This window comes from Neophocaena asiaeorientalis, unplaced genomic scaffold (assembly GCF_003031525.2).
Source record: "Neophocaena asiaeorientalis asiaeorientalis breed wild unplaced genomic scaffold, Neophocaena_asiaeorientalis_V1.1 scaffold684, whole genome shotgun sequence".
In the NCBI taxonomy this organism is placed as follows: domain Eukaryota; kingdom Metazoa; phylum Chordata; class Mammalia; order Artiodactyla; family Phocoenidae; genus Neophocaena; species Neophocaena asiaeorientalis.
This window is the reverse complement of record NW_020174048.1, coordinates 7469748-7541836: the sequence shown is the minus strand read 5'-3', so window position 1 is coordinate 7541836 and position 72089 is coordinate 7469748. Positions and strand designations below refer to the sequence as shown.

The window sequence follows — 72089 nt, the reverse complement described above, 5'->3', positions numbered from 1 at the left end:
TCCATCCTCTGGGGACTGTTGCAGGGAGAGCATGAGACGAAGCACCACTTCCTAAGCGTTTCCACTGGACTGGCCGCACTCTAAAAGGCGAGTGAATACCTGAAGGTCTGTGGGAGAGGCCCAAAGGTGGCCACTACAAAACCTAAACTCTAAAGACTTTTCTTCTGATTTTTTAACAATTGATATGAATTTTTCATCCTACTTCCCAATATACTCAACTTTATGTTAATGTGAGAAAATAATGTTTCAAGAAACATAACATAGAGGAAAATCGTTGTTTTTAGGAAAGATGCCAGGTTTCTGCAGCATCTAGGTACACCAGCAACACCCCTGGGGGGGCATCCTTGGACCCTCAATTTGAGAAGCACAGAACGTTAGAGCACATGGCAAGTCGTCCAAGGCACCACAGTTGTACAAATTTGCTGTTCTCATCCCCAGAATCCCCAACACCCCAATGTGACAGCTCCCTCACCCCTGGCCACACCACCGCTCCGTAACTCTCGATCGATTCTTGAATGACAATCCTCTTGCCTGCAAACCAATAGTACTCCTGGGTGTAGCTGGCGTAATTCATAGGAACAAATTTCTGGAGGCTTTGAAGCGATGGTTCTATCTTGTTAGAATCTGTGGGACAGAAAATTAAATCGGTTTCATTATTTGTTGATCCAGTGCAAATCTGCACTCGGTACAGTTAGTCAGACGGGAAGAGACTGAGCATTCTTCCAGAAACAGGGGGGGGGAATGCCATCAGTGACAGTGGCTGCAAACTAGCCCAAACTGAATGATATGGGGTGACAGGGACATAACATTTCTATGGGACATTTTTATCATACGACGAAATGCCAAAGGATGCCCTGGGCCCTTCCCTCGATTTAGGAGCAGACAGTGCGGTGTCGATCCATCCCTCCCTCTGTTTTGGTGAGAGGAGGAAGCTAGGCCACCGCACAGAATGGCACGAATGAGCCATCTGCATAAGGAGGACCGAGGCAAGCGTGGACCTGACTATTTTTGGGTCTTGAAGTGATGTAACATTCCCGCATGTTGGCTGGAACATGTTCCTTAAGTCCTTCTACAACTGCTTCTCAAAAGGTGCAGGTCACCCAAAGACGAGCCAGCTCCGCAGTCCTGGGGGAGGTTGTCAGATGAGCTCCAGCTATTAAATTACTCTTCCTTAAATACTCCTTTACGCTCATGACCACTCAAGCAGCTCTCAGATGTCATATAAAATGAGAGGAAAAGAGCACCTGATCGGGGCTGACATCATGGAAGCCCAGAATGTCAAAGGTTTCGCAGGGGGTTTCAGCATAGAAAGAACAGCGAGTAATAAGATCAGAATGGGGACCCTGAGCACACGGAGGGGTCGTGCGCAGAAGACGGGGGGCTGCTGGTACCCTCGGGGAGAGGCGTTGGCAGCGAGGAGCCTGGGGGGGAGCTTGCATGAGACCAGCCTTTGCTGCCTGAGCTCTGCCTGCGGATGTGTAACCAGGGATGGACTAGTGGAAAGGAGCATTCAGTGAACATCTGAAGGTCTCTAACCAGAAATATGCACTCAAGGAGGCAGGTGAGGGTGAGTGCAGGGTGAGTGCAGGGTGAGGGGTAGGGGGCCTTTGAAGAAGCCTAATCAGGGGTCCACCCCTCAGAGATCCGGTTTCACTGATCTCCACCCGCACTGGACGGTTCTGTGCCACGGCTCTGCAAACGCTTTGCAACAGGGTCACAGCCAGAAGAGTCCAGAAATGTGGAGTGAACACCTAGAAACATTTACAACAACTTGACCATATCTGTTGAATCTGATTACGAAAAACCAAAGCTTGTATTGTGTATGTCTTTGTACTTCTTTTCATGTTGTTCCTCCAGAAATTCATTTGTGTTGCATTTTACAAAAAAGTATCCAAGTGGTCTTTGACCACAGTGTGGGCCAAATGACCAGTTTGTAAATTAGCACAGTGACGCCTGCAGCTCTCAGCCATGGGTTCTGATCTCCTGGAAGGAGAATTCTCTGTCCTGACCACAAAGGCGAGCTTCCAGAAACCCAGGGCTTCCTTGAGCTTGCAAGAACCTGCTGATGAATAGTGGCCAAGCCCTGAGATGCCATCCTTCCCTGTCATGTGCCCCAGGAGAGGCTGTGGGGAGAGGAGAGGACCTTTGGTCCCCACCCACCTCTTATAAGGGGAAACAACCAACATCTAAAACCATGAACCTGAAATTTATCACTCAACAAAGGGGACCCAGCTTCTCCCATAGGCTGACAGGCTGACTCTGAGTTCTGTTTCAGAGAAAATAAGAAGGTAGAGGAACAGACCATCTTGTGCCCAGAAACTTTAACAACCAGCCTGGGGGCGGTGAGGAAGCACTGAAGTGCAGGATTTGGCCATCACCATGGTGACAGCGCTCCCACAGTGGCCATCCCTGGGAAAGGGGTGAAGCAGCTCAGCACCACGAGCATTTCTACCACACGGATACGACACCCCTCAACAGCCTCAAGGGCACAGGTCATCGTAAAATGTAGGAAAAGAATTCCTGATGAGACGTGAGTATTTATTACCTAAGTTTTTCATATACCTTTACCTTTTACATAATCCATTTCATTGTACGTTTGTATGACTTAAATTTTAACAATGCCCATGTTTAACAATCAGCTCGCAAAATTCCTGAAATGCAGGAGCTGGTACAGGCCATCTGGAATGAGGAGTGGGTACCGGGCTATCCTCCTTACCTCTGAGCCTCTCATCACTGGAGCAGCCAGACCGTCAGGGACCCAGGCCACCTCCTGCCAGCTTCCATCCCCTCGATATCACCCAGACCGTTCCTTCCTCCCTTCCTCCCACAAATAACCACAAATAAAGGCTAACTTTTCTCTCAAGGCTGTAGGAAAAGTCTATGTGCTGATTTTAAGTGGCTCATCCTTTCACAAGATGACAGATCGTAAGCTGATGGTTGTACTTTCTGGATCGACATTGTAAAGAAACATGGGCATATAAATGTCCTCCATCAGACCATTTTTCCACGCTACAAAGATAAAAGAAATCTATGTTGATTGCACATGATTTTCAATTATTGTATCTATGCTCGTCTGACAGTTTTAGAGACATCAGATTTTCAAGATAGGCAGAGTTGCATTTTTATGTAAACAGTTTAGGAAAAATGAATTACCATCCTGGTTTAACAGAGTTGGAACATAATTTTCCACTGTTGACTGTTAACGTTTTGAACGTTACATCTTGGCTCTTATGACATCATTTGTTATGTCTGTTGTTTATTTACTACTGATTCCCTGCCCAGAAAAGCAACACTAAAGGGTTCTGTTGTCATAATGGGAAAGTACACTTGACTTTACACTGATCCACTGAAGGACGCAGCTGCCAGGAATACATTTTGGCGAAAAGCAGGAAGGAATCTAGATTTCATTTCTCTTTTAAAAGTTCTTGTTACAAAAATCTAACCCTCTTAGATTTGGATAAAACAAAGTTTTGGTCTTTGATAGGTAAATAATAAAAACATAGGGATTACCTTTAGTGTCATGCTTCTGCTTGCATAAAGGCATTTTTCTACTAAGCATCATGATAAGAAAAAGATGTAGGGTTAAAAGGAAATGGATATTCTTGTGCCTGGGGTTCACTGCAAAACGCCATCCCCAGGAAAAGATGGGAGAAGATGTGGAGCTGAGGAAGGAGGTTACCTCCCGGGGGTCCGCTGCTGCCGTCTGTCTGTAGACCCTCCTCATCCGGGGGTCTCGGTGCCTCGTCCACGGACTGGGGCTGCTGCCCTGAGCGCAGACACGCATCCATCCCAGAGCCGCCAGGGAGGAGAGAGCTGGCCTGGACTGAGCGCTCCTCCGGGTCTGAATCGCCCAGAGCCTCTGCAAGGTGCAGCTTATCGCCTTAGCATCTGCTGAGCTGGAAAGAACACCTGCATTTCAGCTTAGTTCCCCGGGGCGGGGGTGGGGTGGGGAGAGCAGCCGCCCTGGGCGCTGCCATCCTGGTTTTGCAGAGCAGAGTGGAAGGAAACCATGACACATCATCACCCCACCTTTCCATCGCCTGGAGAAATGCAAAAGCAGAGCCACTGTAGCCAGACAGGTGCTGCCTTGCTGCAGTCTAAGGTGTATTTCTAAGAGCTTTTGGAACTGAATCTCGATGAAGAAGGTCTGATCCAGACGTACATATCTTTAAGGGTACCTTGTGGATCCAGGGTTAATGACATCATGGATTTGCCCCAAATGCGGGGCTGCTCCCTTCTCATCTGAGGCTTTAGCGCAAGATAGTAGAAAGCGCTGGGGGCTGAGAGCCAGGAGGCTGGTTGGCTGCCCCCTCTTACTCTTGGCAACTCACTTAATCCCCTCCACACCATTTCCTCATCAGCAAAAAAGGGAAGGATGATATCTACCTAGCTCTTAGGGCTGTGGGCGAGAAACGGGAGAGCAAAAGTGATTAGTGCAGCTCAGGAAAACTCTACTGATTAAGAAAACAGGACCTGGCTGTTGGGATCATTGATCAGCTTCCAAACAAGAACACGTGACATCGCTGCGGGACTTGGCGTGTTTTTGCCAAGCACCATTCTTGTGCTTTTAGTGAATTGATTCATCTAATCCTCACAACAAACCCTATGAAGTGGATGCTATTATTATGCCTCTTCTCAGATGAGAGAAATTCAAGCACAGAGAGATTCAAAAGCAGCCCAGGAGCACGCAGCCGGCCAGTGGCAGGGCCAGGAGTCAAACCCAGGAGGTCCAGCTGCAGGATCTATGTTCTTGACCATGAGGTGGGACACGGCTTGAGCTGCCTTGCTTCAGCGGTGGGTTTTCTGGCTGAGTTTGCCCTGAAATTACTCATAATGCTTAGTTGTCACAGTGACGTTTTCTAGTCTTTTTTTTTTTTTTTTACAAAATGTAAATCATTTTCCTAATTTGTTTTTGTATACCAGAGTTGCCCCATCATATTGTTTTGGCCAGCTGGGGATAGCAACCAGCCACACCATTACTAACTATTCCACACCTGGAGGGGTCATGTGCCTCTCACATTAAGGTGCAACAGGATTTCAAATCAGTGAGGTTCCTGTGAAGGTAATTTAGCATTTTCACCGGCTCTAGAATCAAACAATCAAATATTTACCCCAATTCTTCAACTCAAGGAGTTGTTTTTCTCTTGCAGATACTTACTTGCTCCTTCTCTTCAACGTGCCCCCGACTCCAGAAGTTAACTGTTCCCTTAAAAGACAGCTGACTGGTTGTTGGTGAGTACCCAGAGCATCTTCAGGGAGAAAGTCTCAGCGCTGCGGTGAAGGGCCCTGCATTTGAATGCTGGCTCTGCCATGTACTAATTTTGTTGAAAATGTAGATAGTGGTGATTCTGACCTCACATGACGGTCGTAGGGATTAAGTGAGATAACCTGTGCAAAGCCTCTTGCACAAACAGTATTAACTTATTCTCATCTTCAAAGCCAGAGAGTAGTCAGGTAAGACAACACTCTTTATAGGACACCCACCCAGCACCACGGGACTCTGCGCATTAAATTTAGACATTTCTTCATTTGGCATGCAAGAAAAGGAGACCTGTTTTCACTCCAATAACAGGTAGTATTTTTCCTTGTGAAATGAAATGACTCCCCTCCCCCATCATTATAGTTGACGTGAGACATTAATTTTTTTCCCCAAAAAGCAACCTAGAAAATAACTACAGTAATCTACCTAGTGTTCGTTATTAGCTCAACACATCATATGATCTATATCATGTTAGTATTTAATGAAGAATTGGGAAGTTCTGAAAAGGACTCCTTGTTAGTAACCTCAAAATAATTTTGGTTAGTTTAAACATATCTTTACCTTATGCAGCAGAAGAGATTTGAGATTTCTGTGCAGACTTTAATCCCCAGTGTTTTATATAGGTCTGCACCTGAGAGGATTAGCATTTTATGAACAAAAGCCAGCCAGTGGAAGTCCAAGTTATTTAGGGTAGCATTACCCACCAGTACCCATGCACATTACTTTGCTAGAATTACTCTCTCTCTTTCTCTCTATCCCTTTCTCAGTTCTCAGTCTTACACACACACACACACACACACACACACGCACACGCACACACACACTTCTTTCAACATGAAATGGAATCACTCTCAAAAGATCCAGAAATCGTTCCAGCAGAATAGAGGCTGTCCTCTGTGGTATCCAGTGGCTGTGATGCGGTTTGAAATGTAGACTTACGTTTCATTTTAAAAAGGAGTGGGTGGGTGCACAGGTGGGGTTTTGTACAAACCTGCAAGCTGGGTGCTTATCAGCCCAACTCCTGTGGCTGAAGGGAGGGGCACGACTGACGTGGCCTCTGTCCTGGACCCTGATTCCAGCAGCCAGAAATAACATTAAGACTCTACTGAGAGGAGGACGAGAGAACATCTACCCACAAGAAGGGATGTGTGTCAAAGGCTTAAAGTTGCGTAAGGGGTAAAGTTAGTTGGGGCAACAGTGAACAGGAAATCAGAAAACTCTTCCCAGAAAAAAACCAGCCATTGTCATTAATTTCATTGAATAAGGAGCAGTTAAAAAGGAAGGAGGAAAATCATGTGCTCGTTTGGGAAGACTGGAAACCCTTAAAATAGAATATAGGGCATGTAAATTAAAGGCTTAGGCAAATGAGAATTGAATAATCCTTCACATTTATGAGGGACTACGCTTACCCAGTGAGCTGAGTGAGTGATTTAGCTTGAGTAGATATGAGCCTATTTTTATTTATTTTTTTACTCATCTTTGGAAGTCTCTTCTCTGCTGTCACTTTTGTTCTTTAGTCCATTTCTTTTAACTCGGGATCTTCATCTGGACACGCTGTGGTCCCATGACTATCCTCGTTCTTACTCCCGTAAATGAAGGGAGGTGACCTGCAGTCTTTTCCAAGCCTGTCATTCAAATACTTTCTTATTCCCCAGATGGTCCAGTCCTGTGACTGACCCTGCTCTCCTGTGACTTATTTCCACCAGGTGTCATCATCCCTATAAGAAACAGCAAAAAGATGGTCATCATTACAATTTAATAAGTAACTCAAAAACTGATCGCAATTTATACGAATATATATATATATATATATATATATTTACACACATACACGTTTATTCTACATGCCTTAAAATGAAGAAAAGAACCAAGGAGAAAAATGTTCTGAATCTCCTTTAATCCCACTACCTGAGGAAGGAAACTGAACCAACATTTTTGGGTGTCAACTTCTGGGCTTTTTTGTATAAACCTTATCAAAACTATTTGGCTGAAAATGAAACTGGATAGAAATATGTATCTCTCTGACCTAGTATGGACTAGTCTATTATTTTAAGAGTTTCTTTTCAATACTTTCTTCAAAAACCATCTTTTCGGTAGCTGCTTTAGGAAACGAATCAGAACTCTACTGCCCGGAGCTGGAATAAGTCCGAGGTTCCTAAACACTGCGCTGTGGTCAGGGTACCTCAGAGTTAACTGGAAGCTTTAAAGTACATAGACTCTGGGCTCTTGGAAGTTCTTTTGCAAGATCGAAGAAAGAGTCTAGGACTTTGAACTCCCCGTCTGACAACTGTTCCCGGCGTGTCTATAGCACGGGCATGCAGTAGGTGTCCATCTATAGGGCAGGGGACGTGTGGGTTGTTTTCCCATAGTTGAAGTGCCGGTCCACGAGGAGGGATTAGCCTCCTGCCTGGCTCTGCAGGGCACGCTGATGAAGTAATTTCCCAGGAGGCAGATTTGGGTGCAACAGGAAAGAATTTTGTAACAAGCCGAGCAATGGAACAGTTGGTCTCGGGGAGCCTAGCAGGATGGAAAGTGAGCCAGATTTAGAGTCAGAGGATGCAAGACTGGATAAAGGTTTTTATGCAGGGTCAAGGAGAAGGCTGCGTACATGCCGCCACTCTGCATTTCTCCATCAGTGTGGACTCCGAGGTATCACCGGGCTTTCTTCCAGCTCTCTCACTGGTGGTCCTCAACGAGGGGGAATCCTCCCTCCCTGCAGGGCTGTTTGGCTATTTGGAGACAATCTGGCAATTTTTGCTTGTCACCGCTGGGGGAGGGTGCTATTTGCATCTAGTACAGAGAGGCGGGGATGCTGCCGGACGTTCTACACAGGACAACCTCGCTCCACTGCCCCCAGCAAAGAACCAGCCCACAAGTCAGCAGGGCCCAGGCTGAGAACCCCAGTCTAGGCGATGGGTAGGAGTTGGATGCAGGGTAAACTCTAATTGCCATCCTGCAAATACCATCTACCAGCAGGCTGATTTCTGCCGCCTCCGCCTCAGGGTCCTCATCCATAAAATGGGTGGGTTGACATTCACAGAGTGGCTCATACACGCCAGGCTCTGAGGCACATCCTCACAGAGATCCAACACTGCAGCCCCTAGCTTTGTCTGGCTTCTCCCAGAACCAGACCCAGAGACAAGGATTTGAGAGAAAATATTTTATTTGGGGAAGTGAAGAAGGGAGAATAATCCAGGGCAAGGGAGGCCACCAGCAATGGGTATTTATGAAGCAAGACCTACCGCAGGGGGTGATAAAAGACTTAATCCCGTGGGGGAAGACTTGGAAATGAGGCAAAATACGGACCTCAGAACTCTTCTACTCCAGGTCCAGAGGGTTTCTGGGCTGTCTTTATACCAACACATTGGCACAGATGCAGAGACAGGAGATGGAGCGCCCTGATGTGTCCGAGGGATGTGAGATGGTATCATTCCTCTTCCCATGGTAAGAAGTGAAGTTTTATACATCTGAAAGAATCTGGCACAGCGTCTGGTGTCCTAGAAGGTCAACAGTAATATGTCTTGTATTAAATTGTATGCCATTCAAGTCGTGGGTCGGACAAGCAGGGTTCTTTGCAAGGGCTCTGGGTCATTTCTCTGAATCAAATGGAAAGGCTGAGCGTTGGGGCTTCAGAAATAACGGACCCAGGATGGCTCTGGTCCCACATATCTCAGCAGCAGCAGGTGTTCATGGCCTTCTCTTTGAACGGTGCTCTGGGGGCCTCACTGCCGTCACCTTCCACCTTGTGTAACTGTAGATTCAGGATCTGGGGGATGTGACTCTCATTGGTCTTAACTTGGTCATAAGCCCTGCCTCATAGTCAGGGCTGGTCGGGGCGAGAGAAGCATCTGACCACATCACAAGGAGTAGCGCAGGCAACTCTGGGAGGGATTCTGAGCCCATAACAAGCAAGAGTTGTGTGTGGCCCTCTTCCTCTCCCTGCCACCCTATGCACACACACTTTCTTATTTTCATAAATACAATTTCAAAATGGGGACCCATCCTCTCTATAATGGAACATAATCTTAGTCTCATTGGCTATTGCATCCGGAGAGAATGGAGCCATTCTTCAAGTTGAAACCTCTAGACAATGGCATTTCTTCACTAGTTCCATGCTTGTCCCTCAATGGGCAGGCATTCACAGGAGACCAGAGACAGTAACTTAATTGTTTCATCACCATTTACCACAGGCCGCTAGTCCCATCCCAGAATATGAACGAGAGGCTCACTGCTTCTCACGTGACCTTCCCCAAAAATTCTACAGTGGAAGGGTTGCTGATCAGACAGATATATGTCCACCATCCTTACTTATAAGGGAGACTACGGTGGTAATTCACTTCCAGGGAGGTGAGGGTCTCAGCGGAAAACTAGAAGTTCCTGAAAAACCCTGGTAACCACTAACATTCCCAAAGTGTGTGATTTTCAGTGTGTTATGCAGAAAATATTTAGTCACAGTGAAGTGCAATTCCAGAATTTCTGGTCCCTCAACTATTTGGTAACACAGTGGCTCAAAGTTCATGATCCGTTCTGTCAAATGATTTAGGGCTGCTGCAATGCCCCCTCATTTGCCAGATTTCTCGGGGAGCCCCTGAGGGTGCCAGAGGAAAGGGTTCATTGTTGCTGCTATGGGAGAGGTAAAGATTTAGACCAGCTAGCACTGTGGAGGCTCAGACATGGGAAGCCTGCACAGCAGGACCTTAAAATGGGACTCTTCTTGTCTTGGTTTGACTGAGACATGAAGATGATGGATTACTTGTCTTGTTAAAGAGAGACCACCACGAGACATTTTAAAGTAAGAGTTCAAAACACATTCAGGCAACACTTACATTTTGTCAAGCTTGTGGACATAGAAGAATTTGCTTCTATTTCATTTTAAATGCCCTCTATATAATGACAAACATTACCAGTCAGCATGGAAGAAACAGTGTGAATGAAATCATCCAGTACATTTGGAAACAGCAAGTGAAGTTATAGCCCTTTCATCTTAAAAAATAGCACATGCCTGGTCCTAAGCATTTGGGTCCACATTTGCTCCCCATAATTTATCCGCCTTATAAAGTGGCTCTGACAGGAAACCATGATGGACTTACATGCATTTCAAAGAAGGGATTTACTTGGTTGTTTGTTTCTATTTTTAATTTTTCTCAAGCCAGTTCTTAAAACAGATTTCCCCTCGGACAAATTTCATTGTTGTTTTAGAAGAATCTTCGACTGCAGCCGTGTGTAAATCCCAATTGGTAATTGCCAGGGTTCATGTCATCGAAAGAGCCAAGAAAGCTTTGGAGCTGAGCTATGAGCCTGTGATATTAATCACATGGAGGGACATAATGCTTGGGCAATAGGTTTAGATAAGAAATTCTGACCGAAATGTCTACGAAATAAGGGTCAGTTCGCTAGTAACGTTCCTCTTAACATTTAATAACCAATAGCTTTCTGATGCTCACCTTAATCCTAGGATAGATGGAACCAAATGAATCTATCAGTATGGAAAAAAAAAATCCCTTCACAATAATTCAACTTTGAGAAGGAGGATGGGCCCTCAGTTCCAGTTTTATTACCCAGGAAGCAGAAATGACTACAACAAGCCTTCCAGCTCCCCGCCAGACATGGATGCCTCCAATACCATCTGTTCTTTCCATATTGCCATCAGCTGCTTGGAAATGGCACTTTTTAGAGGGACTTTTTTTAGTGGTAACTAATCATGCTCCAATTTTAGCAACAGCAGTTGACCTGTGTTCAGAAAGATAATTTTTTCCCAACAGATTTCTACTAGGAAAGAATGTTTACCTGATGGGACTCTTCTGGGATGGGCCACAGTGGAGAATTCCTTTCATTCTTTCCCCTCATTCTAGGGCAGACTCAATTTGAGAAGCACGGGTTCTCATCTAGGGCTGTGCTGTCCTGGGTTTGGGGAGATAATGCTGAACGATTTCCGTACCAAGCCAGGTGAAAGGAGTGAGAGGGTCGCGGAGGAGCAGAGAGGGACGGGCAGTTCCATGGGAGCCTAGCCCTCCCGATTTCCAACTGTGGGATCCCAGAGAAGTCACATCCCGGGCTCCCTTTCCTTCCTCTGTTAGGGCTGATAACACCTCTTACATACTTACTGCATAGATCCTTATAGGGGTCAAATGAAACAAAGTATATGAAAGAGCTTTGAAAATTACAAGGCCTGTTCAGCATTATCATTAGTTGTTTCAAGAGGAATTTGAATCCTATGTCATGTGTACCTCAATTAAGTTACAAAAGAAAGCAAGTGTTCACTTCTGGCCACGGACTGATGAACATGGTGCAGGCGTTCCTTTCCATTCCCAACACATAAAATACCCAATAAAGTATTTCCAAAGATGCTTTAGAAATGCATATCCAAGCTTGAAAGAAAGGGAAACCCCTAGATGCCATAAATGAAGGGGGAAATCAAAGCCACAATAATAAGTGAACTAATTTATGCCACCACAGCGTGGGGTGTATTAGACTTGGGTGCAGGCCTGGCATCCAAAGGCTTTGGGGTTTTGATGCTTTTGGAGGACAGAAGATATGTCCTTGGGCAGACAGGATATGCGATCTGGGTAAATCCAGGTTTGGGGCAGGGCCTGATATTTATACAACCTGGGGAGAGTGTCCTCTTTAAGGAAAAAAATTTTAATTACAAATACAAAATTTGGTACAAAAGTAATATTTATTGAAAATGAGAAATCACCCAAATTAACAAATTTTAAAAGATGTAAAAGAGTATTTTTATAATAATATGTCAATCATGATTTACTATATATAATGAATATAATTATTATAACTATATAATACATTATATAATTATAACTATATAATATAATAATTATATATATGGAATCTAAAAAATACAACAAACTAGTGAATGAAACAAGAAAAGGAAGCAGAGTCATAGATATAGAGAACAAACTAGTGGTTACGAGCAGGGAGAGGGAAATACAGGGATAGGAGAAAAAAAAGGCTTATTATGGGATTATATAAAATCATGTATGTGAAACTTTTGAAAATTGTAAAGCACTATAGAATTTAAAGAATCATTCAATAAAAAAGTTTTTTTAAAGAGGAAAAATAGAGTACATAAAAATAATGTATTAATCATGATTTACTGTATATAATTTATAATTATAACTATATAATACATGATATAATTATAACTATATAATATAATCATTATTATATAATAATATATTAAATACTCTATCAATATATAAACTTCCTACCACACTTTAAGAATATTTCCTAAATTTTTGCCTGCCTACTTTTTGATTACTTTATATGGTAACAATATAATATCGTATTTCTTAGAGAAGATAAAACATTAATAAAGTTTTTTTCTTCTGGCATGATTAATTTAAATATATTATAATTAATGATATTTTGATAAAGTTTCTTTTAGCTTTGTAACCCATTATTGGTAATGTCATGTGAATTTTTAGGTTGTTATCAAATTTGCTTCTTTCATACATGACTTGTAAGATTAAAGGGCAATTATGAAGAGACTGGCTGTAAATATTCTTTGAATTGACAACACTTGTTGACCAGATTGTGATCTATGCCCTTGTTTTTTTTTTTGTTTTTGTTTTTTTTTTTTTGCCACATTGGGTCTTCGTTTCTCTGCGCGGGCTTCCTCTAGTTGTGGTGGTGAGCGGGGGCCACTCTTCATTGCGGCGCGCGGGCGTCTCACTGTCGCGGCCTCTCTTGTTGAGAAACACAGGCTCCAGACACGCAGGCTCAGCAGTTGTGGCTCAACGGGCCCAGTTGCTCCGCGGCATGTGGGATCTTCCCAGACCAGGGCTCGAACCCTTGTCCCCTGCATTGGCAGGCGGACTCTCAACCACTGCGCCACCAGGGAAGCCCTATGCCCTTGTTTTTGTAGTGAATTCTATGTTTTATTTTTATCTTCTTCAGTGTCAGTATTTCATATTAAACAGTAAGAAGTTTAATCTTTTTTCCCAATGTGTTCATATTACTCCTTCCTTTTTATTAACTGGTAGGATAATTATGCTTAAGTACATGAACTCCAGGCATCTGTGGACTTGAACTTCAAGACGCAGACAGAGGAAAAATTAACGCACTTAAGGGGACATACCTGACGAAGAGAGAAAAGACACGTATCACACATGCGTGCGCGCACACACACACACTCTCATATATGGATGGAGAGAGACAGTCAGTAAAAATATTGGAAATGAAGATATTTTTAAAGAAAAAACAAAATGGAAGCCCCAGTTTGAAAACTGCCCTCCACCAAATACTCATAGTCACATAACCAAAGTTTAAACTGTCCTGATTTCCCCACTATGCTGACTCTGACCTTCAACAAAACTCCCATTTCAGTGGGTTAGAGGTAACATGAACTGTCATAAACCACCTCATTAGGACTTTTGCCAATGATGACCTTTCTTCCTACAGTTGTTGGCTGGAACATCAGCAAGAAAACTCAAGTTGAACACAAGATCTCCCCGTGTCAGGGTAACCTTCCAGCATCCTGGCCGGTCAGCCTGGAACAAGCAGGCCTCTGCAGTGTGCTGCCCTAGAAGAGATGTAAGTTTCTGGGGACCCATCACAACAGAAAGCAACAGGCTTCCTTTCTTCTTTGCTCGTTACTAGCAGAGCTGTAGCTGGTGAGAGCTCAGCTTTGACCACTTTTCCTCTCCAAGTCTCCCCACTTGTAAAGAGTTGTTTTCTCACTTAATAATAGGTTCCTAAGCTGTGACAAAGTGAGAGTGGCATAGACATATATACACTACCAAACGTAGAATAGATAGCTAGTGGGAAGCAGCCACATAGGCGAGGGAGATCAGCTCGGTGCTTTGTGACCACCTAGAGGGGTGGGATAGGGAGGGTGGGAGGGAAGGAGACGCAAGAGGGAAGAGATAGGGGGACATAGGTATATGTATAACTGATTCACTTTGTTATAAAGCAGAAACTAACACACCATTGTAAAGCAATTATACTCCAATAAAGATGTTAAAAAAAATAACAATAGGTTCCTATCAAGCAAAGCTCTCTGAACTTTCTCTTGATGATGTAAAGCGACCCCCTGGCCTAAAGAAGCCCAGGGTCAGGCAGCAGAGAGCAGGAAAGCACGATCTGAAGAGCCGCACAAGGCGTGTCTCATACACACTCATATACTGGTTGAATTTTCTCCAGTGACTGCCCATTACTGAGCTAATCAGAAAAGAATTCTACCTTCATTGCTGGAAAAAACATCTATTTGTGTAAGTCTTCCCTTTAACAGATTAGAGGAGAAAAACCATATGATGTCCTTAAAAGATACAAAAAAAAAAAAAGATTTGTTATAAGTCAACATCATTCATGATTTTTTTAAACAAACATAAAAGAAAACTTCATTAACATGATAAATGATATCCTCTGAGAGCCCTCAGCATGAATTATATTAAATGGAGAAAAATGACAAAGACGGGGAAAAAAAAGGTGTCTGCTCTCCCTCTTGATAGTCAGTGCTGTGCTGCAGGTCTGGACAGTACAATAAAAGCAAGGAAATGAGTCAGAGGTATAATGATTAGAAAGGAAGAAATACATTTCATACCATAGGATTTCCTATATGGAATAGTCAATAGATTCCATCAACAAACTGTTAGAACTAATGAAAGAGTTCAAGTTTGTACAAGATCATGTACAAAAACTATATGATACACAACCACATTTTAGAAAGGATAATTTTTAAAATATGCCATTTGCAACATAACGAAAATTATAAGGAACCAAGGAGTAAATCTATTGAAGATGCTCTAAGAAATTGTCTTTTTTCAAGATCTTTCCCTCTAGTTAGTGGAAAGACAGCTCCAAATATATACTCTCATTACAGTGGGTTAGAGGTAACATGAGCTGTCATAAACCACTTCTTTAGGACATTTGCCAGTAATGACACTTTGTCTTTCTATAGTTGTTGACTAGAATTTCAGCAAGAAAACTCAGAAACTTTTGGAGCGTCACCTATTCTCCCTCTCTCTCTCTCTGGTTTCTCTTTCTTGTCTTCACTTATTCGGTTAAAGTGTACTGCACTTTTATTTAGTTATACCAAAATAAATGGAAAGAAAATCCTGAAGCAGGAGATGAATGTAAACTGGGAAAATCTTGCAAAATCACAAAATAATTCTTGGTGCTTCCAGAGACAGAAGAAAGCACTGAAACAGACCCACTCTCTCTGTAGGAGAGTGAAAGTTGACAGCCTCTGGAATTAAAGATGACATTTGCTGCCTCTTATTTCTTAGATTCCAAATGGTATTGTCAACTGTAATATGAACTTGATCTCTTTTTAACTGGTATCATGCATACAATCCATTGGCCAAAGAAAAAATAAAAGTGTGTTTGCTATCAAGAGACTAGTAATGCTACCTGACATGGGTACCCGTGCTTTTCAGTTTCCAAAACCTGTTCATAAACATTGTCTCATTTGAGGCTCACAGAAATTTTGTGGGATCCACAGAAACAGCATCAACGTGTAGGAGGAAAGTTTCAATTAATCGTCTCTATGAGGGCAGCAGCAAGATTAGAGGACAGTAATGTTTATCAGGGTTAAAAGTAAAATAATGAGTCAAATAAAAATAAACTTCATCCATGAAAGAAATAATTGATAAGGTGGACTTCATTCAAATTAAAAACTTCTGCTCTGCAAAGGACAAATATATGTCAAGAGAACAAGACAGGCCACAGGTTGAGAAAAAATATTTGTAAAAGATATATCCGACAAAGGACTGTTATCCAAAATATACAAAGAACTCTTAAAATTCAACAGCAAGAAAATGAACAACTGATTTAAAAATAGGCAACAGCCCTTAACAGACACCTCACCAAAGAAGATACACAGATGGCTAATAATCATATGAAGAGATGCTCCATATCATATATCATCAGGGAAATGCCAATTAGAACAACAGTGAGATACCACCATCCACCTGTTAGAATGACCAAATTCCAGGACACTGACAAGGCCAAATTCTGGTGAAGATACGGGGCAACGGGAACTCTCATTCACCTCTGGTGGGAATGCAAAATGGTCCAGCCACTTTGGAAGACAGTTTGGTGGTTTCTTACAAAGCTAAACATACTCTTACCATATGATCCAACAACCTTGCTCCTTGGTTTACCCAAAGCGGATAAAAAAGTACGCCCACACAAAAACCTCCATGTGGATGTTGATAGAAGCTTTACCCATAAACTCATAATTGCAAAACTTGGAAGCAAACAAGATGGCCTTCAGTAGGTGAATGGATAAACAAATTGTGATCCATCTGGATAATGGAATATTATTCAGCCCTAAAAAAAGAAATGAGCTAAAAAAAGACATGGAGGAATCTTAAATACATATTACTAAGTGGAAGAAGCCAATCTGAAAAGTCTATGTACTGTATGATTCCAACTATACAACATTCTGGAAAAGGCAAAACTATAGTAAAAAGAGCAGTAGTTGTCAGGGGTTAAGGGAGAGTTAGGGATAAAAAGGGGAATTAAGCACATAGGATTTTTAGGGCAGTAAAACTACTGTGTATGATACTATCATGCTGGGTCCACATCATCATACATTTGTCAAAAGTGATAGTATGTGGGCTTCCCTGGTGTCGCAGTGGTTAAGAATCTGCCTGCCAATACAGGGGACACGGGTTCGAGCCCTGGTCCGGGAAGATCCCACATGCCGCGGAGCAACTAAGCCCGTGTGCCACAACTACTGAGCCTGCGCTCTAGAGCTCGCGAGCCACAACTACTGAGCCCACGTGCCTAGAGCTCGTTCTCCACAACAAGAGAAGCCACGACCATGAGAAACCCGCGCACTGCAATGAAGAGTAGCCCCCGCTCACCGCAACGAGAGAAAGTACGCACGCAGCAATGAAGACCCAAAGCAGCCAAAAATAAAATAAATTTCAAAAAAAAGTGATAGGACATACAACACTAAGAATGAAACTTAATATAAACTGTGGACTTTGGGTGGTGATGATGTATTGGTGCAGGTCCATATGTTGTAAGAAAGGTACCACCCTGGTGGAAATGTTGATGGAGGTTGTGCATGTGAGGGAGTGGGGGGTATATGGGAACTCTCTGTATTTACTGCTCAGTTTTACTGTGAACTGAAAACTTCTCTAAAAAATAAAGTTATTAATTAAAAAAGTAAATGACAATAAAAAGCCTCAAGATTTAACATTTCAGTTAAGAGATTTTAATCGCGATACAGGATGGGTTCCATTTTAGTGTTCTGCAAGAAACAAATTTAACAAGTCGATCTTTTTCTAATCCCTTACAGAAAACCCTGAGTAGAAATCCGAATTCAGTCGACAAGTCCGTGTAAGTTGAAACCCCGAATGGCAGGGCAGCTTAAGTGTTTTACACATGTGTCAAAAGATCAGCTGATTTAGTTAGAGCCTTGGTCCTCTGCCCAGCACAGCAATGACAGTGGCATTATCAGTGGAACCGGTTTGGGATCGTCTTTTCATTCCAGACATATGAATCACTCTAGGTATTGGAATAACAGCACCGTGGCTTCTCCCAAAGGAAAGGATTGCAGGATGCCTCAACACATAGACAATAAGATCGGAAATACTCAGTTGTACATACATGGAAAAAAGCGATCTTGTCTTGCAGTGTCTCTTTGAGAAGCCCAGGATAGACAGGAGAGAACATGTAAATGTCCTTTCACTTAGAAGATGAATGTGACAAAATGCACATTTCATGAAAGGTATATGTGTTACCTGTCCCAGAATGTGTTGGTTCTAGTCTGAAATGCATGCTGAGTTATCCCAACCATTTAAAATCTTTAGCATTGCAGATGGTCAGAAAATTGACTGCGACCCAAATGTAGCCTCTCTCTCTCTCTTAACTCTTCTGGCACAATGAGAACTGTAGGATCACAGATCATTTATAAATGCTTCAACTCCATCAAACTTATCACTCACTTTATTTAGACTATATCTCATTTTAAAATGTTTAGATGTTTCTTATTTAGAGTATACATTTTTCCATTCTCTTGGTTTAATTTATAGGTGAAAATTGAGCTAGACTTTTAACTTTTTTCAAACAATTGCTTTTCTCTCTGAAATATTCTCTCTTGGATAATTCTTATTATTTCCTTCAGCACAACACAGGCATCACTGTACCAGGTGGATTTCCAAAACTACTTCTGAGTGTAAACGTCGCTTACATTCTCTTCTGTCCAGTTTAACTAGCCAAGATTTTGTCTCTTGCCTCCTGGATGTGAGGAACTGGAGGGTTGGGAGCCAGTATGGTTATCAGCATAGAAGAGATGCTCTTAAATGTTTAATGAATAAATTAAAGTATGAATAAATGATGGGAGCAAGTTATTTCTTCAACAGAATTCAGATCATACAAGTTTAAAATTTTCATGTAGATCAGTTTCTTTAGATGTAGAGGAATTTATCTACCAGCTCAAGGGTTCTCAAGCTTAAGTAATATATCAAGCACTTTTTCTCACCAAGATTAGATTTAAAATATCTAGAAAGTTACAAAGTGGATATAACAAACACCAAAAGTCCTGCCACTTACAATTTTAACTTAACATTTTATTGTATTTTATTCTGGGTTTTTTCAAAATATCGATACAAGCAAAGGTCCCTTTCAACAGGTATATGGTGCCAATCACCGGCTTCCTGGCTTTCTGCTCCATATTCACCCTTTTTTGCCTGCTCTGCGAAAATAGGTGTGGGTCCTTTAAAGATTTTTCCTTTGCCAGAAACAATGCTAAATTTTGTCAGTAGAGGGCGCAGGAGGACAGGGTTCAGGTGTGTCCCTCAGCCCAGCAGACATCCCAGGTTAGCCTCCTTTGGAGCTGGTGGCTTGCCCAGGACCCCGCTTCCCCAGAGCTCACTGCTCGTCCACTGCTCTGCATGCAGTACCTGGCAGCCAGCAGCATCAGTGGCAGCAGCGTGCCGCCCTTTCCCCCGGCACCCTTGGGCGGTTTTGTAGCTCCGTCCTTCCCCATGAACACCTTTCCCTGGTATCCTCTAGGGCAGATTTCCAAGGAATATGGCCAGCACAACACCACGACAACTTCTCAGCAAGCCGCAGCCTGCCCTCTCAACAAGATGTGGATTTCAGCCCAACTGGTGGGGTAAGTGGAGAAAAGGGGGTTCCGTCTCAGCCCTAAGTACAGTGGCTGCTCCCTATTTTTGCTCTTTCTACATTCTTTCGTTCTCTTTTTAATAGCCAGTGCCTCATTATTCCAATCTCCTGTTACGGTTATTAGTTCTTTACATTCAACTTTCCCTCTTAAATTACGGTGTGGTTTCTTTCTCTTGACTGGACCCACGCAAAAATAGATACCAGCAAATGTCCGTTTCAGAAAGTATATTAAATGTATAGTTCTCTAATAAGGTGTGAAGTTAATGAATATGGCTGGCGTAGCTGCTTTTACACCTGGACGTATGGCACGGATTGATGTGTTATGTGCTTGTACTTCTTGTCCCGTAAGTGCCAGAGGGAATGATTCTGGTCATGTAGAGAAGTACTACCACCCTTGGGGACCTGTCATCCTGACTCCTCCGAGCTATAAGTCACTGTGACTAACGATTATGCCCATTGGAGTCTCAGGCAAAGAGAGGCAGAGGCTACTCAGACGCACCCCGAGGCCTTGAACTTGTCACTCCCCTATGCGATTGCTCCCAGCGGCACTCCCGCTTTTGAAAAGCAGCTGCTGGGTTCCTAGGCTCTCATGAAGGCCAGGTGACCCTCCTGCTGGATATTCCCATCTGAGGTGGGTAAACTTGAACTCAATGACTAGAAGGTGCGCAGAACCCAACAAGCCCTGCTTGCGAAGGTTTCAGCCCACCTGAGCCAGCAGCGTCACAGCTGAAAAAGTGGCCGCTAGCTCTCTGAGGGAAATTTTATCCCCCACCTCTTCCATGAAGCCAAACTGCTGGCTCTAGGGGACCCTCAACTCGCAAAGGGGCACAGCTGGGGAATTAATAACAGACATGTATTCTTTCAATTAATTTAACCAATTGAATATATGGAAGAGAGAAGAAGAGAGAGGGAGAGAGAGAGAGAGAGCGACCCAGCTCATTGGACATCACTGGAAGTACCAGGGGGCCAATTTCATTTGTTTTTTTTTTTTTGAAGTATAGTCGATGTACAACGTTGTGTTAGTTTCTGCTGTACAGCAAAGTGATTCAGTTATACATGTGTATATATATATACTTGTTCATATTCTTTTCCATTATGGTTTATCACAGGATCTTGAATACAGTTCCCTGTGCTGTACAGCAGGACCTTGTTGTTTATCCATTCTATATATAATAGTTTGCATCTGCTAACCCCAAACTCCCACCCCATCCCTGTCCCCAGCCTTGGCAACCACTAGTCTGTTCCTTACATCTGTGAGTCTGTTTCATAGGTAAGTGCATTTGTGTCATACTTTAGATTCCACGTATAAGTGATATCGTATGGTATTTGCTTTTCTCTGTCTGACTTACTTCACTTAGCATGATAATCTCTAGGTTCATCCATGTTGCTGCAGATGGCATTATTTCATTCTTTTTTTATGGCTGAGTACTATTCCATTGTGCATATGTACCACATCTTCTTTATCCATTCCCCTGTCAATGGCTATTTAGGTTGCTTCCAGGTCTTGGCTATTGTGAATAGTGCTGCTATGATCATAAAGGTGCATGTAGCTTTTTGAATTGTAGTTTTGTCTGAGGACACCAATTTCTTTCTTTTTTTTTTAACATCTTTATTGGAGTGTAATTGCTTTACAATGGTGTGTCAGTTTCTGCTTTATAACAAAGTGAATCAGCTATACATATACATATATCCCCATATCTCCTCCCTCTTGCATCTCCCTCCCACCCTCCCTATCCCACCCCTCTAGGTGGTCACAAAGCATTGAGCTGATCTCCCTGGGCTATGCGGCTCCTTCCCACTTGAGGACACCAATTTCTTACTCTGAAAATTTTGGCAATTAGAAGGAAAGAGTTATCTTGCCTTTCAGGATAATCAAATAGCCCTAACTGAAGAGTGACAGTTCTTATTTACAGAGGAATTCCAGCTAATACATATGAAATAAATGATAGGAAAGTATCACTTAGCCACCCTAATGAAATAATTGAATCAGGCAATAGTCATCAAAGGATAATATCACTTGACCAATGATCGGTGGGGAGCTATGATGGAGAGATCAGGCTGTCACCACCCAAACCCTTTGATCAGTCTTAGCATGACTAAAAATAGAAACCAGACATTAGGTGCCTCCAGATGTAATGCAATATGAAGAGCACAGCACCAGCTGTAACATATTCTTGCCAAAAAAAAAAAAGTTAAACCTGAATCTAATCAAGTCTCTAGGGCGAACTAGAAGACATACAGGGGATAGAAAAGAAGTTAAATAAAATCACAGAGATATGAAAAAGTAAATCAGAATGTGGGACATTCTATGGGACAACTGGTCTGGCTTATTGAACAAGCCAATGGTGGAGGAAGGGGGAGGACTCAGGTTGATGAAAAGAGCCTTAAAAAGCACAACCACCAAATGTAATGAGTGGACCCTGATTCCAACCTATTTTGAATAAACAATGTGTACAAATATTTTGAGATAATCAGGAGAACTCGATCATAAAATGGTTCTGAAGAATTACTGTTAATTTTATTACACGTGATAATAACATTGTGATTAAAGAAGAAAATGTTTTTATATTTTAGGGACTAAAATATGCTGGAGGGAAATGACATGTCTAGGATTCTCTTGAAAATACTTTAGCAAAGAAAAAGAAAGCAGACATGCATAGTTGAAATAAATGTGGGAAAATCTTGTTAACCGTTGAATCTGGGGAAATGGTATATAGGCATTCATGGCGCTGTTCTCTGAAATTTGGGGCATGTTTTATAATAAAATCATTTAAAGTCTTTTAGACAATAGGTGAAGTAATACAACAAAGTAGAAATTAGAAGCCATTAAAATGAGCAGAAAAGGAACAAAGTATCAAAAGTTCAGGGGTCATGTAAAAAAATATTCACCAGAAAAATTGTAGCCTTACATGTATTTATTATTTTTTTTAAGAGTGACAAAAATAAAAAAGAATTTAAAGCTTAGGAAAAGGTACACTTCTGCCCATGGTTGAGATGGGACTGGATTTACCCACCTGCCTGAAACAACAAAAAACTAGGCAACATGTAGAAAACAGTGGTTGCCAACATACTGAACATCAGGCAACAAAAGAAAGTGATCCCAGAGAAACAGAAAACACGAGAGGTGAGCCCTGTGATTAACCCATTTTCTTGCATCAAGTTTCCAGGCCATAGAGAAGTGGGCGTGAACCCAGGACTGTGTTCCAGAACTATGGCTCCATAGTTTAGTAAAAAGTTAAACAAAGGTCTGACATAAAACCCAGCCATTCACTTAGGTGTTTACATAAATGAAATGAGGGAGTACATCTATACAAAGATGTGTACATGGACGCTCCTAGCAATTTTATTCGCAGTAGCCAAAAGCTAGACATTATTGTTTAACAATAGGTGAATTGATACATTATGGTATATTCATACAACGAAACGAAGTACTACTTAGCAGTAAGAAGGAATGAGCAATTGATATATGCAACATCATGGATGAATCTCAAAATAATTATGTTATTTATATAAAATTCTACAAAATGCAAACTAATTATCGTGTCAGAAAGCAGACCAGTGGTTTCCTGCAGAATGAGGGTGGAGCGGGTGAAGAAAGGCAGGATGGAGACATTTTTTTAAAAAGCACAAGGAAATTTTGGGGAGTGATGTATATGTTTATTATTTTGTTTGTGGTGGTGGTTTCACGGGTGTCAAATGTGTTGAACTTAGAAAATTGTACATTTGAAGAATATGTAGTTTACTGTGTTCAACTCTATCTTGATAAAGCTATTTAAACAATAACAATGAAATACCATTTAATATTCATTAGATGGAAAAATTTTTTAAAGATTGACAGTATCTAATCATTATGAGGTTGTAGAAGAAAGAACATGATCATATATTATGGCATATGAGTAGGGAATGGCATCGTGGAGGGTAATTGGTCAGAATTCTTCGAGATTTCACAGGTGTATTTACAAAGTGCTGTGAATGTAGGGAGCTCTCTGGGGAGATGGTGACCCAAACGCTTCTGTGCCCCCTTCCTCGCCCAACTACTGCTTTTTTTTTGCGGTACGTGGGCCTCTCACCGTTGTGGCCTCTCCCGTTGCGGAGCACAGGCTCCGGACGCGCAGGCTCAGCGGCCATGGCTCACGGGCCCAGCCGCTCCGCGGCACGCAGGATCCTCCTGGGCCGGGGCACGAACCCGTGTCGCCTGCATCAGCAGGCGGACTCTCAACCACTGCGCCACCAGGGAAGCCGGCCCATCTACTTCTTTTGAGCAAAATAACTGCTGGGCTTCCAGACTTCCATATTTTGCCTGGGGATCTGCCAGGATTCAGGTGCAGAGGACCTTGCTAGCTTCCTCCTCACTCTCTGCTGGGCTCACCTGCTACAAAGCAGAACAGCTTCTGAGCTAAAATATAAGAAACTTAACCGAAGAAAAAGATTTGGAGCAGTGTTGAATGTCTCATTTGTCATTACTCGAGGCTGGGAGACAGTTAGATGGTATTTACAAACTGCTGCTAGAAAAGGCTGTAATCCAAGATTCCCACATCCAGCTGAAGAACCATACATCCAGGTAGCAACAGAAACACCTACGTGGACATACGTGGTTTCAAAGATTGAAATGCCGATATTTCATGTGATGAATATACTAGAGAAATCTGGTTACAATAAACAACAAGTAAATTAGAAAATCAACTTCAAGATGAAGTGGAGAGGAAATAGTTTTGAGCGATGACTCTAGTGATATATAGTTAAATCCAAATGGTTGATGGTAGATCGGGTTTCTAGAATTCTGTATAAATGTTAAGTAAGGAATCTTGCAAGAGAAAAGGTGTTCTGCAAAGGAAACTCTGTCAGTAGGCTGGGAGTACAATATCCAGTTCTCTTACCTAAACCTGGTACCCACAGGAAGCAAAACTGTCTAAAGAGCTTATCTGAGAAGAGGAAAATAAGGGGAGCTAAAAGTAAGACAGCATGAAAGGAATGACCCTCTCGCCTTCAGCAAGAGGGTCCCCTGCTCTGCACCCCTGCCTTGGTGGGCTCAGCTTTCTTCCGTACAGAGCCCACCTTCCCGGGAAGGAGTGTGCTGAGTGTGTGACAGGGGAGGTGTCCACCTACCTTCTTTGGGACCGTGCTGTGTGTTCCTAGGATTCCACCCCATCCCAATCCAAAGGCCCTGAGCCAACTCTCAGGGTCTGAATGTGTTCTTTTCCAAGTCTCTTCTCCAGAGAATGAACACACACGGTAGGACCCAGCAGGGGGCAAGGGACAGCTCTGTGTGTGTGTGTGTGTGTGTGTGTGTGTGTGTGCATGTGTGTGTGTTGGGGAAGGTTGATGGAACTTGCATGCGTGTGCTGCTGTGTTCACACCTGCAAACGTGATGTCCTTCCTTGGGAGAACGGGCCAAGTTGGAAAGGAAGCGGGGAGGGCTGTGGGCCAGAGTCCTGAGACAAGATTACCCCTCCTGCACTGTCACTTTCCCGTGCAGATCTCCAAGAGGTCCGAGGATTCTAAATTTGAGCCCAGGCTCCCAGTGCGTTAGAAGATTTAGTTGTCACCTTGAAGGATGGATAGAACACGTTTTATATAATGGCTTGTTAGTTTATTGATAACTTTTGCGTATTTAGACAAATAGTATGTGGGTCTCCCTTTGCATTCTTGCCCTGGGCCCTGTAAATGTCAGGGCATCCTTGTATGTGCAAATGATGAGCCATGAATTCAGAGAAGGAAGAGATGAGGACGGGCTGGTGGGAGCCATCAAGAAAGGCTTTATGAGAATTCACTGCTGATCGCGGTATTTTAGGCTAGGAGACAGCTGAGATCATCCCAGCTAAAAAGTCAGGTATCTTTTATTTAGGCTCACATAGGGGAAACCATTAACCTAGCACAGCGCTCTTATTTTACAATAGAAAACCCAGGGAGGTTGGGCAGATAGTAACAGAGCTGGACCTGACCCCATGGTCTCCTGGCAGGAAATTCTGTGCCTCTCCGCTTTCCTGTTTGCTTCAGCTGGCCAGTTGGGGAAGAGTAGCAGCTTTGGAAAAACGGGAGTGCGGAGAAGTTCAAGGAGGGCCAGAGAGGAGACCAAAGCTTCCGAAAGGGGGACCAAAGAGTGCCTCCCCTCTGTGTCTGGAAACACAGCCTAAAGCAGCTGCCTTTGAAATCTCATACCCAATCTTAAAGGAAATGTGAATGGTGTATCCTGCTCTCTAATGAGGCTTTGCAATTAGACTGGGGGTAGAACTCAGATGTTGCCCCTTAACTGGTGACTTTGGCCAAGTTATCGAAACTTTGAACCTCAGTTTCCACATCTGTAAAATGGGAGTAATAATGCCAGGGTCCACGTGAAAAGTCAATGTTCTGATGTATATCAAGCGTGCCTGGTGCTTGATCTGTGTTGGCTGATGAGCTCTCCCCAGCATCGGGGGGAACAGAACTTCCCTAAAGAAATGGTCACTCACGGTCTGGTCACATGGCTCTGCAGTGTGCATCAGGATGGTATTATTCACTGTTTAGAATCTATATTGAAATGTATTTACTCCTTTTGGAAAATGACGTGGCAGTAACAGCTGAGTTTTGAAGAACTGATGACATGTTAGCTTAGAATGAACACAGAGCAATGCTGAGTCCTGAAAATTTACCGTGCAGCAGCTCACAATCAGTTGAGATTCTTGGATGAAGGGCGAGCTTTCCTCTCCAGAGTTCCAGTCTATTTTTGTCAGCAAGGAGAGGTGTTATGGCTTATTTTGTAATAATTCTTGTAATCCTACGATGATATGCATGTTCTAAATCTACTAATGAGTTGGCTGAGATGTAGTACTATGCCTTGCTGGATATTTAGGGGGAATGTCTATCTGAGTTGCTGGGAAAGCCATGGAATTGTTTATATGTTGTCCAGAGGAATCAGGAATAGATCTTTGACAGTTGTTTTTTTTTTTTTAAACTAGCAACCATCTTAAATATGAAATTTATATGTCTTAAAATGAAATTAGTAAAAATATAGGAATTTGGTAGTATGTTCTCCCTGCAGGGAACTATGAATTTTAGAAGAAATGGAATGTTAAGTTGTATCAAGGTATCACTGTTGCTGCAAGTAATAGAATTGCTTCCCCCCATCTCCCTCTCCCTCTGGATTTTTTTTTTGATCCATTTCATGCATTTCATCTACACCCCACCTCATACCTCAGACAACCACCCATCTGTCCTCTACATCCATGAGTTTGGGTTTTTTGTTTTTTTGCTTGTTTTTAGATTCCACATATAAGATCATATGATCTTATCTTTTTCTGTCTGACTTCTTTCACTTATTATAATGCCCTCAAGGTCCATCCATGTTGTCACAAATGGCAAGATTTCATTCTTTCTTTTAATGGCTGAAAAAAAAATATATCAATCACATCCTTTTTACCCATTTATCCACCAATGGACATTGAGGTTGTTTCTGTCTTGGCTATTGTCGATAATACTGCAACGAACATAGGGCTGCATACATATTTTTGAATTAGTGTTTTCATTTTCTTTGGATAAGTACCCAGAAGTGGAATTATTGGACCATATGGTGGCTCTATTTTTAAGTTTTTGAGGGACATCCATACTGTCTTTCATAGTGGCTGCACCAGTTTACATTCCCACCAATAATGCACAAGGGTTGCCTTTTCTCTGAATCCTTGCCAAAACTTATTTCTTGTCTTTTTAAAAATTGAAGTATCGTTGACTTACAATATTGTACTAGTTTCAGGTGTACAGCAAAGTGATTCCGTTAGATTTTTGGCTATTGAGTTATATGAGTTTTTTATACATTTTGGATATGAATCCCTTACCAGATATGTGATTTGCAAATATTTTCTCCCATTAAGTAGGTTTGCCTTTTTTGTTGATGGTTTCCCTTTCTGTGCAGAAACTTTTTTTTTTTTTTTTTTGCGGTACGCGGGCCTCTCACTGCTGTGGCCTCTCCCGTTGCGGAGCACAGGCTCCGGACGCGCAGGCTCAGCGGCCATGGCTCATGGGCCCAGCCACTCCGCGGCATGTGGGATCTTCCTGGACCAGGGCACGAACCCGCGTCCCCTGCATCGGCAGGCGGACTCCCAACCACTACGCCACCAGGGAAGCCCGTGTGCAGAAACTTTTTGATGCAGTCCTCCCCCTTCTCCTCCTCCTCTTTCTTCTTCTTCTTCTTCCTGTTTCCCTCTTGTTTTGCTTTTGGTGTCAAATCCAAAATATCATCAAGATTGATGTCAAGGAGATTACCATCTGTGTTTTCTTCTAGGAGTTTTATGGTTTCAGGTCTTACATTCAAGTTTTTAATAAATGTTGAGTTATTTTTAGTGTATGGTATAAGATAGTGCTCCAGTTTCATTCTTTTGCATGTGGCAGTCCAGTTTTCTCAACAGCATTTATTGAAGAAACTGCCTTCTCCCCTTTGTTTATTCTTGCCTCCTTTGTTGTAGATTAATTGACCACATATGCATGGATTTAGTTCTGGGCTCTCTATTCTGCTCCATTGATCTATGTGTCTGTTTTTATGCCAATACCATATGTTTAGATTACTATGGCTTTGAAGTATAGTTTGAAATCAGGGAGCTTGATGCCTCCAGCTTTGTTCTTCTTTCTGAAGAGTGCTTTGGCTATTTGGGGTCTTTTGTGGTTTCCTACAAATGTTAGGATTGTTTTTCCAGTTCTGTGAAAAATGCCATTGGAAGTTTGACAGGGATTGATTGCATTGACTCTGTAGATTGATTTGGGTAGTATGAACATTTTAACCATATTAATTATTCCAAGCCATGAGCATGGATATCTTTTCATCTATTTGTGTCTTGTTCAATTTCTTCCATTAATGTCCTATAGTTTTCAGTGAACATATCTTTCATGTCCTTGGTTAAATTCACTTCTAGGTATTTTATTCTTTTTGATGCAATTGTAAATGGAATTGTTTTCTAAATTTATCTTTCTGATAGTTCATTATTAGTGTACAGAAACACAACAGATTTTTGTATATTGATTTTGTATCCTGTAACTTGACTGAAATCACTGTAGGACCGTCTTGCTCTCCGTGGCACAGTACTTGGCAATGACTATTTCTAAAAAATCCTACTAGTTGCTGTTATTGAATGATAGTACAAGGGACAATAATCTGGACACTAGAAGTGCATATCATTCAAGACAACACCTGGATGTTATCAGAGTAGCACCAGTATAGAATATTTTAGTGAAATAATGGAAGCCTTTTAGAATGTGTGCTGGTAGATATTCTCATTTTACCACTCTTGTCATTCAATTAATTCAACAAATATTTGGGAAAAGAGAATTCTGAGAAGGGGAATAACTAGAGCAAGGACCCTAAGTGGAGGCGTACCTAGTATATTCAAGGGACAGAAAGGACGCCTGTGTGGCTAGAATGTAGTCAACGAAAGAGAAATGTAAGATGAGCTTGGAAGGTTAGTAAAGAGCCAGATCACATAACGCCTTGGAGGCTGTCGTATGGACTTTGATTGTTTTCTTTGAGTAAAACGGGGCTTCACTGGAAGGTATTGAATAGCAGAGAGTGCTTTCAATCTTTCTTTGTTTTTCTTTTTTTTTTTTAACAACTTTTTCCCTATGTAATGTTTTTTTTTTAATTTTTATTTATTTTTGGCTGCGTCAGGTCTTAGCTGCGGCACACAGGATCTTTCATTGTGGTGCGTGGGCTTCTCTCTAGTTGTGGCATGTGGGCTCTGTAGCTGCAGCCCGTGGGCTCTATAGTTGTGGTGTATGGGCTCAGTAGTTGATCTGGTGTATGGGCTCCAGAGGTAGTTGATCTTTCATTGCGGCACATGGGCTCTTCGTTGGGGTATGCGGGCTTCTCTCTAGTTGTGGCACACCATCTCCAGAGTGTGTGGGCTTAGTTGCCCTGTGGTGTGTGGGATCTTAATTCCCCAACCAGGGATCGAACCCACGTCCCCTGTAATTGGAAGGCAGATTCTTAACCACTGGACCACCAGGGAAGTCCCTTCTTTGTTTTTATTTTCAAAAATTTTATGGTGATGTATCTTGGTATGAATTTCTTTGGGTTTATCCTGTTTGGGAGTTTCTCACTGATTCTTTTGTCATTTCCATTTTCTGCTACTGAGCACATTCAATGAGCCTTTTATTTCATTTTCCAGCTTGAAAAATTTCAATTGATTCTTCCTTTTACCCTGTATTTTTTTTCTGTGTCTTTATTTTTTTTTTTCATTTGTTTCACGAGTGTTCATAATTGCTCATTGGAGCATTTTTATGATGACTGCTTTAAAATCTTTCACAGATTCTTGTCTTTTCTCACTGAGGTGAGATGAGATGTTCCTGGTTCTTGGTGTGATGAGTAATATTTGAAGATATTCTGGACTTTTTTCTAGTTCCACTTTAAATCTTCTAACTGGCCAGCTAGTTACCTTATTTGGTGGAAGTCTGGGCACCACCCTCAGGCTCTGTGGACACTTTAACCCTGGGCTGGTAGGATGGGGGTCCTGTGTCAGCTCATAGACAGGGAACAGTCCACACCGGCACTGTTCCCAGGGGAGAGAGGAAAGGGTGTGATTTATTCGTGGTATTTGGAATAGAGCAGGTATTGTGAAAAGGGTTCTGTACTGCTCAGCTTCCCATTCCCTGGTTCTTTGGGTACAGAGATCAGTCTTTTCTTGGGGCTTTTATTTCGCCTGCTCCGTTTGTTAGCGTTTCTGGGCGGTCCCAAACCTATGCCCTGTGGCCACGTGGAATTGGTTTAAATTGTGGGGGGAACACAGCGACATCTGTTGGACACAGCGTGAACTACTAGCTCAAGGGACTTCACAATCATTCAATGGTGCTATATTCCTTTCCATTATGTAAATTCTTTGTGAAGCTGAGGCTTTTAGCTGTTGCGAAAAGAAAAGCAAGTACTGCACAAAAATCAACGTGAAGTGTCCAATCTGATTCCCAAAGTTTGAAACGTTGTGCAGGGCCCAACAGGTATACACATCCAACTAGTAAGTGTGGTTATTTAAGAATGAAATAAAAATATTTTTTTCTTTTGATTTATATTGCTTTTTTTTTCAAGCAACTCCTAAGTGGTTAAGATATAAATCATAATTAAGTTGTTTGGACCTATGCTACTTAATATGCAGAATTGTTGGCTTATTTATTTTGCCCTAGGAGTGTAATGAAAAAAACCAGAGGCACTGAAAGCCCTGAGAAAGTTTGGTAACCTCTGACTCAAGGATGAATTCCTGCTGCTTTCTCTATTTCTTCCAAGTAATGTGTCAGGCCTTGCAGGGGTGTAGTTGTGTGCAGTAGAACTAGGAAATTCTCAGACCTAAGTGTACATCTTGCTTATGACAAACACTGTCTCTGTCCTCCCAAGTTCCCTCATTACCTCAAAACACAAGCCTAAATCTCTCTCCCCAGTTTTAACGGCTCATGGCTACACCATCACCGTCTATTGTAACTTGGGTCTTTAAAGCCAAGAGGAAACACATGCCTTGGTTCCTCCAGAGTCTTGTGTGTCTAAAAGAAGGCAGGCCATGTGGGTCACCAGAAGATTTGGCTTGCGGGTTCATCATTTTGCCAATACCCATTCCAAATGGGTAATTCTTGACAGATGGCTTAGGACAAATAATTTTGGCCTCAGAACTGCTTTTGTTTTCTCCAGCAAAGATACCAGGAAGATATGCATGTGTGTTGGGGAAATTAGATGCCCCAGGCTGTGTTTGTGTACGTATGCATGTGTCTAATCCTGTCCTGTCGCAGCGCTTTGCAAAGGCTGTCTCTTCTCGACCTGCTAACTGTGAGCTTCCCAAGTTGAGATTGTGCTTTGTTAGGTCCGGCACCCAGGACAAGGCCTGGCACATGGCAGACACTGAATAAATGTTTGTTGCTAGAATATGGAAATTAATTAATTAATGTAATCTGATTTGCATAAGCAGATGTACCATAAAGGCTAAAGAAGCTTGAGCTTCAGGGCCCCAAAGATTTGTGAGAGTGAGACGTTTTAACTCCAATTAGTTAAAAGTATTCTTGCTTTCCACTTTGATTTACACTTTGTCACATCTGACTTCGTGTTTGGGGGTTTAGGCTCAGGGGAAGTTGAGTCAGGATGCATTTAGTTTGGGTTTAGTGGGCTACATGTTTATGTGATTGACATTCACTTTTGTCTATAACTAATGCTGGCCATCCTGGTATAGAGATAAGTTCTAGGAATCCTTCTGCTCACTGGGAAGGACACATCCCAGGTTGGGACTTGAGGGTGCAAGGCTATATAGCTTCCTACAGTGCCCAGAGCAAGAGGAATATGTGTCATAGAGGAGAAACAAGACTTGGAAGATTTGGATAGGAAACTGGAAAAGTCTTCCATGCATCAGGTGTGTAAAATTATAAGCTATAAATCATTCTCTACAACACCTAGTCAAAAAGGACATTCTTTTCCAAAAGGAAGAGAATCAAAAGAGCAGATGCATTCACTATACTTTCTTTTTTAATGAGGATTCCATGATACAGGGTTTATGATATTTGTTTCTGGAGTACACACCTATACTAGTACCACACACAGCAAGGACATCTGTGGGCAAAGTAACACATTTATGCACCTCAGCTTGTCAGCTTGCATCTTACAGTACTTTCTGCATCCTGTTCGGATGAAGTCTGGTGGTTCCAGATGAAACGGTGTGCTAAATGGTCACTGAGTCAGCAAAGGTGCTTGAACTTTCTAAATTGTTAATAGTAAACAACAAGTGTTGATCAAGCCCCAGAAGACTGGTTTACTTTTGATCTCTATAGGAAAAATTGTATCACAAAATTGTTGTTTTATGAAGAGGTGATCAGAGAGCATGCAGCCAGAAAAAAAAGTAGGAAAAAAGTGTACTAAGCAGTTAATAACAAGTATAAAAAGCAGTTATTGTTTTTGGACTCAGGATGGTTTTAGTTTGATCAGCTTTATACAATTTGAAATGTGTATTGATTTCTCACTCTAAATAAATATTCCCTTTCATATCTAATTTGGTATTCAAAATTTTGTAATACTTTTCAAATAGATGGACAAATAGACATTTGATGTCTCAGTGCAAGTTCTTCACCATACAAGAACTAGTCACTTAATCCCTCCCTACCATTTATGGTAAAAAATTTTGCTATTTCAGCTGTAACAGCTCTAAATAACATGATATATAACAGCCCTATAGAACATGTAACTATAGAACATCTCTATACAGCAGATAAATATATAATAGCCCTACAGCTGTGACAGCTCTAATTTGCATTGCCAGAAGTGACAGGCAGTCTTCTGAAACACTACATTTTACTCTCAATGGTGCACACTGTGTAATCTATTTAAAGACCTTTTAAGGAACAAGTAGGAATTCAAAGTTAAATAATTTCAATCTGAAATGGGGACACTATCAGCAAACTGCAGGTTGTGGGAAACTCTACAGAACAAACAACCTGGTTTCTTCAATTTGAAGGAAAAAAAAAAGCAATGGAATGGGAACTATTAGAAAATGACATTCATGAGATAGTTGGAAATCATCTGACTGAATATTTGATATTCCATAATTATTGTTACTTCTTAGATATGAGATGGTTGTTAAAAAGTTATCTTGTAGAGATATGTAAAATATTTTTAGATAAAATTATATACCTGTAATTTTCTTCAAAATACTAATGGAGAAGTGGATGAGGCAGGTATGACTATAGGTTAAAGTTTAAGGGCTGAGTGAGGGGCACATAGAGGTACATTATACTACTGTCTTTTTTGTGTGTGTATCCTCAAAATTCTCTATAATAAAAAGTAATAAAATACTCGGTTTGATCGTCAAACCCAACAGACATGACTCAGATGCCAAGACCATCATATGGATGACAGAATCTACTGCGTGGTTGTAGTGCATGTCTTAGGGAGTTAAAGTCTTGATAAATGTCAAGAAGTGAAATAATTTCACTGTTTCTATTATTAAAATTAAAAGTTGTGTGTAAGTTGTACACAATTAGATACTTTCCTTGGTAAAAAAAAATTGGAAATTTTTATAGTTTTGTATTTTATTAAGCATGCCCAAATATTCCACACATAGGAAATATGTGTTTTAAAGAGATCAAGTAGCATTTATAATAGAGGAAGCATTGTTATCCTAGCATGAATATAATGGTGATATGAAAAATATAATAATAAAATGATTAACATTATGGAATTATTATGAGGCAAAAAAATATTTTTTTTTTCCAAATGAGACCAATATTTTATTTACATACAAGAAATAAGCCAGTACAAAATACATTCAAAAAAATTCACTTGGCGCTAAAAATCCCACCACCCCACCCCCAATCTCACACATCTGGGTTCTTCTCCTGGCAGCCCCTGGGTCAACTCAGCTTTTCTGGGCCTCCTGCAAGAGCCTGGGGGCAGGGGGTGGGGTCAGCAGCCCTGAGGGCAAAGGTGAGGGTGCACTGCTGGCAGTGCCCCGGATCACACTCCATCTCTCAGTCATCTCTGTCTACAGGTGGACCTGCTCCATCCCCCACCAGGGCCCTCACAACCCAGGGCAGGTGGTAATAGGAGGGCAGGTAGTTCAGGTGCACTGAGAGGTGTCTCCCTTCACCTGGCAGTGCTGTGGCGCAGCTCCCTGCCACCACCGCCTCCCCCAGAGGATGCAGTGGCAGGTGCTCTGTGCTGAGGTCCCCAAGCGCGTTGATGCCCTAGCCATGGCAGGTGGTGAGCAGGTATGGGTCACAGAGCTGCTGTGGGTTCCACTTGTGGTTGGGGACAAGGACAAAGCTGTCAGAGGAACCTGGGTTCTCAAAACCAGTACTTATCCCTGTATCTTGTGACATTTGACAATGTTGAACCCTCGCTGCTACTTGAAACTGTCTCCCTTCAGTATCTATGTCCTCCTACCTTTCTGGGTACTCTCAATCTCATGTATGGGCTACAATTCCTCCGACTCACCCTTCAGTCATGGGGGAGTGCGTGGGGAGGGTGGGAAGGGGGCTTCGGCATCTGTGGGCTTCTCCTTTGGGGATTATAAGGAGGTAGCACAAACTGAGGGGAGATCTCACGCATGGCTGGACCAAACCGGAAATCATCTGCTTTCCCATCCATCCCTCCCAGAACTGTGCAAATCTACTGTAGGAATAAAAGGTATCAGTTTAGAAAACACTTCATGAGGAAACCATTTGACTTTATATGATTTTATTTTTCAAAGAATATCACAAGAGCAACCAGCTTTCCCCTCGAGATGAATCTTGATATGGTAACATCATTTTTGACGAACGAGGCTGAAGGACCCTAACAGCGACCCCAGCAGCTTTTTGGATGAACTCCATATGTTGCAAGAACTTGAAATCTTGGCCACCAGGGGACTTCTGAAGTTCTTCTTCCTTAAAATGTTGCGGGGAATAGTCCAGCGAACGGTTTGGGGTATAATCTCCGGCGAGTCTGATGGTATACAGGCATAAAAAAATGGCTGGTTTTGTTCTCTTTCAGAATGGAAGCTGATATCCTCTTGAGGAGGTTTTGATGCTGACTTATGTTTGCCTGGGAAATAATCTGACCTTTCTGACTCATAATCCCGTACTTTCTCCTTTCTTGTGCGTTTCTCTTTACGCTGTGTATAACTGTCATCACATTCCCAAGGAGTGTTGTTCTTTCTAGATAAATACAATTTGGCCTTCTTTCGTTCTTTGCTTTCCAAATGCCTGTGAGGTTTGCCTTGGCTTTTTGCAAGATGTAATTCAATATCTGATTCCATTAAGGGGACTAAAGAATAACATTTTCCACTCCTTGCAGTCTGCGAAAGCTTCTCTTCGCTGAACGGAATGGAAGATGATACAGACAAAACCTCTACAGTATTTAAGGAACTGTGACACCACAAGTCAGGAGGTCGCATTTTGGAAGATGACCTATGTTTCCTGCTTTTGTGAGATTCATAAGTAGGTGGTGTCATTTCGGAGGATGACCTATGTTTCCTGCTTTTGTGGGATTCGTAAGAAGTTGGTGTCACAAATGAGGAATGTTTTTGACAGCCTCTAATATGATGGGAACCTGAATCTTCACTGTAAAGTGGTTTCAAATCAGTTTTGATTTTTTTCTTCTTGTAGAGATTTTCCATAGGCGTGTCTTTCTGTAATTCAAACAGAATATTCTGTGATTTCCAATTTAAATAAGGGTTGGCATCTGAAAATATACATTCTTCACTCTCGTGTACATCAAGAGCTGAGCATTCCTCCAAGTTATCTGAACTCTCAATATTTGTCTGACTATCAATAAAATCTTCAAAATTCTGAATTGAATGGGAATCAACTAAATCCTGAGTCTTTTCCTGAGTCTTTAAATCAACAGATTCACATGTATTTGTTTCTTGAAACCATACATGACATCGTTTATCTTTTTCTGGAGTCACATGAGATTTTAACTTTGAAAGAGCCATGGTATCCTTCTGCACTGTGTTGTGTTGATCAGGGTCAGAGGCACACACCTGAGTGGGCTCCAAGAAATTTCTGACTAATGATGAGTTTTCATGGAAACTTTGCTTTTTGAAAGAGATATGTTCTTCTAACGGTCTTGTACCATTGGAAAGACCACCACTTTCTCCACTATTGTCTACTTTTTTACGTATTGCAACTGTCTGTAATTTAAGAATATGTTTGGGAAGTGCATTTGGCTTAGGGAACATACTTTTGACTGGAGAGCCCAGGAGAAAACGAAGGTATTTGTATTGTAAATCAAGATCTACTTGATGAAGAGATTTTTCCTCAAAAAGTGACAAAACTCTGTTTTTTCGTTTTGGTACTTTGACACCAGAATGAATACATTTAGATAAAGGCTTCCTTCCATCCTGAGCCCTGGCCATTGTGTAAGATTCTCTTACAATTCTGGGAAAGGCTTTCATTTGAATCTCCAGTGTTTTCATAGAAAAGTGTATGAGAAGTTTGTTTTTTTCTCCTACTGAATAGTTTTGGAGAATATGAGGCAATGTCATCTCTCTAGCAGAAGTCAAAGGAGATGTTCCACTATCTAGCTCATTTATACTTTTTAACTTTGTAATGATCTTTTCATTGCCCCTTGAAACATTAATAATCAGTGACTTCATGCAGCTGACAGGAGGTGAGTCTTTTTGGTATTTGTGCTTTAGGTTAAGTTCTATGGTATCAATCCCTCCCAGAGACAAAAAGAACATTTTTTTATGTCTTGGATAGAGCTTCCAACTGTTATGTTTTGAAATAGCCAGTTTTTGATAAAGGTTGAACTTTTGGAAGGATTGTTTTACCACCTCTGGTATCAAATTCAGTTTTATTTCAGGTGCTTTTGACTCTAAATGATTAGTGGGCTTGATTTTTTCTTTGCAAGTAAAATTTTCTAAAATAGGTTTTGGCTGCAATTTGGGATGTATTGTCATGTATGTTGCATCTGGACCCCCTGCCAAAGGTGGTGACTTCCAATCATCAAATCCTTCAGATTTGACTCGTGGAGGCTCTTTCCTTTGCTGTACACTGATCATGAAGTTTGAGGTCCACTGTTGCATGGCTTCTTCTGGCACCGAGTGTTCTGCATTTTTAACAATTTCACTCTTACCAGCAGCTGACTCTCTAATTGCTGTTTTCTGGGTATCTGATGACTCCTGGAGATTCTTCTGTGGACGAGAGGATCCCATGATTCCTGGTGCGTCTTTGTCTATTTTGCTCCCTGACTCTAGATAAAGAGGTGCTGATGGGATGGAAAGAAAAGTTCTTGTCAGAACCATACATGGTTCATCTTTACCTTTGTGCACTTTTTCCCCTGGCCCTTTAATAACATTCAACACAAATTCCTTTGTACTAAGGACATGTGGTATTGGTGAAATCGTTGCCTCTTTGTGATGTGTCCTGAGCCTCATATCTACTTTTTTCACATCATACTTTTTTTCTTTCTCTGACATATGTTGTTTTCTTTTTATTACATCACTACCAAATCCCTTCGTATCTGGTCTCTTCTTTGCATCTGATAATGCTGAAAGCATTCTTGGAAGTAGAGAGGGTTTTTTAATTCCAAGCCTTCCTTCATCTACTTGTGTACCTTTATCCAATTCCAGCTTAGTTGGAGGTTTGGAAACATAAATGTTTCTTACCACCGTACTGGGTGGTTTACCTTGACTTTCCTGTTTCTTTTGCTCTATCCCCCCAGTGTTCAGATGTAATTCTGTTCTGTGGAGCATATATGAAGAAGGTGACTTCTTGGACTTCAACGTTATATCTTTGGTGTGCGTCACACCTCTCCTATCTACCATTTTTTCTCTTTCCCTCTCTTCTTTCTCAGGCATAGGTTGTTCCTCGTTTTGAACATCTTTCGTGGTATCACCACTAATTGAATATGTATGTACTATTTGCCCTGCATTTGATATTCTGAGCAAAACAGACCTTTTAAGTGCTAGCATTTCATTATTGACTTGTACTTTATCCAATTTGAGGGCAGGGAGAGATGGTGATGAAGTAGATTTGGTCAGAACCATACCTGGTCCATCTTTACTTTCCTGCATCTCCTTTTCATGATGTTTGGGGGACTTGAGGTTTCCTCTTTCTACACCATCCTCTTCCCTGTTCTGGGGCAAATGTTGTTTTTCTTTTGGGGGACTGATGACAGTATCACTAGCCATTGGCTCTGCATGTATCACTTCCTCAGAACCTGATGATTTCTGGAAGTTTACTGGGGGAAAAGAGGGTCTTGATAACATTGGCATGCCCTCTTCTCTGATGCTGGTGTTTTTGTCAAGGTGAAGAGAAGATTTAGAAGTGCAAGTCTCAGTCAGTGTTGCATCACCCAGCTCCTGTTTACCTTCCCGAACCTTCCCTTCTTGCCCTTTAGTTTTCCACTGAAGGTCACTTAGATTGTATGTAAGTAAAATAGGTGATTTCTTTGCTTCCAAATCCGTATTATTGTGGTCCACTCTACTGTTCATATCCACATATTTCTCTCTCTCCTTCTCTTCTTTGTGTAGCATGTGTTCTTTTAATTTTTTTACATATTTTGAAAGTTGTCCCTCATTGGTCTCAGCATATTCTGATGATTCCTTGGACTGTGCTTGTGGGAGAGGCAATTTTGTAATTCTTATCCCCTCTCCTTCTGTTGTATCAGATTTAAGATATGGTAGAGCCAGTAAAGGAGGATAAATGTTTTTCAGTTTTGTGACTAGTTCACTGTCCTCTCTCTGTACCTTTCTCTTTTGCTCTTTAATTTTCCACTTCAATTCTTTGGTATCACGTATATGTGAAAGTGGTAATTCACGTGTATGTGAAAGTGTTTTGAGTCTAACTTCCTCTTTTAACATATAACCATCACATGACCTAGTATCTGCTTTTTCACTTGGGAGCACTTTGTCTTCAATAACTGTTTTGAGTCTATCTTTGTCTTTTAACAAATAACCGTCAAATGACTTAGCATCTGCTTTTTTGCTTGGATTGAATGGATCATAAATCTTCAGTGGTGAAAAACAGGATTGTATTATTCTTTCTGTGTGTTCCTTTTCATTCCTGCTAGTGTCCCATTTCAGGTAAGATGGAGAAAGTAAGGAGGCACGAGTTTCCCTCAGAACCATTTCTGGCTCACCTTTGCTGTCCTGCACTTCCTTCCCTTGCCCTTTGACATTCAAAGGTAGTCTGCTTCTACTGAGTAGATGTGTAAGTGGGGATGTATGGGCTTCCAAAGTTATTATTTTGGGGTATAGTCTATCTTTCTTGTCTTTTGTTTTTACTCTGACCTTTGTCTCTCTATATGGCATATGTCCATTAGTTTTTATTATTCCATCACATGAGCTAATACCTTGACTGGAATCTGCATATCTGATTTTCCCTGCACCTGATGACTCAGGGAGCTGAAATGGTGAAAGAGAGAATCCTGCAACTGCAGGCAAGTCTTCGTCTCCTTTGGTTCCTGCATCCAATCTATGGTGAGATGGAGAAGGCGAGGAAGGAGGAGTTTTTGTTGGAGCCACATCAAGGTCTTCTGTTCTTCCCTGCCCCTGTTCTACTCTCTCCTCAATGCTCGGCCATGGCTCCTTTCTCCTACTCAGAGCACCGTGCCCAGCAACACTGAACACGTGATGAGGGGATGATGTCTTTGCCTTGAAATCTGTGCCACTGGCGTGCACTGAGCCGCTCATGGCTGCTGTTTGTACTCTGTCCTTTTCTTTCGGTGGTGGATGTTGTTTTCCTTTCTTTCTGTGGCTATCAGTTGACTTTGGAGGTGCTATCTGCACTGAAGGCAATGAATCTTGGAGCTCAGGGGGTGGCACATAATTCCTTATGATTCCTGGACCACCTTCTTCTTCTGTTGTTGTGTCAAATTTAAGATGAACTGAAGAAGTGACAAAAGGACAAATTTTGCTCAGAAGCACGACTGTGTCCCTTCTACCTTCCTGCCCCCTTTTCACTTGCTCTTTGATGTTCACTTGCAGTTTCTTTGCTTTGAGTATATGGAAAAGGGGTGATTTCTTTGCCTTCAAAGCTAAGCACTTGGGATGCATCAGGTTTCTCACAAAAATATTTGCTTTACCCTCCTCTTTCTGTGTCATGTATTTTGTTCTTTTCAAATCACTTGAGATATCATTCACAGGTGACAGCGTGTATTTTAATTTCTCTGCATTTGATGATTCCCTGTGCCATGAGAATGGAATACCGGGTTTTATTACTCTTTGCTTCTCTTTCTTGCCTTCTGTAACTCTGCTTAATGTAAATTGAAGTAGACAAGGTTCTGTCAGAACATCATGTAGTTCACTTCTTCTTTCCTGTACATGTCCCAAGTCTTCTCTTCTGTTTGTCTGTACTTCTCTAATTTGGGGGCTACACCTGCCAGGGGTATTGGGTACATGTGGAAGTGCTAATACCTTTGCCTTGGAAGTTGTCTCTTTGGAGTACATTATATATTTCATATTTACTACTTTTCCTCTATCCTCTCCTTTCTGGGGCATATATTCGTTTGCTGCTTGTACATCACTTGTGATATCACCCTTGATGAACTCTTTATTTTCTTTTTTCACTACATCTGATGATTTCTGCTGTGATGGTTCTGGAAGAGAGTACCTTGTTACTTCAGCTCTGTAGTCTTCCTCTTTTTTTCTTGTATCCAATTTAAAAGAAGTAGCAGGTATGGAAGTACATGTCAAAATCACACTTGGTTCACCCTGAATTCTTTGTATCTTTTTCTTTTGTTCTTTGATGTTCAACTGTAATTCCCGTGCAATTGGAGACTGGTTCACCTCCAAAGCTATTCTTTTGGGATGCCTTATCTCTTCCAAAGCCATTTCCACTTTATCTTCATTCTCCTGTGACATACATTTTGATCTTTCTATGCTGCTTAAAATATCATCAGTTGGCTCCCCACATATCATCACTGCATCTGACAACCCCTGGAGGGTAAATGGTGGAAGGCAGGACCCTGACACTCCTCGCATGTATGCCTCTTCTTTCACTGCAGGACCCCATTCCAGGTGAGGTGAAGACAGAATGGAAACACAGGGATTATTCTGAACTACAACTAGATCACTCTTATCTTCCTGCATCATTTTCTCTTGTTCTTTATTGTTCCACTGTGGTTCGTTTCCATGCAGTGTATGTGTAAAAAGTTTTTTCTTTCTTTTAAAAGGGGCACATTTGCAGCCCCTTATATCTTTCATGTATACTATATTGTCTTCATCTTCCTTCATTTTCTGGGGCAAACGTTGTTTTGATTCTATCATGTTGCTTAAACTGTCTCTATTAATTGACTCTGCAAATGATGTTTTCCTGATATTTGATGATGCCTGGAGGTTTAGTGGTGGAAGGCAGTTCCATGGTGTTCCTGATTTATCTCTTCCTCCTTTTGTTCTTGAATTCAAATTAGGATGTGATAGAGATGGTAAGGAAGTAAACAGGTTTGTCAGTTTCACACCTGATTTACCTTTACCTATCTGCACATTGCTCTCTTGTTTTATAATGTTCGACAGCCCTGGCAATTCCTTTTCATTGCATATACGTGACAGTGATGATTTCTTTGCTTTCAAGATAACGTTGGGATCCATTATTCCTTTCATATTGACTTTTCTTCTTTCCTTCTCCTTTTTCTGTGATACAGGTTGTTTTATTCTTTTTACATTATTTGAGATAATCTCATCAATTGTCTTTTTATTCAATTTGAGGTAAGGTAAAGAAGGGATGAAGTCATATATACTTGTCAAAATCAAATCGGGTTTGACCTTTCTATGTTTTATATTTACCATTTTCTCTTTTATGCTCCACTGCAGTTCTGTTCTATTGCCTGGGCTACCACCATCAGTGGTATTAAATATATTTGAAAATACCAATTTCTCCAAAGTTCTTTGGGGGTGTACTATGCCTTTCTTAACTCCTTGCTTTAAGTCATTCTTCTGTCTTTTATTTTCAGGCAAAAGAGGCATATGGATAGAAAGAGAATGTGAAAATAATCCAGGTAAACATACCTCTTTTTGCACCTTTTTTTGATACGCTTTATGTAATTGCACATTCTTTCTAACTCTTAGCTTGGGGGAGCTAACATTTGATATTGAATCAATTACCTGCGCCCCATCCAGTGATTTCTCTCCTTTCGGCAATGAGACATTCTGACATTTTACAGTTTTAGTGAATGATTCTAAAGGCAGCCTTGTATTTTGTTTTGTTGTTTGCCTCGGAGGAATTGAGGGTACAGTCCATTCCAGGCCATACTCACATCCGGTATTTAGTTGATCTTTAGAAATCAAATCTAATCCTTTTATCCTGCTTGACACACTACCTACTTCCTTTGTCAGAGGTGTTAAATGTGGCAGCAGCCAGGGATCATTTTGAAGGTAAGACGTATGCTCCACAAGATTCTCAGAGGGAGTCAGCGAGTGCTGCTGGCTTTGTTCTATACTGGGTAAGTTTTGTCTTTCTTCACTTTTTTGAATATATCCAACAATAACACCCATTCCTTTTAATGCTTCCTTAGCCTGTGGAGGTGAATGTTCACAGTTCATCCTATTTGTGCCACCTAGTTTTACTTCTTGCACTGGGGTATCAGTCTGACGTAGACCTGCTTGGGGGTGAGATGCAGACTTTTGAAGAGCCTCATAAGTACATTTCTCTTGCTGGTCTCCCTTTCCTGTAATAAGCGAACCAATTCCTTCTGCACTTGGAGTGTAATCCACTGTGCTAACTACTTCTTCTGATGCCTTCTTTTCACACAGCATCTTACTTTGAAATATATCTCTCCAAGAGTCAGAAGCAAGATTTGGACAAATATGTTGTATACGTTCTGGTTGCTCTTCTCTTCCTGCAATAGGCAAGCCAATTCCTTCTGTATTTGAAGTGTGGTACATTGGACTATTGACTTCCTTTAATGCTTTCGTTACCCTTAGCAATTTAATCTGAAGTATATTCATCAAAGAATGAGAAACAGATATTGCAAGAGCCTTGTATATATTTTCTTGTTGATGTTCTTTTCTTTCTCCAATATGCAAATTAATTCCTTCTGAGCATGGAGGTTGATCCACTGGAATATCTGCTTTGTTTGATGCTTTCTCTACCACTGGGCTCAAAACTGTTGGACTGATTCCTTTGGCTGAGACTTTTTTCTTTTGCTTTCCAATATGGAGTTGATGCACTATGCAAGAGGAAACTGATTCCAGAAGATTTTCTTCTTTCTGGTTAGAACTATTTTGTTGCTTTGCCCTCCGTTTTTTGGAAAACTTTATTTTCTGTCCATTTGATTTTGACAGAATAGCCATTAACTTTGGTTTCTCTTTTCTCCATGAATTTACATTTGAAACGATAGGGATGTTAACATTTTCTTTCCCTGTTGCATTTCTTGCCCCTTTTACATGAAGAGGCTCCTCACTGGGGCAAGATAACGAATCCAGAATCTGTTCAGGAGCGTGATCTGGTTTCACTTCTCCTTTCTGCACTGCAGACATATATCGCTGGGCCTCTACATTTGTACAAAGAAACGTCTGTCCTTTTGAACCTTGTAAGGTATCAGTTTCTCTTAATCCTTCTCTGCCCAATAGATGTGAAATATTTTGTCTGTCAATATATGTACCTTCCTCAGAGACCTTTACTGTATTTTCCAAATGACGAGTTTCCATAATGGGATACAAAGTATGCTCCAGGTGTGTCCTTGAAATACTTCCTTGTTTCAGCAGTTTCTGCTCCTTGCAAGTCTTCTGTTGAGAAGCATCCAACTCTGGAAGAAACATATTCTTTCCTTTTGAACTTAAGGAAATGTCCATTTTCTTGGATACTTCTCTCCACTGTGGAGTTGGAAATGGATGTTGGGTCATGTCTCCATATCCCTCCTTTACTCCTGGTGTGATAAGGAATTTGTGTTTTGTGTGTAATCTAATTCTTGAGATGTCAAACGTAGTGCAGTTGGTTTCCCTCTTTTGTGAATGTCGATCAGGATATACTTCTCTTTTCAAATCTACTGTGAATTTGACATCGTCAGGCTCTTTCTTCAGTGGCTGGCTCATCATGAATCGGTATTTACATTGTGGGAGAACGTCTGGTGAAGCAATTTGGTACTTTTCTTCTTGCTCTCTAATATACTGTTTCAGTGTTTTAATATTTCTTGATTTAGCACTCTTAGCAATGGACTGTGAAAATGCTATTTGTCTTCTGTTTAGTGCTTTCTCCAGCTTTGGCTCTGGAGGAATGTGTATCAGCCTTTGTGCCTTGCCTTTTTCCCTTTCTGCTTCCATCAGCGCTTGAAGTTGAGGTGGAATAGACCCAGAGTCACAGATAGTTTTCAGAATGAACTCTACCTCAGCGTTACCTTGCTGGAACCCCGGCTTCTGTTTCTTGATGTTACACTTTGTTTCCTTTTTGTTGCTCTGGGTTCCATACCCTGTTGTGTTATACATCAGGGAAACAAGTGGTTTCTTTGCCTTCGATTTTACCTGTTCAGTATGCGTAGTGTTTGTCACATCTGCTGCTTTTGCATTACCTTTATGTTTTATGATTTTAGGATATTTAGGATTGTAAGCATAAGCAGAATTCTGGATGGTTCCTGAGACACATGGTTCTTGCTGTCTCGTTTGTAGAAACTCAAATGGCTGGGTATTTTGTGGAGGTGCTCCAAACAAAACCTGTTGTTCATACTCTTCTTCCTCTGTAACTTTTGCTTTGTTCAGGGCATTTCTCTTTTCAGAAGATTCTTCATAGTTACCCCAGGTACTAGGTGACTGCTCCATTTTTATGTGCGGTGGAATAGACGTAGAAGCATCTGTAGATTTTAGGTCTGCATTTAACACAGTTTTCTCTCTCTCTATGCCCACCTCCTGTTCCAGTTCCTGTTCCTTATTAATGCTTAAAGCAGCATGACCTGTGGCATTAACTGATTGTAAAATCACTCGGCTTTCAACTGGCAACTCCATGTGTGTTGGTTGTACAGGACTAAACCTTGATACTCTGTCTATCTCTGTTTTGAATCTGCTTTGCCTTTTAATGTCAGAGGTATCCAATGTGAAGTAAATGGCATTTGTAAATATAACAGCCACATTTTTACCTTGCCAAATCTCTTTCATTTTGGTTTTTAAATTGGATCTAAGTTTTTTCCTCTGCTTTGTGGCAAACTGCCTATTGACTTTAAGTATCTGTGAAATGAGTGGCTCCTTTTTCTTCAGAGCTAAACATCTGGGATTCAGTATGATTTTCTCTTGTAGTGTGTTTATCTGGCTTTCAGAGTCAGATAAAACAGGCGTGAACAAATCTAAAGGGCCCAAGAGAGCTGTGGCTAAGTTTTCCTCCGACTCTGCCCTTTTCTCTGTGATAAGACCACCCAGATTTTTGTGACGTGTTCTGTCATTATACAGAGTGTCCCTCGCTGCTGTATCGAATGAGAGTTGATCAATCACTAACTTGGGCGTTGGAATCTTAGCTCCCTCAGTGGTGAGGAGTAATGTCTCTCTCACACTTTCATTCCATTGCCTCTCTCTTACCTTGTACTTAACTTTGTGGAGTTTTTTTCTATGGATTCCTGTAAGACACCTTGTGCTATTAAGCACCTGTAAAATTGATGGTTTCTCTGCCTCCAGAATTACCTGCTTGGGACTCACTGTATTTTTCTTGTCTGCAACCTCTAATGTGTAACTCTGGCTTCTGGGTTCAGACGAATCAAGGCTGGAGAAATCTAAAGGCTTTATGACAGTTCTTACTAAGTCACTTTGATTCCATGTCTTTTTCTTAGAAATAGGACGATCCCATATCCTCCTCGGATTTCCATCCCAGAGACCATCACATTGTATGGAACCAGTCTCTGACTTTCTAGCTTTTGGAAATGGGGTCTTTAGACCTACCATATATTGTATTCCCTCTTGAGTACGAAGACTTTTCTTCAATGTTTGTACTCGAATAAAATTCATCACGTTTCTAGAAACAGCCTCTAAAATAGTTTCTCTAACGTGTTCTTCTTGCCTCATATTTTGCATGGCACAAGACAAATTCCAAGTCCTCCTGCCTTCTGAACGATTCAGTTTAGATTTTGGTTTGCAAGGGCCAAGATTTTTCATATGATGGGAACTGAAATGGAAGTGTTGACTATAGTGCAGAACTGCTTCTGCTAACATTTCTGGGATATTTTCCTCTTCCTTTTTATGTGGCACATTCATTTTACCTGTGTTGCTGGATCTGCTTTGTGTATCAGTCAAATTGGCCTCCCATGCTTCCCCATCACTTGGTGATTTCTCTAGCTCTGGATAGGTATGGTTGTGTATTTTCACTCTTGGTCGATCCGTCCCTGTTTTTGGTGTGCTATCAATTTCAAAATCTATTTTGTTATCAGTTGAAACAGGTGTGGGAGATAAAAACGCATCACCTATACTTCTATTTGGTTGCATGTCCTTTATCATAGACTTTAAATGGCCTTCCTGTTCCTTTCTACAGTACGGATGACCATCCTCAGTGATATTAAGCACCTGTGAAAAAAGAGGCTTCTTTGCCTTCATTGTTATACATTTGGGACCCATAAGATCTTTCCTTCCTGGAAATTGTAATGCCTTTTTCTGCCTTTTAGAGTCAGGTAAAACAGACATCATGGATATTGTTAGTAAATCTCTTGGCAACTCTTTATGTTTCTTGGCAATACGACCACCCACTTTCCTTCTAGAGCTTTCATTATATGGATCTCCAAGCACTGAGATCCCTGACTTGGGAGGTGGGATATTTTGATCAACTGTGTATTTTGTTATTTTTTGAGTTTTTATGTCTTCCTCTTCTTCTTCAAGTTGTTGGGAAGCTGCACTGGGAACATCCAGCTTCTTTGTGGAGCTCTGATCAGATGTAGTCCTATACACTGCCTCATCAATTAAAAGACCATCAAACATTGCTTTCCCTCTTTTTAGACGTGAACTCTTTTCACTTATTCTATGCAGTATGTCTGTTTGTGGTAGGATATTCTTTTTCAGCTCTTCAGTTTGAAATGGAATTATCAGAGGAGAACAAATAGACTCCAACATATTTTCCAAAACTAGTGCTTGTTGCCATGCTTCTTGCTCTGTAATAAGCATATTTTGATCTTTTCTACTTCCGGTCCTATTCAGGAATTGTAGACCTGCTTTGAATAAAACTTCCTTGCCCATTTTTTCTTTTTCATTTTGCCATCTTGATTCTGATGTGCTGCTTGAGGTGCTCCATTTATTAGAGGTATATTTACACACTCTTTTCCCTTCCTCTTGTTTTAACTGTATAATATTGACTTTTTTTCTTAATGGGCCTTTCTTTGCTTTCAGTTTTTTGTGTGTTTTGATGGCAGGTGAAACAGGTGTAGGTGAAAAAAAGGTATTCATAAATATATTTGACATACTTTGAGGTATTTCTTTGGCCGTGTCATCCAAGGTGTAGACCTGTTCCTTTCCATGGCTGGGGGCACCAGACCTAGTGATATTAGTTGTCTTTAAAATCGATGCCATCTGGGCTTTCCCAGTTCTAGACTTAGGGATTAGTGCTGCATTTCTCAACCCTTTAATTTTAGGTGACGCTGGCATGTAGATACCAAAAGACTGCAGGGTTCTCACTCGTAAATCCTTTGGTAACCCTATTTTTTCCTCTGGAATAGAACCAGCAAGTTCCTTTGTAGGGCCTCTTTCAGATAGGATATCAGTCGGTGCTTTAACAGTTAAAGATTCACTAAGTGATTTCCCTGTCATTGGAGATAAAATCTTTGGACTCTGTGTTTTTGTTCTTTTTGGTAGCTTCTCAAATGGAAGTGAATTCAAAATAGAGCAAGACACAACATGCAATACACTTTGTGTGAAAAGTGTGTGTTGCTGCAGCTCCTGAGCTATGGTAAGCGATTCTGGGATTTTTTCCCTTGCCGAATACTTACATTTTAGATCTGATTTCACAAAGCGAGGTTCCTTCATGTTAGGAGCATGGAAAGTGAGGTGCTGGGAATTCCATGGCGCTGCTTCTCCACTGAGGTCTTTGACTTCCTTCCTGACATCTGAGGCCCTGCCCTTCTCGCCCCTGGAATAGGAACACGAGGCTCTTTCTCCATCTGGCCACTGCCCTTGGTGTTGCAGCTCATGACTGAACCTCATCTTCCACGGCATGTCCGTCTCTACTTTGCTTCTGTCATGCACTTTCATGTCCAGTGAAACCTCCACAGGAGAGGAAAAGGCATTCAGGATGACAGCTGCCACAGACTGACCTTGTTTCCTCATGGTTTTGTAGTTGCATTCAAACTGCCTACCATGGCTTGGTGCACCACATTTTGTGATGCTAAATGTCTTTGAAATCAGTGTCTTCTTTGCTTTCAAAGTTACACATTTGGGACTCATTTTATTTCTCTTATGTGTAAGTTTTGAGTTGTTTCTTTTTGACACAAGTAAAGCAAGTGTGGATAAATCCAAAACCTGCGGAATTGCTGCTGGTAATTCTTGGGCTACTCTTTCCTTTCTCTCTGCAGTAAGATCTTCCAGTACCCCAGAGTATTTTATCTGAATTAAAAAGTCAACAATCTGTGATTTCAGGGTTTTTGGATGTAGGGCTTTTAAATAACCATTCCCAGGGATATTAAATATCTGTGAAATTGGTGCCTTCCTTGTCTTCATAATAACACATTTGGGACTCATTTTACTTTTTAAGGCTCTACATGTAAGTGTCTTTCTCTGCCTCTTAGATTCAAATAGATCAGGTGGGGAGGCATCCAAAGACCCCAGGACAGTTGCTTGTACATATTCTTTAAACTCTGCCTTTTCCTCTTTACCATGATCGTACAGGTCCCCCGTACATCTCCCATTACTTGGGACATCACATTTCATTGTATCAATTAAAACTCGACCAATTAGTGATTCCTTTGACTTTAGAAAGGGAAGGGTTGAACTTGCTGACCACACCGTGCCATTTAGTGTCTGCTGGCTTCTCTTTGGCTCCTCTGCCTGGGTTGGATCTGGAAGGTGTGTTTGTCGTGGGACGTCTTGTTCTGTAACAAACAGAATTTTCCCATGTCCTTTGTTTCCCCATTTGTGAAGGTCAAGCTCCTTCCTCTGGCCTGAACAGAAGACGAAATGCTGGCCATGCTGTGGAATTATCTTTAACAACATCTCCTGTTCACCTTCTTCTTCCTCTTCATCTTGAAGACTGATTTCTTTGGTGTCACCTGGAGTAATATTACCTTCATGTGGTGATATCTCTCGCTTTACTTGTTTATAACTGAGTCTTTTTTCCCCTAACATGTTTTTTTCCCTTTCTCTCTTGCTATACCTATTAACAGCAGGTATAATAGATGTGAGGGAGTACCTGGCGTCTGCCATTTTTTCACCTTGACCCACCTCTTTCATTTTGGTTGTTAAGTTATATCCCAATTCTTTTCTATGATTTGGGCTAGCACCAGCCTTGATATTGAGCATGTTTGAAATTGATGGTTTCTTTGCTTTTAAAATTCCACATTTGGGCTTCATTAAGGTTTTCATGTCTGAATACTGTTTGAAATTTCTCTTGCTTTTGGATATAGATAAAGAAGACAGGCAGAAATCTAAAGTCACTGTCTCTTTCTTTTCAATACCATCAGCTTGTTCCTTTTGATGGTTTGCATCAGATGGAACACCACATTCTCTTTCAGAAAATATTTGTTCATCAATCTTTGCTTCTCCTGACATTGGAGGTGAAAACCTAGCATAGCTCTCTAGCTTTCTAAGTTGAAACTGATCCAATGTAGGGCATGAAGCAGAGCTTAAAATAATCTGTGCAAAATGTGTTTGTGGTTGTACCTGAATATTTATACTTCCTGGTTGTTTCAGTTCCTCATCTGATTTGACAAGGTCATGATCCTTCTTCTGATATATATTGAATATGAGGCCTTGGCAAGTCTCTGGAGCTGGTAAATCTTGTTCCCTTGCCTTCTCTGCCCCATCTTTCACACTGTTAGATAAACTACTCATATTGATAGAATCTGGGCAACATATTTTTCTTCCATTTGGCGATTTCCCTTGCACTAGCTGCATATGACTAAGTCTTGTTACCGTTTGCATATCTGTCTCCACATTTAATCCAATACTCATTTTGATGTTGGGCAAAGTAGGCACCTTGAAGTGAATGATATCCAAAAATTCATCTGCTATATTTTTATTTTGTTGTGGATTCTTCATCTTTGTTTTTAAATTGCATTGCAGTGCCTTGCTCTGCCTGCCATTAAGCATATGCAAAATTGATCGCTTTTGTTCTCTCATAGTTCTATACCTACAACTCACTGTTTTTTGCTTCCTTGCTAATTTTAATATGTTTTGCTTCCTTTTAGATTTAGAAACAAAGGGGTCAACCGAATCAGAAAACTGTGGGAAGGTCACTTGCAAATTTTCTGGTAACTCTGAATTTTTCCCCACAAAATAAGAATCTAGTTCCCTTTTAAGGTTTCCACCAGATGGTAGGCCACACTCTGTTGTAGTGTTCAAAAGTTTATCAAGTGATGAGTTCCCTGCCTCAGGAGCTGGAATCTCCAGACCTGTAGGGGCTGTTATGTCATCTTCTGGTTTGTTGATCTTCTGGAGTTCCTTAGCTTCTCGAGGACCCATCTGGAGGCCAGTCTGCAAAGCAGTTTGTGTAAAGCATGTTCGGTGCTGTATATCTTGTTCCTGTGTTAAACGGTCCAGTGCTGGGTCTGGTTTGGCAAGGTGGGTCTCTTTCCCTTGATACCTATTGATCCAGAGGTACTGGGTATGCTGCGGAGCAGTTACTAGCAATGTTTTTTGCTCCTCTTCCTCTCCATCTTGTACTTTTTCTTCTCTGTCATAGAATGCACTACTCTTATCAAAGAAATCAACATACTGTGGTCTCCCCTCACCTGCTAGTCCCTGGAGCTTTACCTGAGCATGGCAGAAGCTGTTTGTCTCTTCTTGTAACCTGCTGTACACAGGAGAGTAAAGGGTGTTTAGAAATTCATAAACCAGCCCATTAGCTTCGTTGATCTTTTCAAACTTGGCCTTAAAGTCAGATTCCAGTTTCTCTCTATGACCTGTGATATTACGTATTTGTGAAATTGATGGCTTCAATGCCTTCATGTGTACAGACTTGGACTTCACTCTACTTTCTAAGTGTGAGATTCTTACTCTATTTTTCTTCACTTTAGAATGAGATAAAACAGGCATGTGGCAAATAAAAGTCTCTGGGAAAATTGCTGGTAAATCTTTGGGTAACTCTGCCTTTGTTTCTGCAAAAGAATAAACCATTTCCCTTGTATCACTTCCATAATCTGGGACATCACTTTCTCTTGTTGTTAAAGGGTCTCCAATGAGTGATTTTTCTGATGCTGGAGGAGGCATCTCAGAATGCGCAGTGCATCTTAAATCTGTTTGTGTGGTCAGGCTTTTCTTCATATTCTCAGCATGAAATGGATCTGTTATGGCTGAGTAAACAGACTCCATCATGATTTCTGCAAATGTGATTGGTTGTTGCATTTCTTTCTTCATTTTAAGCTCTTTCTCTGGATATGCGTCCAATCTGAGGTTCCAGCAATCCTCCAGCACTGCTTCTGGTGAAGCTTCTTTGTCCCCACTCACTTCATCTTGCAATTTAGCTGCTTCTGGTGTGTCTCCAGAGTCACTTCCTTTAGTAATGGTATCTGAACACTTTTCTTCTCTTTCAACTTCTGATACCTGTTGTTTTAGCTTGGTATGACTGTGATTCTCTGCATTTAATCTGCTGTGTGTTCTAATATGAGGCAAAATAGACACGTGAGGGTCAATAACATTCAGAAGCATATCTGCCACAGTTTTATCTTGCAGTATTTGTTTAATCAGGATTTTGAAATCACCTCTCAATCTTCTTCTATGATGTATTGGTGGTGTCTTTACTTTCATAATTACATGGTTGAAACAGAGTACATTTTTGGTTTCTGGTAATTTTTTTCTGATTCTCCGCCTTTTCACACTTGATAAAGGAAGCATACGCCTATGGAAAGACCCCAGGGCAACTTCAGGTAAAACTCTTTTTAAGTCTTCCTTTTCTTCTGCAATTTGATCATCCAGGGGCTTTCCGGGGCTTCCACACAATGCGACACCATGTTCTGTTGTTTCAGTTAAAACTGGCAAGCTCTCTGACACTGTAAGAGGATGCACTGGATCTGCAGTTTCCCTGCCTGTAGGTCTGTCTGTGCTTTGCTTCACCTTCTCAACTTGAAATGGATCCATTGTGGGGCATGGACCAGTCCCCACAATTGTTTCTGTAGAAAGAGTGTGTGGTTGTACCTCTAGCTCTTCATTTTGAGTTGTTCTACTTTCTGAACAGCTATGTCCTGTTTCAAATTTGACGTACTTGGGCTTCTGCTTTAGTTGTAGACTGAACCTGAAACCTGGTGTTAGCTGTGGATCTGCTTCTTGTAGAGCCTGTTGTTCTTCCTCTCTGTCATGTTCTTGTGGTTTTTTAAATATACATCTCTTCTCAATGTATTCTGCACTCCATGTTTTCTTGTCATCTGGTAATTCGTCTTGCTTTACCGCTGAATGACTAAGCCCTATTCTTGATGTATCTCTCTTGGTTTTTAATCCACTCTGCGTTTCCATATGAGGTGGTTCAGAAAGGGCAGTGTGAGTGGCATCGTGAAATGCATCAGATATTCTTTCATCTTGCCTATTTTTTATGCTGCTTCTAGTGTTGCATTCAAGTTCCTCACTTTCACTTAGGTCACCATCTTCTGTAACATTAACTATTAATGGTTTCTTTTCCTTCTCAATTACACCTTCTGGACTCTCTTGAATTTCTACACCTGCTGATTGTTCACTGCTTTTATGCTTTTTGGTTCCTAGTGAAACGAGCAAGTTGACATCTGAAGACTCCAGAACAATTTCAGGAAAATCTTCTTTTTCGTGGGTATTTCCCTTTGGAAAGCACCTTTGCATTTCTGATGTACTAGTTGGTAACTTCTCTCCATTTGTAAGTAGAAGATGTGAATTCTCTGTACTTTTTAGGTCCTCCCATGTTTTCTTTCTCCTGTCTGACTCCATTTTGGGAGAGGAATCAAATTTCTGCAAAGGTGCTGATACAGCTTCTTCTAAAGGTGTCTCATGCTTTGCAATATGCAGGTCAGATGTTTTTTCACTATTTGGGGCACAAAACTCTGCAATATCGATTTCCTTTGCTTGTAAAATTGGGTCTTTAAGAGACTCTTTATTCTTCCAGTTTGTTTCTATTAATGAAGAACAAGGTGCTTTTTGTTTATAAGTATTGACCATGAAAGACTCTTCTAGCTGAGGTGGAATTTTTGGTGAAATGTTTTTTAGTTCTTTATTGTCTCTGCCATGATGCTTTTCATTTTTAGGACTCCCTGAGGTTCCTCTTTTCTCAACAGGCCCCGCATAGTTGACTTTCTCTGCATACAGTGACTTATTTTGCTTCAGCAGAAAATGTCTACATCCTGTTAAACCTGGCATAAATTTCACTAGTCTTTTCCTGGAATACTTCCTAATATAAGGAGGAACAAGCTTGAAAGCATAAGTATGACACAACGCTATACCTGATATACCTTTTCTTTGATGTAACTCTTTCTTCTTAGTTTTATACCTGTGTCTTAACTTGCTACATTCTGAAGTGTGACATACTGTGATTTGAAATACCGGTGAAGTTGGTGTTTTCTTTGACTTTTGAGGTGGAACTTTGAGACTAAATTTACTTTTACTGTGTAATGTTTTTCTTCTGTTTTTCTGCCTGGTCAAGGTAGGCGAAAGAGGCACTGAGCCATATGCAGGATACTGGTTTAATTTTGAGCTAGCAATTTGTTTCTGGCCCTTTGTCTTTACACTCTTTAGTTGTGGCATCACTTTAGCAACTGAATTTGGGCTTAGAGTTAAAACTAGATGTCTGGCATTATTAAAAACATTATTTTGCCCTGGGATTGAATATTGAATCTTGTTTGAATCTTCAAACCAAACAGAATATCGGGCCTCTTCTGAGTGTTTTGTATCAGACTCTAGGTCCTTGATTGAATCTTGAGTCTCAACAGAATGTGGGACTTGGACCAGATGTTGGCTCCTGTCCCTGTGTTGGGTCTGGAAGGAGTCTTGTGTGCTGCTGGTAAGTGGTTTCCTCATCAAGTCTTGAGGTAGAGCAACGTATCCGGCCTTGATATCAGGCTGGCTATTGATTGATTCCTGGTTGTTAACAAGTTGTTGGGCTTGACTAGTAAACCGGGCTTCAGAAAAATCTGGATTCGGAAGAGAACTTTGTCCCCGAAAAGAATCTTGTGCTTCGGCAGAAATGTCCATTCTAACAGAATGTTGATTCTGAATCAAGGGCTCTTGAGACCTTGAGTACAGATAGGTAGTTTTACTCTCTAAAGTAGCTTTGGATGTTAAAGGAATTTTATTTCTCACATTTTCTTCCAGAAGTCTGACTTGGTCTCTAGAAAGAAATAAATGGGCAGGAGGGCGTGGTGCCACATCTAGATCTTCACTTTCTATAATGATTCTAGAAATTCTTGAAAAGTTAACGTCAGAAGAAAACATCAAATTTTTATTTTCGTTGGCTTTCATTATGGAAGATAATTTCTTAGATGAAAACTGTATTGTTTCATGCTCGTTTTCAGGACACCCTCTGCACCTTGGAAGAATTTCCTGTACTTCTGAATGAAACAGTGACAAAGACGAGCTAGTACCATCTGAAGATGGCTCATGAATTTCACTAAAGTGACGTATGCGATATTTACTTTCACTGGTACTTGCCCATGTTGGTTCATCTGGCAGTGAAACTCTGTCTCCAGAGTTACCTTCATTTCCTTCAGATGTAAGTGATGAAGTAATTGTTCTTTCTGAGAAGTCATCTACTCTGAATATAAGAAAAGAGTGTGTAAATCAGTTGTCACTGAGGACCTATTTCCTACAGGAACTCTCTTTTAGATTTAAGGAAACCCAATAGAGTATATAAAAACATAGCTCAATATAGAGATAAATTGGAAAGTCATTGTCCACATTACAAAATTATTCATTACCTAGTGTCATTCATTTAATAAATCAATCCACTGACAAAGTGAAGTAAATTATTTTCATATCTAGGAGAATGAGGGATTTTTCCTCAAAAACCTGTCCAAAAGTCTACTTTTGACTGTCTATTTTGACAGTCAAAGTTGCAGGTTAAGATTATATCCTTTTAAAAGGAATATCAGTTTGTTTCTGTTCTCTGTATGAAAGTTTTGACAAGAGTAAAAATATCCTTATGGAACTTTAAGAGGTACCACAGAAGAATGTCCAATACCATAAACTATAGCTTTCTATAAATAAGTCCAGATTATTTTAACAGCTGTTTGTTTTTGATCAAGAGAAAAGCCTACATTTTAGGTAGTGCTTCTCAACATACTTTTGGGTTGAAATAATGATCATGGATGTGGACTCTCCAATATCCTTTCTACCTCAAATGATTAGGCTTGGTCTAACAATGCTCAGACCAGCAGCATCAGGGTCACTTGGGAAATGATCAGAAATGCAAAATCTCAGGCCCCACCCTAGACCTACTGAATCAGACACCTGGGGATGGGGCCCAGAAATCTGAGTTTTAACAAGCTTTCCAGGTGATTCTGATGCACCTTAAGTTTTGTTTAATGGTAAGGCAGCCTAAAGTCATCAACTGAAACTCATATAAGCTAAGTCAGAAATTCTGGTAGCTGTTTGTTCAGGGAACATAGATTATCTTGTACTTTACTGGAAGAATGACCCTATTTTTAAATAATGCTTCATCATAAACAATGAAGATAATATATGAAATCATCAAAATATACCCCATCACAAAAATCATTTTTTCTAAATGCTTTTTTTTGTCTCACAGGCCCAGCTGCTCCGCAGCATGTGGTATCTTCCCAGACTGGGGCACGAACCCGTGTCCCCTGCATCGGCAGGCGGACTCTCAACCACTGTGCCACCAGGGAAGCCCTCTAAATGCTTTTTTATACAGGAAAATCTCATTGATTTGGATTCTGCTAATTAGAATTTGGAGTAGTTTAGGCTAAACTACTGATTGCCTTTTTTCATAGAGAACACAAAATTATTAGGTGAATATTTAAAATATGTTAAATACTTCTTCAACTTCTCTCAACTGTTAAGAGAATTTATTAACATCTAATATACAGGCTGTATACACATCTTTGTTATTAATTTTATGTGTCAACTTGACTGGGCTGAGGGATACCCAGAAAGCCAGTAAAACACTCTTTCTGAGTGTCTGTGAGGATGTTTCCGGAGGAGATGAGCATTTGAATCAGTAGACTGAGTAAAGAAGATATGCCCTTACCAACTGGGTGGGCATCATCCAATCCATTAAGGGTCTGAATAGAACAAAAAGACAGAGGAAGAGCAAACTCTCCCTCTCTCTTCTTGAGACGGGACATCCATCTTCACCCATCCTGCCCTCAGACATCAGAGCCCCTGGTTCTTGGGCCTTTGGACTCTGAGACTTACCCAGTGCTGCACACCCCCTCCCCGCAGGGCTTCTGCCTTGGACTGAATTATATCACTTGCTTTCTTGGTTCTCCAGCTTTCAGAGGGCACATCATGGGACTTCTCAGCCTCCATAACCATGTGACCCAATTCCTATAAATCTCCTTTTATATTTATCTATCTATCTATCTACTAATCTGTCTTCCATTGGTTCTATTTCTCTGGAGAACCCTGACTAATACACCTACCCATTATCTTTAGTATCATGTCACCTTTGGTAACACCGTTTGTCCTTACTACTAGAGCCAAATTGGGAGTTGCAGTAATGATCATGGATGTGGACTCTTCAACATTAATTCTACCCCAAATGATTAGGCTAAATCTAACATGGTAATTAGATTAGGAATGGGCATGAACTAATCCCAGCATAAGACAAAGATTTTTAACAACTTCTGGGAAAAGTTGCCTTGTTCCCAGGAAAGACAGAGAAAAAAATGGCCTCTTATTTCCTCTGGACAATGCTGGTCTGATTTTGAAACTCTTGTGGCCATCTTTCTGTTCACCTTAAGGTAAAACCAACATGAGGAAAGGCAGAGGGAGAGTTACAGGACCTTAATGAAGTTGTTGAGGCACTGAATCAACCAATTTTGAAGCAAATCCTACCTCAGGATTTCCTATTATATGATTATTATAAATTCTCTTCTTGGTATGCCAGTTTGAATCATGGTTTTCTGTTACTTGAGAATTAAAATATTCTAACTGATACAGGCAGGATGCATAAGCATTCTAGGGAATCCAGGTGACCCTAACAAGTTACAGCAGTGTCCAGACATAGTTAGGATAAAATTTCCTCAGGTCAGGCATATTATTCACTTAGGAAAGTGAACAGTGAAAATCTGAGACATAATACAGAGTTAGTTTTTTGCACGTTTCAGGGAAAATATAGAAAAAAGCTGAAATGCAAGACCAATATTTCAACAATTTAATATTATGATTTTAAACATAATAAAACAATGCTAGATGTATGTTGAACCAACCTTACATTCTTGAGGATAATCCCACTTGGTCAGAGTATATAATCCTTTTAATATGCTGCTAGACTTGGTTTGCTAGTATTTTGTTGAGGGTTCTACATCTATATTCATAAGGGATATTGGTCTGATACCTAACTTGTATACCTTATATAACTATTTGTCTTTCCTGCTCTGGAGAGCGTCCAGACCACATATTTTCCTGGGTATCCTTCTAACCCACTGGTAGCTCTTTGTCAGTCTTCTTTGCTGGTTCCTCCTCTTCCTCCTGCCCTCTTTGAAGCGCCCCAGGGCTCAGCCCCTGCTCCTCTTATCTTCTCACAGTCCCTTTGTAATCTCACCCTCTCTGTGGCTTTTAATACGGCCTATGTGCCAAGAACCCCCAAACTCACTGTCTCTACCAGACATCTCTCCCAGACTACTTACTATCTCTATTGGATGCCCAATCAATCTAAGACTCAACAGTTGCAAAACAAAATTCCTCATCTCCCCATCAAAACCTGCTCCAGGGCTTCCCTGGTGGTGCAGTGGTTGAGAGTCCGCCTGCCGATTCAGGGGACACGGGTTCGTGCCCCGGTCCGGGAAGATCCCATATGCCGCAGAGCGGCTAGGCCCGTGAGCCATGGCCGTTGAGCCTGCATGTCTGGAGCCTGTGCTCTGCAACGGGAGAGGCCACAATGGTGAGAGGCCCACATACCACAAAAACAAACAAACAAAAACCCTGCTCCACCCACAGCTTTCATCATCTCAGTTGATGACAACTGCACCTTTCCTGCTTGCTCAGGTAAAACTCTTGGAGTCATCTTTGACTCCTTTCTCTCACATCCACACACTCCACTGATTCTACTTTTTGAAGTATATCCTAACCACTTCTTACCACCTCCACTGCTACCACCCTGGTTTAAGTTACCTTTATCTCCACTTGGATTACTTGCAAAAACCTGCTGTCTGCTTAGACCCTTGACCCAGTATAGTCTACTCTCAACACTGCAGGCAGAATAATCCTTTAAAAATATAAGACAGAACATATCATTCTCCCGCATAAAACCCTACAATGATCCTCTGTTGTCACTCAGAGTAAAAGCCACTGTCTTTAAGATGGCCTGCAGGGTCCAACCGTGATCCGGTCACCTATTCTCTAACCTCTCTAATACTCTTCTACCATTTCTGTTTGGTTAACTCCCCATCCCTCCAAGGCTTTAGTCAAATCCCACCACATATGTTGCACCTACCTGTCTTCTCCTACTTCTGGCACCCTGATTCTTCTTACCCTACACTATCTTTTGTTTTACCATATCACATATAATTATCACTACCTCCCATATAATTTATTTATCATGTTGTCATTTACTATCAGACTCCCCTCTGTCTAAAACATAAGGTGGGAAGCAATGTCTGTTTTGTTCACCACTGTATCTCAAGGGCCTGCAGCACATTGTAGGCCCTCAGTAATATTTGCTGAGTGCCCATTTTCACCTCTAGCTTTCTGATGGCTAACGCTTGTCCACAGCAAGCTGATCCAGACATACAACCCAACCCATTCTTCAGGTTCAATGAAGGGGGAAAAATACACATACACAAACCACCCATACATGTGGCTAACTTTAACGAAAAGCTAGAGGCAGATATAGAAGGGAGTTAACTACAGCAATACAAGCAACTCCCACTTAACCGTTAGGTATGTCTGTGTATTTTTTAAATGTCCTTTGGCCTCTCCCCACCAGGGAATCTCAACTGGCCTTTGAAAATTTAAAAAGAACTCCCCATACTCCTAGGAAAAGACTGACAGCTCTATAGCCATGGCAACAAGTAAGTACTAGAAGTGGTTGTAAATCAGTTAAATCAATCAATGGCGTAGAGTCATAGAATAATCCTAGTCATAGTAACAAACACCAAATCTGCTTTTGAACAATTTTGTCTATCAATGGTAACTCGCTTCAGGAAATACACTTCTGAAACCAACCAGTGACAGCTTTAATCTTTGAAACTCAGGCAACTGATAGCAGACTTTCCCAGGAACACACATCTAAGGCTGAGGTCAACCCTGAAACAAACCATTTCCCAAGACTCAATGGATATAAGATCAGCAGTTTGCATGGCTCACCGAGACTCTGCCTGGCCAGCACGGCTCTCCCTGACTCCGGATACTGAGTGGTAGGCTCATCCTTTGACGTCCTTTGTGCCATTCGGTCCTGAGCCCCACATGCTTCCCCCGCTCCTCCCTGCTCTCTGCCCACCCCTCCCCTTTCTCTTCTCTCTCATCTCATAAGCAAGACAAAACCCACTCAGTCTCTGATGCAGTGCAACTTTAATCATCTTTATGCTTGAGGTTCTACCAATATTTAAGCCCTTTTACCTCAAAATAATTTAAGAGGCTCTCCCAAATATAATTCTACCCCAAAAAGGAATTCTGGTGCCAAGGTAAAATATTTTTGCTTTGTTACACATATCATTTTAACGAATCTTCATGACATTCCTAAGAGGTAATTCTTCTAACTGCTATTTTGAAAGTAAGGAAAAGGAGTGAGTTTAAGTCATTTGCTCAAGGCCATGCCATCATTTAGAGGCAGAACTATGACATACACCTAGACCTTCGTAATTCAAAATGTGTTTTTTCACTACAATGTAGTACTGCCACCATGGAAGCCATATCTCTTTCCTAACCCTTTTCCCTCAACACCATCCCCCCAATCTCTTCTTCTCAATTACTTTTCCCTAAAGCCTATTAAAAGTATTGAATTGCGCCTAAGAAGGAATGGAATAATGGCACGGAGGGATGGGGAAACTCTCAGATTATCTTGATCCTGGTGCTAAAAGTCCTTTTCCCCCCACTTCCTCTTGTGGCTTCCTCTCTTGTCTGTCAATCCTCTGGCTTTTAGTTCCATGAGAATCTTCAATCTCAGTGCACACCTAAGCGCTGTACGCCTCAAACACCAACTCCTGGTCTGTCCAGTTGACTTCTGGATGGTCGTTTATGGTGGATGCACTTCTGAGGTGTCCTGGTTTGCTCTGGCATTCCTGTTCCCAGCCAACCCCGACTGGGATTCCAGCTCCCCGTACTTCCAGATACTGTTACTGCTTCTCAGGACACCCACTTTATAACTAAAGTTGCTGGTACTCAATATAAAAATAGAGCAACCAGGTTACATGAATAAAGCCCCTTTACACCTGACAACTGAAAGAAATTAAAGTAATTTTCAGATGCATACTCCACACAGGTAGCTACGAGTGATCTAGCTATAACACAAAACTGTGTCACTCCTACGCTTAACCGCCTTCAGGGGCTACTCACTATCAGGAATAAACTCCAAGCTTCTTAACAGGGTATAGAAAGTCCCCCATGATCTGACTCCTGCATATTTTTTCACCTTCATCTCCCACTACCCTCTGCCTCATCCTTAGCATTCTAGCAACTCTGAAATCATCATAACTTATTGCACATACCCTGTTCCTTATTTCCTTGCCTCTGCTCATGGCTTATCATTGCCTTTCTTATCCTCCTAACCCACTGTCTTTTTCTGACTAATTTTCACTTATCCTTTAAAATTCAGCTCCAGTATAACCTTCTTCATGAAGCCAGCCCAACACCCCTATGCTGGCTTAGGTACCTCCTAGATGTTCTCATAGTACTCCTATCACTGTGTTACTGAACTGCAAGCAATCGTATCTAGATCTATGTCTCCTCCACAAGAGTATAAGCTTCCGGAGAACAGATACCATCTTATTAATTGTATCCCAGTATAAAACCCAATGTCCATTGTATAGGGATATCTAATGATTGCTGAACGGACTTTGATGAAACCAATTAAGATACTGATAGCAACAAGAGTAGTGATGTCTGTATTTAATCTCTAGCACTCAGGCATCCTTAGGATGCTGATGATATAAACTCATTTCATGTCACTCTTGCAGCACTTAGCTCAGGATCTGCTCGGTTCACAGTAGGAGCTAAATGAATATTTTTCAACTGAATTTTCAGAACTGGTGATTATTACTTCTTCATGTGTACTGGAGAGAGAGGATGGGGTAAGGAAGCAAGCCACTTAACCTCTCTAAGCTTTATTTTCCTCATCTGTAAAAATGGTAATGAGTCTACCTACCTAAAAGGATAATTTCAATAGTACATAAAAAGCCATTTAACACAGCTTGGAACAGAGCAACCATTTAAAAAATCAGAGTTCGACAGAATTATGATGTTGAACAGCTGTCATCCTCTATACAAATGGGAAAACCCTTTTCTGTAATTCAGATGTAATTTTGAGTAGAACAAAACCAACCTGTTTCATCTAATTTCAAAATACATCACTTACCTTTCTTCTGAAGATGAATGAATTGACCAGTTACCTAGAGATAAATGGGAATAAAAAATGTCAGAGCACCAAAAGGAGCAGCTCAGGCTGAACAAGTTTTATATTAAAATATTAAATTGTAGGATACTTACCAAATTTCATGCTTTTAAGGCAACTGTCTTCTTTCTGTTTCAAGGGAGACAATAAAATATTAGAGTAATCCAAATATCAAACTTCCACAATTTTATGTTATTCTTATGTGTTACTTTGAAAAATCGGGGAAAAGGAAATCAAGCATTTGTTCTTACCTTGTGGGCATCTGTATTATCCTTTTCTGAAGGAAGTGCAAGCTTCTTCTGAAAGGCTGTACAAATCTTTATGAGTATGATCTCAAAGATAATTCCCAGAAATATTATAAATAAGATTGCCATCCAATTATCTTGAGAAGTCCAGGACTCTAGAAGGTCCCATAATGTCAAAAATGCATTATTTTCCAACCCACCCACTTTTTTTAAGAAATAAAATTGCTTTGACATTTTTATGTTATGTGAAATAGACTGATGTCTTCATTCCAAAGTCCTCGATTCTGGATGCCCCAAAACACAAAAAGGTGGTATGCCCATCTCATAACCACATGCAATGCTCTGCCAGAAAAAAAAGGTCCAGTGCCGCCCAGTGCCTTGTCAAGTGCAGCAGTGATTGCTCTGGGTCTAAGAAAAGTGAGGTACGTGTCATAGTGGGTATTTAACTGAGCTCACATCAACTTGATTTTTTAGTAAAATAGAACACCTCATTTTATATTTCTTTTTGTTAGAGGGGTCTGTCAGCCGTGTTCCTCTTCGACAATCTACTGTGATGCTGAAAACCCAAGTTAGATTATGGTAGATTTTGGAGTGGTCTCCTGGTGAATTTCCTCTTCACCCTGTTTCTGTTGATTCCAAGGAGCAGCTACTTGTGACGCTTGCTGATGTCAGAATTAGGGTGGGGCAGAGCCAGATCTAAGCACTGCTCGCCTTCCCTCAAAGTCTAGAGAGTAGTTTAGTCACAAGTATACAAAAAAGTCTGGACTATTAATGAAAATATTAATACTACCTTGGATTTAGAGCACTTTCCCTTTAAGACGTAATGAATTAATTCTTCCTTTGTCTTCACTTATTCAAGGTCGGTTGAGGAAAGAAGTATAATTCTTTACACCAGAGTTAACTGTTCAGGCCTCTTCTGTCACATAACTTTAACTGAGTGCAAGAAGGATTTATTGAGCTCTTACTTCCCTTGAGTATTAGAGATAATGAGATCAATGACGCATCCTAGGAGTTTACACTCTCCCTACTGGACCATAGCCGACAGGTATTTATGATCTTAATTTAGTTTAACTGTGATCATGGGGTTTGTCTTTGCAAAGTATAGCTCTCCGGAATGCATGGTAGGCATTCCTTAGTTCTAGAAGAAACTTCAAGAATTCCTCTGGATTTTTCTAGGGTAGGGTCCACCCTCCTCTCTGACTCCCCATCCATATACATGATCAGGGTGATTTTATTTCTGCTGGGGTTTTCTATAATATTTAATGCAGCTGGCAAAATACTCAATTTCTCTTGCCTGATGGCAGACATTCTCTAATTCATTTAATGTTAACTATCTTAAAGGGGGTTGAGTGTTTTAACATTAAGGAACTCTCTAATTCCTTAGATCTTTTAGGGCTTGATGACACTGAATCCCTAATTAGTATACCACGAATAGCTCTTATAAGAACTGAAAAGGAACTTCTGTGTACCACTCCCACTGATGCTTAAGTCTGCAGAGAGGTAAAGAAGAGTATCCCCATCCCCTCCAGGGCTTTGTCATTTTTGTTATTTAAGTACTTGACCACTAATAAAAGTACAATTACCTATTTTTCAGCATAGACACTTCTGTCCTTTGCACTAGAAACCTCTTATGTCAATCTCAAGTGAGCAGCAAAAAAAAGTAAATGCTATGTTTATTTTTAAAAGTCACGAAGACAATAAAAAATAACAGCAGAGAAATCCCATTACTAACAGTAATATAGATACTGAAAGAAAACACCCAGAAAAAAGTTCTATTTTTAAAAAATATATATCTACCAATGCCACACTCTTTGAACTATTTGGACATTGTGAACTAGGTTTTTGTTCTTTACATGTAAAGAGAAAGTCCCAGTAATAAGTGTATAAAATAGCAATATAAAACCAAGGTTATTAATATCTTAGTTCAATACAAGGATTTATTGAATAATGAATGACTAAGGCACTGAGCAAGGAACACCAAGTGCTTTATGGATACAAAGATGAGTAAAACCGTTCCCTGACCCGAAGCAGTATGTAATTAGTTGTATAGAGCAAATATGTCAATAATCTCTGAAAAGGCAGAATGTGAATAGCAACAGAGAAGATATTATGTGGCTTTGAAGGAGAGATGGCTGGAGTAATTCAAGAAAAGCTGTGAAGTGGGAAAGAGAATTTAAGGGCCTTGAAGGATGAGTATGACTTGGTAACAGACAAAGACTAACAAAGAGAAAAGTTTCAGGAAGAGAAGACAGAAAGACTTGTTCATAAACTTTGTGTATCCAGGTTAGCTGCAGTACTGTGTACAGGTTCAGAGTGTGGGGGAGAGAAAATAAGGTTAAAATGTTGATAGGGCCTATCGTGGAGAGCCTTGAGCTAAGGTCTTTAATCTTAATAGTCACGCTTGGAGATACACCAACAGTTTTTGAGTTAGAGGTGTCAAATGGTTTATTGAACCAAGGAGACATAAAATAGTAAAATGAATTAGGCTACGGTAATTCATTTTACAGTATGGGGACAGAATCAGACTTTGATACTGAAAACAGAGGATTTGGCAACTAAAAGGAAGCAAATGGATTCAGAAGTGGTGCAGAAAAGCTAATGGTGAAGGAGAAAGGATTTAAAGATAATCCCAAAGCTGGTTTGTCAAGGACTAGCTTCCTCAACCTAGGCATTACTGGCATTTTGGACCGGGTGCATCTTCGTAATGGCTGGTTGTCCTGTACACTGCAGGATATTAGCATATGCCTTTCTCCTACCTACAGAGAGGCCAGTAGCAGCCCCACCCCAGCCGTGACAACCAAAAATGTCTCCAGACCTTGTCAAATGTCCCCTAGAGAACAAAATCACTCCCAGTTGAGAACTACTGATTTAGGTGAATGGTTGTGCCATTAATCAGGGCCTACCAGAGCCGGCGCCAGGATAGCTCTTTGACCATAATCTCAAACTTGAAGGAGCTGCACCCTTTCCCTGCAAGATGTGTCAATTCTGTGCAGAAGAGCAGATGGGACCTTTTCACAAATGTTTATTTTGGCCTTACACGTATCACTCATATCTTTCTCTAGCAGTTGTATCTCCCCCACCCATGGCTAGGTACACAGTTCTCAAATGACAAGCTACTTCATCAATCAAGAATAGTAGTTTCGGGCTTCCCTGGTGGCGCAGTGGTTGAGAGCCCGCCTGCCGATGCAGGGGACACGGTGCCCCGGTCCGGGAAGATCCCACATGCCACGGGGCGGCTGGGCCCGTGAGCCATGGCCGCTGAGCCTGCGTGTCCGGACAACGGGAGAGGCCACAACAGTGAGAGGCCCGCGAACCGCAAAAAAAAAAAAAAATAGTAGTTTCTCATAGATAACTCAGGGTAAAATCAACTTTAAATGACCTTCTATGACATCCCTATATTTATAGTAGTATCTTTGGTCATCCATATTATGCCTATAGTTTAATTTGAAAACTTGAATATTATAATTACATAGCTGGTTAGTAACATTTTAAATCTATTTCTTCATTGTACTTTTATATTATAGTCTGCTTTATAGTAAGTTTTCCTTTGTATTTTCCTTTTTAGTTTCACTTCTGGTTTACAGTATTAATATTTTCCAATTGATTTACACTTTAAATAGACCATTATTATATCTGTCAGCTCTGGTTAAATATTTTTTATAATATTTTGATCACTCTTGTTTTAAAAGTTAAGAATTATATACTATTTAAGTTAGGGCCTTGTTCAAGAAATTCAGTCAAAAAGTGAGTAACTATTGTACACTGAGTGACACAGAAATTTCAATTTTGTAGTTGTACGATTTCATTCTATAATACACACAATTTAGATACCGTTATCTAGGTTTTCATTCTTTATGCACTATTTAGAAAAATTAACAATTAAAATCCATTAACTTCACCAGGGCAGGAGGAGTGAGGGACCTCAAAAATCTGCAAGCTTCCCAGGCCACCCTGGCTGTCTGAAGGGCCTAACTTTAGGGCAGTAGAGAAACCAGGGAAGGGAGTTAATTTCCTACTATAGAAAACCACTGCTCACTACAAACTTTATATATATATATCATCAGCCTCATCACATTTTCGTGTTCTTTACAGGAAATATAGAACCTATGTTTTTAATATATAACTCAATACCATCCAAGTCTAGTCCAAGTGATACTTGCACTTCTCAAGGCAAAATTAAGTGCCCTAACTCTGCCTAGATACAGCACAGATGTTAGTCCCACTATTTACTCCTTATTTCATTCTTCCCTTAATCAGAGAGCTTTAGACATCAAGTTCCCCCACTATACCAAACTCCAAGTGTTTACTCATCATTGCAAACCTAATGAGGCTTTGCCTATAACAGGCCTTCAGTAAACATTTAATGAATGAAAGTTGTTCCTTTATTCTAAAAACAATGTTCAGAGTCCCCATATTTGAAAATGTATCTTCATCCATCCCTTGAAATTTATTAAAAGATTAGGTTAATAGATGTATACACTCTATAAAACTGACTAAATTTACTAAAGTGTTGTTTTCCTTTCATAACGATGACACTGCTCTGCAAAATTAAGAGTACTTTCTCAGCTGCGCAGCAATAAGACAAAAGCTCTGTTGTAACAAAATTCAATGTTTAATTTTTCAAAACTTAACTATATTAAAGAAAATAAATTATATTTAGACCTCCTTCAATATTTGTACATCATCTTTATACAACTATAACAGTGCTTTCAAAAGACACTTTGTAAAGGGCATTAATTTCACAATTAAAATGTGTTTTAAAAATGGGAGAACATTAAAGGACATTAAATTAGCCTGAAATGTATCTCATAATGCTGAGAGGTATGTTGTTCTTTAACAAATTAACTGTATTTGTATTCAAAATAACATAGCTTGTAACTACAGACAATTATTTCTTGTCCATTTCAGTGATTTCCTGGATCCAAAACAAAACCTGTGTATTTATTTCTTTGAAAACATCATTTGTTGACCGTCCTTTCACTGCCATGGAATGACTTGCTTTCTCAATCCAGTGGACTTTATTAGGAGCTTGCATTTTCTGTGCCACTTTCTCCAACAAGTTCTAAAGGGAAAAAAGAAGAGGATACTAGACTAATGTTCTACTGGTGTTCAGTAAAGATTTCCTCTCTCCCACCGCACCTATACTGGCATCATTCACTAAATATTAAAACCTTGTCTACAGCTAACTTTTGAGGCAATGGAACGTGCAAGAAGTGGCAGTCCATGTTCTTCAGATACAGCATACAGCAACACAACAGAACAGATTAGGCATTCATTACTGATGCTAAAAAGTCATTAAGTAAACCAGAGCCAAAAAAATTCTCTTTAAAAAATGTTTTCCCCAAGGAAATTATTTATATGCTCTGGGAAATACACTAAAATTTTATAATATGTACAAGTTACTTTTTTTTCAAGAGTCAACTTTATAACAAATTGAAGAGATCTGCTTAAATGTTGAAATGATAAACCAAACGTACAGTCTAGTAATCCGAAATTCACAAGATTCAGATATTAATCCTTCATTTTCTACGTGAGAGTTAATCCATTTACCAACACTCTTTACAGGGGGATGAATATATTTTTAGGTTCTCCAAAGCAACAGGGTTAACTAAGGAAAGAAACTAGCATTAGTAAAATCAGCATCTTTTTTAAAATAATTAATTTATTTATTTACTTTTGGCCACAGCATGTGGGATCTTAGTTCCCCAACCAGGGATCAAACCTGCACCCCCGGCATTGGAAGCGCAGAATCTTAACCACTGGACCACCGGGGAAGTCCCTAAAATCAGCATCTTTTTAAGAGACTGAATGTTGCAGGTAATATCTTGTTCCCAAAATGTTTCTTTCATTCTTTCTCTCTCATTCACACAAACATCAAATTATAATTCACCTTTTCACACATTTCATCTGCTGAGCCTGACACAAACAGTACAGGATCTTTTATACGAAAGAGATCTTCATCTCTAAGTTTATGCTGCTGCTTTGGATGGTGCAGTGGATAGGAAATACAAATGAGACCTCGAACAAAATCATCAGCATCATCTGGCTCAATATGACACATCACAGAAGCAGCTGCTCTTGAGCCCATTGAACGACCTAAAACCAATTAAAATTAAGTTCAGTTTGAAATATAAACATTCACATAAAGTAGTGGTGATGATAATGTGGCAAGTCAGATTTCATTCACTGTTCATCCATCATATTGCTTATCAATAAATATTAACTACAACAGGTGCCAATTAAAAAGCTGCAATACCCAGAGACTTGTGAATAGCTAAAAACTGATCCTAAGTCAAATCTTAAAAAAAAAAAAAAAAGGAATTATTTTCCAAAAGAATACTTGACGTGGTGAAGACAGTCCTTGTGAAGGAATCATTTGAGAGGGGGTGATTCAGGGATATAAATAAAAGGAGACCTCTTCAGGTTATAACACATATATATGAGGTTTAAATTAGATTTAAATATTAAAGTATCTTGGTGTTACACCAGGAAGTGACTTACCGAAACAAAACAAAAAATCCTTAAGTCTCTTCCTGTCATTAATTTTAATTCTCGATTACCTATTCCTATATTAATATGAGTAGACTTTAGAACAAGTATTCACAAGTATTAAAAACTTACCTCCAAGGAAAACACCTGCAAGTTTGTATTCTCCTGAGGTCTTTAGGTAATTCTAGAAAAATCAACCAAAAAATTATCAATTCTTCTCCCATGAAATATTCCACTGGAAAACCAACATGTATTTTCTCATCATTACTGAAATGTATGAAAATTTTTGCAAAAACAAGAAATTTCAAGGGATTCTTCTTGGAAGAGGTAATCAATTCTTTGCTCTCTGGTCATGCCTTCACTGTCAAATCATAAACTGGGTAATACAGGCAAATAAGTGGAATAAAAACACTGTCTAAAACAAATTCAAGTCCTAAAATATTTTTAAAGAACAAATCGTGGAGGGAAGAAAAGCCAGTAAAAGCTTCCAACTAATACAAAATGTGATAATACTAACATCTAATTTAAAGCTCTGAAAAACTCAGTAAGCTTGAAGTAATCTGGATTAAAAGAAATTTCAGATTTGTTTTATCCAGGGATTTTATAGTTTCTAATAGAGAAATCACATATTATTTGTACATTCATAGTATACAAGGCAAAATACCTAGAACTATATATCCAAATTTCAATATGTAAATTACATCATAAGTAGATTCTTTGGCAGTGTCACGGAGAAACATTTATGATGTAAGCACTCATCCCCATGGAAACTAACTGATGGCAAAAAAGGGAAATCTGACCATTACACAGCCTTCATACACTGCTGAGTTTCTAAGAATACTCATTAAAGGATTTTTAAATTAAATCAAATGACTGCTAATAAAATGTCTTAAATTTATTATGAATTTTAAAAACAGAATTGTCATAAGTAAATATAAAGAAATTTTCTTACCAAAACTGATTTATATGCCTTAATTCTATGTACAATATTAAGGCCTTTACAGGTAAATCTCAGGCTAAAAAAACCGTGAGATGCAAGATGGGATGCCAGTGACATCAAATGAGGAAGATTCATATCTCCTGATGCTCCATGTGTAAGAATTATTCCATATGTTAAGCTCTTGTTAGGTACCAAACAAACAGCATCTAGTAATTTATTTCCAAAAGGTATTTTTAATTTAACCTGGAATTCAAGAGAATAAATGGATCAAAAATTACTTCCTTGCCTATTCAGACAAATGAATAACTATATATGTTTGTTCTGCAAGACCCATGATTCAAGTCACAGCCTCCAAATAAAAAGCAATGATATTAATAATAACTAATACTTAAATACTTATTGTGTCAGGTACTATTATAACTGCTTTATATGTATTAAATTATTTAACATTCCTAAGAATTCTAAGAGGCAAGCACTGTTACTATCTCCATTTTATAGCTGAGAAAACTGAGGCACAGTAGCTTACAAAATGTGCCCAAGGTTATATATCCAATTAGCTAGGATCCAAACTCAGGCAGTCTGCTCCAAAGTCCTCACTCTTAACCACTAATGCTATGCTGTCTCTCACAGTACAAGATGAAAATAAGAAAATTACTCTGGAGCCATATGACTACAAAAAAAAAAAATAAAAGGAACCCTGAAGATGCAGAATGTATGAAAATATGTATTACCTCTGTATGACTCATTTTCACTGTTGAATAACAAACTTAAAGTGCATTACATCTGAGAAGCAAAGGACATCTCCCTGAAAAGAAGATTCTGTTGTGAAAGGTGGGTTGGCAGACACAAGAACTATGAATGAACACACTCAGTAGCTAAAGTAAACATTTAGAACTACTTCTCTAAGAACTGATGTCTTTACAAGCACATTATTTATTTTCATTCCTACGGTCACTCAGAGTTTGTTATAGGACCAGGTGTGGGGCTGGCAGATGTTATTTAAGATAAAGCCAATGTGATATCTTCACATGGATGCCTTAAGAAAATTCATATCAAAGTAGGATGCTGTATCTTGGTAATGCTGTAAAAATATATATATATGTATTTTTTTCCCTAAGCATCTTTATTTTCAAGCATCTTCAACTTAATTTCACAGCATCTTTCTATTAACCCATTTCCCTCGTCTTTATCATTCCCAGCTCTTCCTCTGACCCTGCAATGGAAGTACATATCCACACCCTTTGTCCTGAGACTCTGCAGAGCCTCCCAGTAGGCAGAGTGTAAATCTCCACCCTATTGCCTTTGGGCTTGGCTATGTGACTTGCTTTAATCAACACAATATGTCTCAATGTGCCACTTCTGAGCTGAGGCATGGCAAATTTCCAGAAGTGCTCTTGAACTCTTGCCTTCAGCCCTGAGAAAACATGCTTCATGTATTTTTGCTTTTTTTAGCCTGGGTTCCAGAATGAAGACACATGGAGCAGACCAGAACCCAAAACTAAAGTCTGGAGTCCAGCCTAGTCCAACCAACATCTAAACCACTGAAGAACGATGAAGTGTCTACCTGAAGAACCAAGAGCATGAAATGACGGGAGCCAGAGATTTCAGGGTTGTTATGCAGCATTCCTTCCTATAGTATGAGATCTTTTATTGTTCAGGATATCATCAACGTCAGGATCTCCACTGTTCATCTTTTTTCCCATTAACATTTACTAATTCATTCACTGAATAGATAGTAACATGGTCCAAAGTTAAAAAGGTACAAAAATATACAGTGGAAAGTCTCTCCCTCATTCCACTTTTGCCTTACCATCCAGATCCTCTCTTCAAAGGCAACCAATATTCTGCTATCTTTCAGATATTTTATATATATACCTACAGACACACACATCTCCTTTTTCTTTTATAAACTGGTGACCTACTTTTCTGAACCCCCCCCATATGTATCTTGGTGATTACTCATTTCCTTATACAACAAGCTTCTTGTTTTTTTATGGCTATAGAATATTCCAAGGAAGGGTTGTACATAATTTATTTTACCAACCATCTATCAATTAAAATGAGATTGTTTCCAATCTTTTGCTAAAACCATATTGCAATGAGTGGCACTGTACTTAACATTATTTTCACATGTGTGTAGACACATCTGTAAGAGAAATGCCTGTGTCAAAGGGTGTATTCACTTACAATTATTTTTTAAGAAATACATTTCATTTTTGAATAGGTAATATACGCACATGGTACACAATTTTAAAACAGTTAACAGTAGTTAAGTCTCCTCCCATTTTTCCCCCAGCCACAATGTTCCTTTCCCTTCCCAGAAGCAACCACTGTGACTAACTTACTGTGTATATCTTTCCCTTTGTGTGTGTGTGTGTGTGTGTGTGTGTGTGTGGGCACGCATGTGTGCACGTGCAGAATTCTCATATTTGAGCCTGAAGGGTATCAGACTGGCTGCAGAAAGTTCTGGGGTTTAAACTGGGGGATGATGGACTTCAATCTTCATTGTCCCTGTTTTCATAAAGGGAGCCTAGTAACTGTGCCCGGGGTCCCCTGGTTCAAAGATCCTGCTTTACGTTCTCAAGAGACCAGCCTCCAGTCTTCTAATGGGAGACAAGCAGAATCCAACGATGTGACACGGGGAGACAGCGCCGGCGGTCTACCTACTTCTCCGGCGCGCTTCACCGAGGTACAGCCCTCCACATCCATCCCCAGCTGCCACCTTCTGCACCTTCTGCGCATTTCGAAGACTCTGTTTCTGGCGTAGAACTGTTCCCCCAGCACTCCCTGCTGCTGGTTTAGAATTAAGCTGATCTGCTAAGGCTTGGGCTTTCTGGAGCCCAGTATCTTATTGCTGTTGTTT

The 72089-nt window shown here is 40.5% G+C and overlaps 3 protein-coding genes across 3 annotated transcripts in view; all 3 read right to left on the bottom strand.

Annotated features, from left to right (window-relative positions):
• The window catches only part of METTL21C (methyltransferase 21C, AARS1 lysine), a 7754-nt gene extending 3966 nt beyond the window's left edge, over positions 1-3788 (bottom strand). Inside the window, exons 1-2 of the mRNA XM_024753974.1 lie at positions 3680-3788; positions 473-624 (exon numbers count right to left, since the gene is read on the bottom strand). Coding sequence (XP_024609742.1) covers positions 473-624; positions 3680-3788 — 261 coding nt within the window. The remainder of the gene's footprint in view (positions 1-472; positions 625-3679) is intronic.
• A 30793-nt stretch (positions 3789-34581) lies between these two features.
• On the bottom strand, positions 34582-62031 carry LRTM3 (leucine rich repeat transmembrane protein 3). Its single transcript, XM_024754027.1, has 8 exons — positions 61804-62031; positions 61648-61681; positions 61517-61550; positions 50239-54574; positions 48479-49659; positions 42579-46015; positions 35282-42410; positions 34582-35224 (listed from the first exon to the last, which is right to left on the bottom strand). The coding sequence occupies exons 1-8, from the start codon at positions 62029-62031 to the stop codon at positions 34582-34584; spliced, it is 17022 nt and encodes a 5673-aa protein (XP_024609795.1).
• A 4425-nt stretch (positions 62032-66456) lies between these two features.
• Positions 66457-70051, bottom strand: TEX30 (testis expressed 30). The gene is made up of 5 exons (XM_024754008.1): positions 69958-70051; positions 69239-69469; positions 68419-68470; positions 67688-67893; positions 66457-66859 (listed from the first exon to the last, which is right to left on the bottom strand). Exons 1-5 carry the CDS (start codon positions 69970-69972, stop codon positions 66686-66688), a joined length of 678 nt encoding a protein of 225 aa, XP_024609776.1. The 5' UTR covers positions 69973-70051; the 3' UTR covers positions 66457-66685.
• Positions 70052-72089: the final 2038 nt, after the last annotated feature.

What these genes read in the sequence shown, in the direction of transcription:
- LRTM3 (XM_024754027.1), bottom strand. Translation starts at nt 62,031, where the DNA reads ATGTCAAAGCAATTTTATTTCTTAAAAAAAGTGGGTGGGTTGGAAAAT. An exon ending in CCTTAAAAGCATGAAATTTG is followed by an intron (nt 61,551 to 61,647) that starts GTAAGTATCCTA and finishes ATTTATCTCTAG; the next exon opens with GTAACTGGTCAATTCATTCA. An exon ending in AAGAGAAGAGCAACCAGAAC is followed by an intron (nt 42,411 to 42,578) that starts GTATACAACATA and finishes GAGACCAGCAAG; the next exon opens with AGAAATGTACTTATGAGGCT.
- TEX30 (XM_024754008.1), bottom strand. An exon ending in AGGCATATAAATCAGTTTTG is followed by an intron (nt 68,471 to 69,238) that starts GTAAGAAAATTT and finishes TGATTTTTCTAG; the next exon opens with AATTACCTAAAGACCTCAGG. An exon ending in TGCAGGTGTTTTCCTTGGAG is followed by an intron (nt 67,894 to 68,418) that starts GTAAGTTTTTAA and finishes AATTGGTTTTAG; the next exon opens with GTCGTTCAATGGGCTCAAGA.